At 46.6% G+C, this 60,948-nt stretch overlaps 2 protein-coding genes across 13 annotated transcripts in view; both read right to left on the reverse strand.

Annotated features, from left to right (window-relative positions):
* Positions 1-5,488, reverse strand: part of LOC129037329 (fatty-acid amide hydrolase 1) — a 19,550-nt gene extending 14,062 nt beyond the window's left edge. For all 5 annotated transcript variants that reach the window (XM_054489353.2, XM_054489345.2, XM_054489327.2 and 2 more), the window contains exon 1: positions 5,216-5,488. In XM_054489353.2, the coding sequence (XP_054345328.1) occupies positions 5,216-5,410 (195 nt within the window). In that variant the 5' untranslated portion in view covers positions 5,411-5,488. The remainder of the gene's footprint in view (positions 1-5,215) is intronic.
* Positions 5,489-14,521: 9,033 nt separating this feature from the next.
* Positions 14,522-59,850, reverse strand: NSUN4 (NOP2/Sun RNA methyltransferase 4). Of its 8 annotated transcripts, none has more exons than XM_054489423.1 (7): positions 58,859-59,850; positions 54,603-54,946; positions 52,681-52,835; positions 50,652-50,812; positions 43,170-43,294; positions 42,307-42,433; positions 34,816-35,262 (listed from the first exon to the last, which is right to left on the reverse strand). In XM_054489423.1, the coding sequence occupies exons 1-7, from the start codon at positions 58,949-58,951 to the stop codon at positions 35,236-35,238; spliced, it is 1,032 nt and encodes a 343-aa protein (XP_054345398.1). In that variant the 5' UTR covers positions 58,952-59,850; the 3' UTR covers positions 34,816-35,235. The 8 variants fall into 8 exon arrangements, with proteins under 8 accessions (XP_054345388.1, XP_054345398.1, XP_054345378.1 ...); XM_054489403.1 differs by lacking the exon at positions 34,816-35,262 and adding an exon at positions 35,327-36,242; XM_054489458.2 differs by lacking the exon at positions 34,816-35,262 and adding an exon at positions 58,236-58,410 and having other exon boundaries at positions 39,977-42,433; positions 58,854-58,940.
* Positions 59,851-60,948: the final 1,098 nt, after the last annotated feature.

Genomic DNA, 60,948 nt, shown 5'->3' on the forward strand with positions numbered 1-60,948 from the left:
TGTCTATATATATTCTTTTTTGCACAAAGGAATCATACTATACACACAGTACTGCATCTTGCCTTTCCCATTTCACAATGAAAATTAAATTTTGCTTTATTTTTGTTCTCATTATATAAATACAGGTTCATTGTATTTTTAAAAATGCCTAAGAGTATGGAGAAGGACATCGAAATCAGCAGAGCGTTCACCACCCTGGAATAACTGCCACCCGACAGCCCAGTCACCATCTCCCCCGACCTCGCTACAAGGCGCCCACAGAGTTCCTGTGCACGGCAGCTAGCAGCTATCAACATGCTCCCCTCCATGTTCTGCACACATTTTCATTCTTTCCTATGTTCTTCCCTGTTGACAGATAATGACACAGCTGCTAACAGCTATTTTTAAATCTTCAGCTAGTGTCAGGCAGCTGAGACATTTTCTCCTAGACACCAAAGTAAGTCTGCACCTCCAGGAGCCCAATCAGTGAACAGGCGGAAACCTGATTTTGCGGAGAATGCAGGAAGTATAGTATACAGGTAACATCTAAACCTGTGGCCACCTGCATGCACAATTTTTCAAGAGACGGATACTCCACCAATCACTTAGGGGGCATTGACCCTCCTCCATCTGTTTTGTTTTCTCCTTCTGCACCACAATGACAGTGGGATTGATAAGCGGGTTGTAAGAGATGTGGGAAAAACCATTCAGGGTAAAACCAAATTGCATGTACAAAGGCATAAGGGCATAAATAGGTGTTCTGTGATGTCTCTCCCAGCTATACTATTCTATTGATGGTGGTCCTTCTCTTCAGTCTAGAAAAGGTATCAAAACTTATTCAGGGGGCAGGGTGGGAAAAAAAATGGGTGAAGCATCAATAGAGTTCCCAGAAACACACTTTTCTCTAGATTTGCTCAAGAGTTTAGAGAGAGGTGAACTATTCTGTGAAAATTCAGAAGGTGTTTAAGTACCCCCTCATCCAGCTGTGTCCTCCTTAGACACAGCTAAGAATCCAGGAGTGGTGGCTCACACCTATAATTCCACCACTTTGGGAGGCCAAGGCAGGTGGATCACCTGAGGTCAGGAGTTCGAGACCAGCCTGGCCAACATGGTGAAACCCTGTCTCTACTAAAAATGCAAAAATTAGCTGGATGTGGTGGCAGGCGCCTGTAGTCCTAGCTACTCCAGGAGGCTGAGGCAGGAGAACCACCTGAACCCGGGCTGGGAGGTGGAGGTTGCAGTGAGCCAAGATTGAGCATTGAGCCACTACACTCCAGCCTGGGCAACAGAGCAAGACTCTGACTCAAAAAAAAAAAAAGAATCTTGGTTCCCAACTCGCTTTGTCCAGAATCTATCAGACAGGAGCTTTACTACAAATCGCTGTGTTCTCCCAGGGCCTGCTGGAGCCCTGCTTATCTCAGGTGCCCCCTTGCGATTCAGGGCTGGGCTAAGAGCCCCAGAAGAAAAGTTGCCCAGACAGTCACAGATCCTACCTGCCCATCATTCGAGGACTCCAGAGCCAAACAGAAGGGTGCCTTAGGAGTTGCAGGCAGAAGGGAGGGGAGGCGGGGGAAAGAGCTGTTCCCAAGCCTGGGCTGGGCTCAGCTAAAACTCCCACGTCCTGGCCGGGTGAGGTGGCTCACACCTGTTATCTCAACACTTTGGGAAGCCAAGGCAGGGGGATCACCTGAGGTCAGGAATTCAAGACCAGCCTGGCCAACATGGTGAAATCCCATCTCTACTAAAAAATACAAAAATTAGCCGAGCATGGTGGCAGGCGCCTGTAACCCCAGCTACTAGGGAGGCTGAGGCAGGAGAATTGCTTGAACCCGGGAGGTGGAGGTTGCAGTGAGCCGAGATTGCACCAGTGCACTCCAGCTGGGGCAACAAAGTGACACTCCATCTCAAAAAAGAAAAAAAAAAAAAAGAGTTCAAGACTAGCCTGGCCAACATGACAAAACCGTTTGTACTAAAACTACAGAAATTAGCCAGGCATTGGCCAGGCGCGGTGGCTCACGCCTGTAATCCCAGCCCTTTGGGAGGCCGAGGCGGGCGGATCACCTGAGGTCAGGAGGTCGAGACCAGCCATGGCCAGCATGGTGAAGCCCCATCTCTACTAAAAATGCAAAAATTAGCCGGGCATGGTGGCAGGCGCCTGTAATCCCAGCTACTGGGGAGGCTGAGGCAGGAGAATCGCTTGAACCTGGGAGGCAGAGGTTGCAGTAAGCTGAGATCACACCATTGCACTCCAGCCTGGGCGACAGAGCAAGACTCCGTCTCAAAAACAAAAAACAAAAAACAAACAAAAAAAAATCCTACTACTCCCCAAAGCCTACAAAGCTATTGTCAATCAGGATCCCGCCCCTTTGCTGATTACTCAAAACCACAATCACTGGAAACCTGAAAGGTAATTTCCCGCTTCTCCTCCTGAAAGAGCCAAGCTTTCAGAGCCAAAACTTCTGTCCTGGAATAATCTGTTCATAAAAATAATGAAGAGCAGTTGCTCCAGAGGAAAACCATACAGATGCTGCTGTTTGGAGCTGAAGTGCAGGAAGACCCATCCTGCTACCATCCCACACCCCTGCCAGCCAGGTTGGATTCCTTGCAACCAGGAGGGGAGTTCTGCAGGCAAGAACTGTGAGCAGATCCCTGCTAGTGCTGCCCACGCTGCTCTTGGAGCTGGCAGAACTCAGCTGGCTGCACAGAGCCAGGGATAAACAGGAGGATCTCTAAGGAGGACCTCCAGAGCCCAGCCAGGGAGGGCAACTAGACAGTGAAGAACCTGTGCTTGTGTAGGGGAGATGGCCAATTTGGGTTGACCACCAGGGCCCTCCCACTCTGGAAGGAAGAAACCCTAAAAATTGACTGATGGTGGACTTTTCAGCCAGCTTGGTGAGTGGAGGCTGGAACCAGATATATTTTTTATCTTACTAAATAAATATGAGATATCTTGTCCCCAGGGATGGTTTCGAGTAAATTCATACATTACAGCCAGCCAAAACCGCAACACACGTGTGGGGAAAAGAGAGATCAGACTGTTACTGTGTCTATGTAAAAAGAAGTAGACATAAGAAATTCCATTTTGTTCTGTACTAAGAGAAATTCTTCTGCCTTGAGATGCTGGTAATCTGTAACCCTAGCCCCAACCCTGTGCTTGCAGAAACATGTACTGTGTTGACTCAAGGTTTAATCAGGGCTGTGCAGGATGTGCTTTGTTAAAAATGTGTTTGCAGGCAGTATGCTTGGTAAAAAGTCATCGCCATTCTCCAATCTTGAGTACCCAGGGGCACAATGCACTGCGGAAGGCCGCAGGGACCTCTGCCCAAGAAAGCCTGGGTATTCTCCAAGGTTTCTTCCCACTGAGACAGCCTGACATAAGGCCTCGTGGGAAGGGAAAGACCTGACCGTCCCCCAGCCCAACACCCGTAAAGGGTCTGTGCTGAGGAGGATTAGTGAAAGAGGAAGGCCTCTTTGCAGTTGAGATAAGAGGACGGCATCTGTCTCCTGCTCATCCCTGGGAATGGAATATGTCGGTGTAAAACCCGATCGTACATTCTATTTACTGAGATAGGAGAAAACCACCTCATGGCTGGAGGTGAGACATGCTGGCAGCAATACTGCTCTTTACTGCGCTGAGATGCTTGTGTAAAGTCAAACATAAATCTGGCCTACGTACACATCAAGGCAGAGCACCTTTCCTTAAACTTATTTATGACACAGAGTCCTTTGCTCCCATGTTTTCCTGTTGACCCTCTCCCCACCATTACCCTGTAGCCCTGCCACATCCCCCTCACCGAGATGGTAGAGATAGTGACCAATAAATACTGACGGAACTCAGAGACCAGTGCTGGCGTGGGTCCTCCCTATACTGAGCGCCAGTCCCTTGGGCCCACTGTTCTTATTTCTTTTCTCAGTCTCTCGTCCCACCTGAGGAGAAATACGCACAGGTGCGGAGGGGCTGGCCCCCTTCAACATGCAAGGCTACACCCTGGGCTGGCATGCAAGGTGCCTTCCTCATATCTCTCTCCTGTTCCTCTCCATGAAAGTGTGGCTGAAGAGTACAGCGGGCACCTAGGTTCTAGTTCCAGCTCTGCCCCAACTCAAAAATCACTTGCGGAACATCTGCTGAACACAATTTTCTGTGACTCTTTCTGTCTCCCACCCAGGCACACCCTCCTGAATCCTGCGGTTCCCAACCTGGAAAGCCTTCCCACCTATCAGGTCCCACAGACACAGCAAGCCCTCCCTCTCTCAGCACATAAGAAGGCTTTAACTGGGGTCAGTGTTTCACACACCCAGAGGAAAAGCCCCTCTTCAAGCCAAGCCACGTCTTCCAAACCCTCAGCCAGGCCCTTCCACGCCTCCAAACCCACATACTGAGGTGATCCAAAGGCAGCGCAGGGAGAAGAAAAGCTTGTTGACAGACCACCCAGGGAGGGCTGGAACTAAACCTGCTCATGGAAAGGGCTTGCCAGGGGTTGGACACCACAGCAGGAGCCAGAGAGACTTCCCTTCTAGCCTGGCTTTGCCAAGATCTCCCTGTGCACTTGGCAGGTTTACTTTCTTGCTCCCTCTTAGGATCCAAATGCACAAATCAAGAAGCTTGAACTAGGCCAGGCGCGGTGGCTCACGCCCAGCACTTTGGGAGGCCGAGGCAGGTGTATCAACTGAGGTCAGGCATTCCAGATCAGCCTAGCCAACATGGTGAAACCCAGTCCCTATGAAAAATGCAAAAATTAGCAGGGCGTAGTGGCGGGCCCCTGTAATCCCAGCTACTGGGGGTGCTGAGGCACTCTTGCCTGGGAGTCGGAGCGAGACTCCGTCTCAAAAAAAAAAAAACAAAAAAAAAAAAACTCTAAGCTCTCCAGATTCCCTTGGCCATTACACTCTGCGATTCCAAAGTCCTCAAACCCTGGCATCTCACTGGTTGTCACGCTTGCGTTTTCACATTCCAATAGGCAGTAATCGTGAGATTCTTTGGTACAAAGCAAAACTCCTCTTTGACCCAGTGAGGGAAAGGCCTTCCACCACCTGCCTTGACACTATCCTTTCCTTTCCTGCCCCTTGTTCTACCTGGCTCAGAAAGTGCGGAATATCTTAGGGCGAGGACAGATTCTGGAGAGTTACACATCTGTTCTGCCCGCCCCATCCCCTGTCCCTCCGCGGGTCCGGCGGCTGAAAGTGCCGCTGCCAGTACCCTCAGGCCGCGCCCATCCCACCACGCTCAGGCAGTCACCTGGAGCCGGAAGCGCTGCGCCGCCCTGTCCATGTCCTCCAGGCCCGCTCGCTGCCTCTGTCGCGCCCGGACCACCGCGCCCCGCGCCGCCCCGCGCCCGGACCAGCGCAGGGCCACGGCCGCCGCCACGAAGCAGCAGGCCAGGGCGACCCCGGAGGCGCCAGGCAGCGCGGCCCACAGCTCATACTGCACCATGATCCCCTCAGCCTGCAGCTGCCAACGGCGACAGTTGAAGTCGCTGCATGCGCATCCCGCCCGCTCCGCCGCAAAACCCGGACTGGATCAGCCAGGATCCCACGCCCGCCTGCGCGGGAGGGGCGGGGAAGCGCGCCAGAGCCTAGCGGCTATCAGAGGCCGCCTGCCTGGCATCGCCCCCAGCGACATCCCGCTCCCCGCCAAGCCGAGCAGGCGGGTGGGGAAGGGCGACTGTTTCACGTGGGCGACCTCCCAAGCTTGAGTTTAGCCACTGTTGGGCACCACAGCCCCGGCTGGTCTCTGCCCCCTGCACCCCAGAGCCCCAAATGCTGAAGACTGCGCCCCAGCCAGAGCCCCATGCCAGACATGCAAGCTGTTAGATATGAGTTCTAAATTTATCTTGAATCAATATGTCAGTATGTTCAATTCTTTGCCTTCTACTTTTAAACTTAACTTCCTCATAAAGCAACGTTTTTCGATTACCTGCTCCTCCCTGACTCATTCACCGTGATTCATTCCAATTTCCTGCTCTGCCTAACCGTTTTTCCCGCCAAACCACTCACCACCACCCCCCGCCCCCACTCTCTTTAAATTAGCCAATCGGAAATAGTTTAGCCTATAGATCTAACCCTAGCCAACAGGGGAAGGACACAGCATCAGGAATCACGTGGGTCAGGCATAAGAACCACCTTCCCCTCCCTTGTCCAGGTGTGCGCTCACCATTGCTCCGTCTGTGAGGGCGCACCCTTCTATAGAAGTAAATTGCCTTGCTGAGAAGAAAAAAAAAAGAAAATTTTATATTCGAGTGCTATTTCTTTTGCGGCACTGAAACTTTATTTATAACAATGTGGGGGCTTGCCCGTGATTACATTCCCCTTCAGGGGCAGTCTCTGGTTCTCTCTCCGGAGGAGGTATGCCCCACCCTCTTGTGATGGCCTCAGGGGTGAGAAATCAGGACTCATCCAGTGCGACAAATAACCCGAGCTCTCAGCAACGCGAAAAGAAACCAGCAAGCAACCTAGGGTAAAGCATCCTCACACACTGCAGAGACAAATCTGTGCACAAAGGAAGGAGAAGCCGAGGGAGCCGGTAAAGTACTTCCTTGGTGGTCAAATTCTGGAGGGCTAAATGTGTGTGTGCGTGAATGATCACAAACAACCCTACTTGTGGTGGTGTTCATGTGGATGATGACAAGTCCTACTGCTGGACGGAGTGAGTGGGTCATCACCACGTTTCCGTAGCTACCTCATATTGCTTAGGGAGGATCCTGCCGTGGGATTTATACCGGAATGCCAATGCTAAGGGGGGCCTAATTCTCCCTTGGGGGAGCAGCCAGAAAGGACAACATGAGTGGGAAGTGTGCAAGGGACATTCAGAGGGGGAAAGGGAGGAAACAGGTCAACCTTCCAGGGCAGCAAGGCAAGACACCTCCTACTTTGAGGGGTTAAGCCTTCCAGGGCAGCAAGGCAAAACACCCCCTGGTTTGAGGGGTTGAGCCTTCCAGGTCAGGCAAGGCAAGACACCCCCTGGTTTGAGGTGTTGAGCCTTCCACAAATTTCAGGGAATCAAAAACCTCACACAAACCTCTGGTAGTAAGAAAAATATTCAGAACTCCCCTTTACTTTCTCCTCGGGGAAGAAAAAGTAGCTCCACTCCTGACGGTCCCTTCCCTAGGGGAAGGGGAAGGAGAGGGGAGAATAGCAGCATAAGCAGCTGGCAGAGGCAGGGAAAGACCAGCAGAAAGGAAAGAGAAACTGGGAGAGGAAGTTGGAGAGAAAGAGAGGCAGAGAGAGAAAGAGACAGAAAGACAGAAGCCAGGCGTGGTAGCTCACGCCTGTAATCCCAGCACTTTGGGAGGCCAAGGCGGGCGGATCACGAGGTCAGGAGATTGAGACCATCCTGGCTAACACCGTGAAACCCCATCTCTACTAAAAATACAAGAAAATTAGCCAGGCGTGGTGGCGGGCGCCTGTAGTCCCAGCTACTCAGGAGGCTGAGGCAGGAGAATGGCGTGAACCTGGGAGGCGGAGCTTGCAGTGAGCCGAGATCGCACCGCTGCACTCCAGCCTGGGCGATAGAGCTAGACTCCGTCTCAAAAAAAAAAAAGAGAGAGAGGGAGTCAGAGACAGAGAACGAGAGAGAGAGTCAGAGAGAAAGAGAGAGATAGAAGTAGTAAAGAGAAAACAGTGTACCCTATTCCTTTAAAAGCCAGGATAAAATTTAAAACCTATAATTGATCGTTGAAGGTCTTCTCCATGACCCTATAACACTCCAATACCACCTTGTTGTCAGTGTAAACAAGGGTGTAGCCCAAAAGCACTGAGGCCACTGACAACCCGTAACCTCCCTAATCAAAACTCCTTAACCCAGTAACCGGCAGATGGCCCAAATGCATTCAATCTGTAGCAGCAACAGCTTTGCTAACAGAAGAAAGTAGAAAAATAACTTTTAGGGGAAACCTCATTGTGAGCACACCTCATCAGGTCAGAACTATCCTAAGTCAAAAAAAAAAAAAAAGGTAGCTTACTGACTCAAGAACCTTAAAGTATGAGGCTATTCTGTTAGAAAAAAATGATTTAACATTAACCACTGAAAATTCCCTTAACCCAGCAGGTTTCCTAACAGGGGATCTAAATCTTAATTAATTACCATACAAAGGTCCGACCAGACCTAGGAGGAACTCCCTTCAGGACAGGACGATAGATGGTTCCTCCCGGGTAATTGAGGGAAAAAGACACAATGGGTATTCAGTAAGTGATAAGGAAACTCTTGTAGAAGCAGAGTTAGGAAAATTGCCTAATAATTGGCCTGCTCAAATGTGAGAGCTGTTTGCACTCAGTCAAGCCTTAAAGCACTTACGGAATCAGGAAGGACCCATCTATACCAATTCTAAGTTAATATGGACTGAATGAGGTCTTATTAATAGCAAAGAATAGTTGAAATCCCAAACTTAAAATGTTTTCAACAAAAGTTAAAAAAAAAGAAAGTGAAAAAAGGGCTACCCTCTTTGGGTCCCCTCCCTTTGTATGGGAGCTCTGTTTTCACTCTATTAAATCTTGCAGCTGCACTCTCTTCTGGTCCATGTTTGCTATGGCTGGAGCTGAGCTTTCGCTCAACGTCCACCACTGCTGTTTGCTGCCGTCGCAGACCTGCTGCTGACTTCCATCCCTCTGGATCCAGCAGGGTGTCCGCTGTGCTCCTGATCCAGCAAGGCGCCCATTGCTGCTCCCGATCAGGCTAAAGGTTTGCCATTGTTCCTGCATGGCTAAGTGCCCAGGTTCATCCTAATCAAGCTGAACACTAGTCACTGGGTTCCACAGTTCTCTTCCATGACCCACGGCTTCTAATAGAGCTATAACACTCACCGCATGGCCCAAGATTCCATTCCTTGGAATTCGTAAGGCCAAGAACCCCAGGTCAGAGAACACCAGGCTTGCCACCATCTTGGAAGTGGCCCGCCACCATCTTGGGAGCTCTGGGAGCAAGGACCCCCCCAGTAACATTTGGCGACCACAAAGGGACCTCCAAAGCGATGGGAAACATTCCCCACGAGGCAAAAACGCCCCTAAGATGTATTCTGGAGAATCAGGACCAATTTGACCCTCAGACGCTAAGAAAGAAATGACTTATATTCTTCTGCAGTACCACCTGGCCATGATATCCTCTTCAAGGGGGAGAAACCTGGCCTCCTGAGGGAAATATAAATTATAACACCATCTTACAGCGAGACCTCTTTTGTAGAAAAGAAGGCAAATGGAGTGAAGTGCCATATGTACAAACTTTCTTTTCATTAAGAGACAACTCGCAATTATGTAAAAAAGTGTCATTTATGCCCTACAGGAAGCCCTCTGAGTCTACCTCCCTACCCTGGTGTCCCCCTGACTCCTTCCCCAACTAATGAGGACCCCCCTTCAACCCAAACGTCCAAAAGGAGATAGACAAAGGGGTAAACAATGAACCAAAGAGTGCCAATATTCCCCAATTATGCCCCTCTCCAAGCAATGGGAGGAGGAGAATTCGGCCCAGCCAGAGTGCATGTACCTTTTTCTCTCAGACTTAAAGCAAATTAAAATAGACCTAGGTAAATTCTCAGATAACCCTGATGGCTATATTGATATTTTACAAGGGTTAGGACAATCCTTTGATCTGACATGGAGAGATATAATGTTATTGCTAAATCAGACACTAACCCCAAATGAGAGAAGTGCCACCATAACTGCCGCCCGAGAGTTTGGTGATCTCTGGTATCTCAGTCAGGTCAATGACAAGATGACAACAGAGGAAAGAACGATTCCCCACAGGCCAGCAGGCAGTTCCCAGTGTAGACCCTCATTGGGACACAGAATCAGAACATGGAGATTGGTGCCGCAAACATTTGCTAACTTGCATGCTAGAAGGACTAAGGAAAACTAGGAAGAAACCTATGAATTATTCAATGATGTCCACTATAACACAGGGAAAGGAAGAAAATCCTACTGCCTTTCTGGAGAGACTAAGGGAGGCATTGAGAAAGCATACCTCTCTGTCACCTGACTCTATTGAAGGCCAACTAACCTTGAAGAATAAGTTTATCACTCAGTCAGCTGCAGACATTAGAAAAAAAACTTCAAAAGTCCGCCTTAGGCCTGGAGCAAAACTTAGAAAACCTATTGAACTTGGAAACCTTGGTTTTTTATGATAGAGATCAGGAGGAGCAGGCGGAATGGGACAAACGGGATAAAAAAGAGGCCACCACTTTAGTCATGGCCCTCAGGCAAGCAGACTTTGGAGTCTCTGGAAAAGAGAAAAGCTGGGCAAATCAAATGCCTAATAGGGCTTGCTTCCAGTGCAGTCTACAAGGACACTTTTAAAAAGATTGTCCAAGTAGGCCAGGTGAGGTGGTTCACACCTGTAATCCCAGCACTTTGGGAGGCCAAGGCAGGTGGATCACAAGGTCAGGAGATTGAGACCATCCTGGCTAACACAGTGAAACCCCGTCTCTACTAAAAATACAAAAATTAGCCAGGCATGGTGGCAGGCGCCTGTAGTCCCAGCTACTCGGGAGGCTGAGGCAGGAGAATGGCGTGAACCTGGGAGGCGGGGCTTGCAGTGAGCCGAGATCGTGCCACTGCACTCCATCCAGCCTGGGCGACAGAGCAAGACCCCATCTCAAAAAAAATAAAAAAATAAATTGTCCAAGTAGAAATAAGCCACCTCCTCGTCCATGCCCCTTATGTCAAGGGAATCACTGGAAGGCCCACTGCCCCAGGGGACGAAGGCCCTATGAGTCTGAAGCCACTAACCAGATGATCCAGCAGCAGGACTGAGGGTGCCCGGGGCAAGTGCCAACCCATGCCATCACCCTCACAGAGCCCCAGGTATGCCTGACCATTGAGGGCCAGGAGGTTAACTGTCTCCTGGACACTGGCGTGGCCTTCTCAGTCTTACTCTCCTGTCCCGGACAACTGTCCTCCAGATCTGTCACTATCCAAAGGGTCCTAGGACAGCCAGTCACTAGATACTTCTCCCAGCCACTAAGTTGTGACTGGGGAACTTTACTCTTTTCACATGCTTTTCTAATTATGCCTGAAAGCCCCACTCCCTTGTTAGGGAGAGATATTCTAGCAAAAGCAGGGGCCATTATACACCTGAACATAGGAAAAGGAACACCCGTTTGTTGTCCCCTGCTTAAGGAAGAAATTAATCCTGAAGTCTGGGCAACAAAGGACAATATGGATGAGCGAAGAATGCCCGTCCTGTTCAAGTTAAACTAAAGGATTCCGCCTCCTTTCCCTACCAAAGGCAGTATCCCCTTAGACCTGAGGCCCGACAAGGACTCCAAAAGATTAAGGACCTAAAAGCCCAAGGCCTAGTAAAACCATGCAGTAGCCCCTGTAGTACTCCAATTTTAGGAGTACAGAAACCCAATGGGCAGTGGAGGCTAGCGCAAGATCTCAGGATTATCAATGAGGTGTTGTCCCTCTATACCCAGCTGTACCTAACCCTTATACTCTGCTTTCCCAAATAGCAGAGGAAGCAGAGTGGTTTACAGTCCTGGACCTTAAGGTTGCCTTTTTCTGCATCTCTGTACAACCTAACTCTCAATTCTTGTTGCCTTTGAAGATCCTTCGAACCCAACATCTCAACTCACCTGGACTGTTTTACCCTAAGGGTTCAGGGATAGCCCCCATCTATTTGGCCAGGCATTAACCCAAGACTTGAGCCAGTTCTCATACCTTGACACTCTTGTCCTTCAGTATGTGGATGATTTACTTTTAGCCACCCGTTCAGAAACCTTGTGCCATCAAGCCACCCAAGCGCTCTTAAATTTCCTCGCCACCTGTGGCTACAAGTTTTCCAAACCAAAGGCTCAGCTCTGCTCACAACAGGTTAAATGCTTAGGGCTAAAATTATCCAAAGGCATCAGGGCCCTCAATGAGGAATGTATCCAGCCCATACTGGCTTATCCTCATCCCAAAACCCTAAAGCAACTAAGAGCGTTCCTTGGCATAACAGGCTTCTGCCGAATATGGATTCCCAGGTATGGCGAAATAGCCAGGCCATTATATACACTAATTAAGGAAACTCAGAAAGCCAATACCCATTTAGTAAGACGGACACCTAAAGCAGAAGTGACTTTCCAGACCCTAAAGAAGGCCCTAACCCAAGCCCCAGTGTTAAGCTTGCCAACGGGGCAAGACTTTTCTTTATATGTCACAGAAAAAAACAGGAATAACTCTAGGAGTCATTACAAAGGTCCAAGGAATGAGCTTGCAACCCGTGGCAAACCTGAGTAAGGAAACTGATGTAGTGGCAAAGGGTTGGCCTCATTTTTTATGGGTAATGGTGGCAGTAGCAATCTTAGTAACTGAAGCAGTTAAAATAATACAGGAAAGAGATCTTACTGTGTGGACATCTTATGATGTGAACAGCATACTCACTGCTAAAGGAGACTTGTGGCTGTCAGACAGCCATTTACTTAAATATCAGGGTCTATTACTTGAAAGGCCAGTGCTGCAATTGCACACTTGTGCAACTCTTAACCCAGCCACATTTCTTCCAGACATTGAAAAAAAGGTAGAACATAACTGTCAACAGGTGATTGCTCAAACCTATGCCACTCGAGGAGACCTTCTAGAGGTTCCCTTGACTGATCCTGACCTCAACTTGTATATTGAGGGAAGTTCCTTTGTAGAAAAAGGACTTCAAAAAGTGGGGTATACAGTGGTCAGTAATAATAAAATACTTGAAAATAATCCCCTCACTCCAGAAACTAGCACTCAGCTGGTAAAACTAATAGCCCTCACTCAGGCACTAAAATTAGAAAAAGAAAAAAGGACAAACACATATACAGACTCTAAGTATGCTTACCTAGTCCTCCATGCCCATGCAGCAATATGGAGAGAAAGGGAATACCTAACTTCCGAGGGAGCATCTATCAAACATCAGGAAGCCATTAGGAGATTATTATTGGCTGTACAGAAACCTAAAGAGGTGGCAGTCTTACACTGCTGGTGTCATCAGAAAGGAAAGGAAAGGGAAATAGAAGGGAACTGCCAAGCGAATATTGAAGCCAAAGGAGCCACAAGGAAGGACCCTCCATTAAAAATACTTATAGAAGGACCCCTAGTATGCGGTAATCCCCTCTGGGAAACCAAGCCCCAGTACTCAACAGGAGAAATAGAATAGGGAACCTCACAAGGACATAGTTTCCCCCCCTCAGGATAGCTAGCCAACAAAGGAAAAATACTTTTGCTTGCAGCTAACCAATGAAAACTACTTAAAACCCTTTGCCAAACCTTTCACTTAGGCATTGATAGCACCCATCAGATGGCCAAATTATTATTTACTGGACCAGACCTTTTTAAAACTATCAAGCAGATAGTCAGGGCCTGTAAAGTGTGCCAAAGAAATAATCCCCTATACTACAGGCCATACATTTCAATCCCTGTATCTTTAACCTCCTTGTAAGTTTGTCTCTTCCAGAATCGAAGCTGTAAGACTAAAAATCAGTCTTCAAATGGAGCCCCGGATGCAGTCCATGACTAAGATCTACTGTGGACCTCTGGACCAGCCTGCTAGCCCATGCTCCAATGTTGATGACATCAAAGGCACCCCTCCCAAGGAAATCTCATCTGCACGACCCCTACTCACCCCAATTCAGCAGGAAGCAGTTAGAACAGTCGTTGGCCAACCTCCCCAACAGCACTTGGGTTTTCCTGTTGAGGGGGGGACTGAGAGACAGAACTAGCTGGATTTCCTAGGCCAAGAACCCTAGGCCTAGCTGGGAAGGTGATCACATCCACCTTTAAACACGGGGTTTGCAACTTAGCTCACACCCGACCAATCAGGTAGTAAAGAGAGCTCACTAAAATGCTAATTAGGCAAAAACAGGAGGTAAAGAAATAGCAAATCATCTATCACCTGAGAGCACAGCAGGAGGGACAATGATTGGGATATAAACCCAGGCATTCGAGCCAGCAATGTCTACCCTCTTTGGGTCCCCTCCCTTTGTATGGGAGCTCTGTTTTCACTCTATTAAATCTTGCAACTGAAAAAAAAAAAATGCGGGGGGGTAGAATTTATGTAAAAAGAATGTTATATGGTAAATTCATGTCCTAAAATAAATTAACTGGCTGTTTAAATAAAGGGATGTTTGCAACAAGTCAGAAAGTTGAGGCATGTCGAAGAATTGTCTGTGAAAGTCATGGAAAAAAGTTATAAAAGGGAATTTATGCAAGAAATCTTGTATAATTTAAAAGTAATTAGGCCTCCTGAATGTAAAACTATTGAAGAAACAGTTTATGTGCAAGGTGTGTAAGGAAAGTAAATTATACCTTGGTAAAAGGTTATAAGGAGGCATAAGAATGTGGATTTTTATCTACATTAAAAGGTTAAAAATTTGTTTTAAAGGTTTAAGCAAGTTTTGAAAACAATTATAAAGGAAATTCTGTGTGTAAACATTGGCTAAAGTTAAAGGGGTATCATCCAGTTTTTCTGTGAGCTTGACATTGAAATAAAACACAACAGGTTTTTCTTAAAGCACTAACCTGCTCTTTAACAATAATTATAAAAGGTTAAAAACAATCTATAAAAATCTTACCTGATGGTCAGACATTAAAATTGGATAAATATGTCTACAAGATTTTATTAAAATTCAATTTAACATTAATAACACACTAATATAAAGGTGAAATTTAGTTTATCTGGTATAAAAATGATACAGGAAGCATTGTTAAATATAAAATGGTATTTGGCTTTCTTTGGTCTAAAAACTTATAAAAATAGGTGCTAAAGAAAATTTCTCAGCAAGAAGGCACCAAGGACTATGAAGTCCACAGCTGATGTCCCCACATTTTAACCAAAAGATCAGTTTCTTAGAAATTATATATTTGGTTTATCCTCCACCTTCTCTTCCCTTAAAACAAGAGGTCTTTTAGCACAGGGGCCACCTTTGGAGTTGCCAGTACATCAGCATCGGCCTGGGGATCATGTTCTCATCAAAGGGTGGAAAGAAGGAAAACTCAAGCCAGCCTGGGAAGGACTCTACTTTGTGCAGCTAACCACCAAGACTGCTTTTGATACAGCGGAAAGGGATGGACACATCACACCTGAGTCAAGCAAGTGCCATTATCATCAGAATCATGGGCCATTGTTCCTGGATCAAGCCCTACCAAATTAAAGCTAAGAAAAGTTTAGTCTGTCTATAACAAAGACATTGCAAGTTCTGACTGCTCTGTCCAATAGTTAGCCAACAACTCAGAGGTAAATGATCCCTTTACAGCATGGCTAGAAAAGTGGTTCAGTAAATGGAAAGGAATAATAGCCTCAATTCTTACTTCCCTCACAGCCTTAATGGGTGTTCTTATTCTTATCGGGTGCTGTGTCATACCATCCATCCGTGGGTTGGTGCAGAGGCTCATAAAAACAGCACTTACTAAAACCTCCCTTAACTATCCTCCACCTTATCCAGAGAAGCTGCTGCTTTTGGAAAATCAAGCAGAACAACTAAGCCAAGACATGTTAAAGAAGTTTGAAGAGAAAGAGCTGTAAGGAAATTCAAGAGGAGGGATTACTAGATATGAGTTCTAAATTTCTCTTCAAAGAATCACTATGTCAGTATGTTCAATTCTTTGCCTTCTACTTTTAAACTTAACTTCCTTGTAAAGCAACTTTTTTGATTACCTACTCCACCCTGACTCATTCCAATTACCTGCTCTGCCCTGACTCATTCTCCACCCTGACCCATTCCAATCTCCTGCTCTGCCATAACCATTTTTCCCACCAAACCACTCACCCCATCACTCTCTTTAAATTAGCCAATCAGAATTAGTTTAGCCTATAGGTCTAACCCTAGCCAATAGGGGAACGACACAGCAGCAGAGGCCACATGCATCAGGAATAAGAACCCCTTCCCCTCCTTGTCCAGCCGTGCACTCATCATTGCTCCATCTGTGAGGGCGCACCCTTCTATAGAGGTAAATTGCCTTGCTGAGAAGAAAAAAAAAGAAAATTTTATATTTGAGTGCTATTTCTTTTGTGGCACCAAAACTTTATTTATAACACCAGCCAACAAGATCAGGAGCAGTGACAGATTGGGTTCACAGACCTCTTTAACCTCCATAAACCCTGTAGCAGTATCTTTCCTGGAGAACCAGGAGGCTGGTCATCCACCACAGGGCACCCGCCTCTCCCCAGCATGGGGCTTCTGGTGCACCAGCCCAGGACAAACACTGGAAGAGTCTCTGGGGCATCCACCCCCTGCCCCTCCTCTTTCCCAAACCCAGGACACCGGGTCTCTCACCCTGGGCTGTTCTTCATGGCCCAATCTGCCCATTATTTGTCCTTTGGCTCAGCCACTTCCTGCAGACTGGCCTCCATAGGGTCACCCTGTCCCAGTCCTGGGCACTTCTGGATTTTACATCCAAGAAGCAGAAGGAATGCCAGACCAGGGGGAGTCTGGGGACCTGGCCCGCTTCAGAGGGGGATGAATTACATGGACACAGACATACACACACAGGCTCCCTACTGCTGTCCTGGCCTCTCTCACAGAACTTTACGTTCTTTATCTCAGTTGTTCTCCCAACAACTTTATGAGAAAAGCATTTTTGGCCCTGTGAGGTGGCTCACACCTGTAATTCCATTACTTTTGGAGGCCGAGGCGGGCGGATCACCTGAGGTCAGGAGTTCAAGACCAGCCTGACCAACATGGTGAAACCCCGTCTCTACAAAAAATGCAAAAATTAGCTGGGCGTTTTGGCTTGTGCCTGTAATCCCAGCTACTTGAGAGGCTAAGGCAGGAGAATCACTTAAACCTGGGAGGTGGAGGTTGCAGTGAGCCGAGATCATGCCACTGCACTCCAGCCTGGGCAACAGAGTGAGACTGTCTCAAAAAAGAAAAAAAAGCATTTTTATGCTCATATTACTGATGAAGTAACTGAAGACAAATGGCATTAAATAACTTGTGTCCCATAGAACTGATGTTTATAAATTATTTAAAAAATAAAAGTAACTTTTGTGGGTCACACAGGTGGCTGAGTGAATGGGGATTCCACTGGGAAGCCGGAAGCCAGAGCTCTTCCCCATCCGTCAGCACCACCATTACTGCCCCTGGGAATGGGTCGTAAAAGTTTAGAATATGTGTATCTTTGGGATGACGTGTAGCTTTTTTTATTGCATAGTGGCCCTATTTGTCCCGACTTTTTTACTTAAAGTATGATGGGACACAGGTAAGTGCTTTGTGCCAGGAAACACTGTCTCCGGAGACATGGGGAGGGGCTCCCGGGTGGGGGTGCAGTCCTGGATCCTGGTTGTTTTTACCTCTCTGAATCTGTGCCTTTACTTGTCTAAGGGGGCTGCTTATGATGCCTACCTTGCAAGATTATTAGCAACACTGCCTGGCACTTAGTAGGCCCTCCATAAATGATTATGAATGGAGTGAAAGGCCCACCTATGGAAAGACTTGGTTGGTACTGGAAGAATCCCAGCCTGAGGGCCTTGAGTCAGGCTCTTGAGTATGTTAAGCAAGGTCCCAAATCCTCACATCTCTGTCTTCAGTGAGGATTGAGTGCCTCTGTTCCTACTCAGCACTGATAACCCTTTACAAGTTTCAAGTCCTAGACCTCAGTTTCCCTAGAAAAAGGGAGCTGACGGTGCTGATGATAGAAACAGCAATCTGAATTGGTTCTTATGAGGTCACCTCACCCCATTTCCTGAGTAAAAGAATGGGATTCTAGCCCTCAACTCACCCTTCATTTGTTGGATGACCTTGGGTAACTCAATTCTTCTTTTTGCAAAGCAAGAAGCATTTTTCCAGACTCTCTCTCCTTCTCAAAGGGAAAATAATATATAGTCCTAGGGAAACACTGGCCATTCCTGAGGCTTAATCACCAGGTTTGTAACCTGTTGTGAGTAGGGCCAAGATTTGCTACTTTAGGGACTCCAGTTGCAAAGCATTCACTTGTGTTTGCTGAAATGATGGCTTCTCTAAGCAGAAAGCTCCCTGGGCACATATTAAATATAATTTAATTTACAAAAAGGGTCTAGGGGTTAGGAGTGGGTTTGGAGGCCAGTGCAGCAAGTCCTGGACTGACTCTAATGTTCAAGTCACAGTGAGTGGCCACTTTGTTCCTGTGAGAGAGGATCCAGAAACCCTTCTGACATCCAGTGATCCAATTCAACAGACATCCACTGACACCTGCTACTATATGCTGTGCTCTAGGGAAACTTAAACGAATAGTAGACTGAAAATCTGGCCTGAATGGGAAGAAAAAAGATGTGCATAGACCAAGGCAGGCTTTGGTGGAAATGCAGAGATCGTGCTGCATAACCCAGAGGGCCTTGGATTCTGGGCCCTTGGACTGTGTTGGGGACAGTCTTTGGGGGAAGCAAGATGGCACATGATTCAGAGCAAGTGTTTTAGAGCTTAGCTTTAGAGTAGGACTAGCTAGTAACCCATCCTTGTCGTGTGACTCTGTGTCCTCATTTCCTTACCTGTCAAATAATGGTAATAATAGTACCCCCCCCACAGCAAATACTCTAGTACTATTATATGAATCAAATGAGTTAATGCATGTAACACAACCAGAACAGGGCCTAGCATATGTATAGTAAAAAATCCATGCATGTTAATCATTATTATTATTGCTGTTGTTATTACTTATTATTAGAAAAATAGAGGCCTACAGAGAGGGGTTTTATGGGCTGAGACTCCCAAGCTCAGGAACCAGACTGCCTGAGTTCAAATCCTAACTTGCCACTTACTGTGTAACCTGGAGTAAGCCTCTTTAACCTCTTGTGCCTCAGTTTCCTTATCTGTAAAATGGAGATAACACTGGTGACTATCTCACAGAATTGATGTGAACATTAAGCAAGTTAATCCAAGCAAAGAGCTTGGAACAGCACCTCATCCACTGTAAGTTTTCAATAAATATTAGCTCACTTTATTTTAAGCAGAGATGTATGCAGTCCAACCAGTATTTTGGGAAGGCAGTATGGAGGAGGGTAGGGAGAGGCAAGCTGGAAGCTGAGGTCATGGACTAGAAGAGCAGGTGGATGCAAAGATCCAATACGGGTGGGTTTCCAGGGCTCCACCTGTGTTATCCAGAAGGTAACACCACACCATTCTGTGAGCCATAACCTGCTGTCAGGTCATTCATGGAAGAGTTACTCCTGCCCACAGCCCCTCTAGAATGCCCTGGTAAGTTTCCCTGCCAGCATCCGCAGTCAGCTGGTGACGGTAAGTTATTCTTATGTGTCTTCAGCTGTTGAGTGGGAAGACAGGTAATACCTTCCCTGGCACCCTCTGAGGTGGGGGCAGGGCTGTCCAAGGGAGAGAAGGGAAGGGAGTTTCTCAGATTCCAGAGGGTGTGAAGTCTGTCTGTTCCAGGGATGGGAGCAGTAAATGCTCTGCTTCTTCATTTCCTTTCTCTTCTGTGAGCCTTTCCCAGGGGCCTACTAAAGGGGAGGATGCAGTCCTGCTCTAAGGAACTGCTATGATTTGAGTGTATGTGTCCCTCAAAATTCACGCTGAAACCTGATCACCAAGGTAATGGTATTAAAAGGTGGAACTTTTGGGGGAGGTGATTAGGTCAAAAGGGCCCTGGCCTCACGAATAGGATTAAAGACCTTATAAAAGAGGTATGGGGTAGCTGTTCACCGCCACTTTTCCCTTCTGTTCTTCTGCTATGGGAGGATTCAGCTGTAAGACACCATCTGTAAAGCAATGAGCAAGGCTTCCCCAGACACCAAATCTGCCAGTGCCTTGACCTTAGACCTCCCAGCCTCTAGAACTGTAAGAAATAAATGTTCTACTCTTTATAAATTACCCATTCTCAAGTTGTTTTTGTTTGTTTTTTGTTTTTTGTTTTTTGTTTTTTGAGACAGAGTCTCACTTGGTTGCCCAGGCTGGAGTGCAGTGGTGCGATCTCAGCTCACTGCAACTTCTGCCTCCCGAGTTCAAGCGATTCTCCTGCCTCAGCCACCTGAGTAGCTGGCACTATGGGCACGCACCGCCACGCCAGTTAATTTTCATATTTTTAGTAGAGACGGGTTTTCACCATGTTGGCCAGGATGGTCTAGATCTCTTGACCTTGTGATCTGCCCACCTCAGCCTCCAAAAGTGCTGGGATTACAGGTGTGAGCCGCCCCACCTGGCCCTTCTCAAGTATTTTGATATAACTGCACGACTGGACTAAGACAGGAACTCACAGCCCCACATAGGAGGGAGGATTCCACACTCAGAAGCACTGCCTAGGGTGCTGACAATTTACAAAGCACTGTCAAGACTTTGAATGCAGATATCTGGGCCCCCTACTAACCTCTACACCCTCCTCTGAGTTTGGGGAGAGTTTGTCTCCTCTGCTAAGTTGATTACATAAATGACCCCAATAATCCAGGACCCCTTGTATCTGTGCTCTCTGCAAAGTGATTTTGCAACTCCTCTCCCCAGTAGGAGAGTCTATTTCCCTACCTATGTAAATCTTTGTGACTTGCTTTAACTAATGGAAAGTAGTGGAAGGAATTTTGTGCTACTTCTTAGCCCAGGCTGTAAGAGAACTGTTTTGTCTCTCTCTCCTGGAACCCTGCCACTGCCATAAGAAAAAGCCCAAGCTAGCCTGCTAGAGGACTAGAAACCATGTGGAGAAAAGCCTGCTCAACCCATGTGCCCTTGGTCAGGCCCTTACACAGGCGAGACAGCCAAGATGAGCAGAGCCACCTGACTGCAGATACATGAGTGAGTCTTGCCAAGCCAACTTAGGTCAGCAGAATCACCTGCCAAACCATAGACTCAGAGAATAATAAATGGTTGTTTAAACCACCACTTTGAGGGTTGGTTCATTACAAAGCAATAGCTAACTGATAGATCTCCTGATCTTCATTGCCCAGATAAGTAACCGAGGCCTTACAGACAACCAGTCACTTGCTCAGTGCTACAGTCAGTGGAGGGCCCAACTGTGAATCAAACCTGGATCTTCAAGACTCAAAATCCCTTGGCCAGGAACAGTGGCTCATGCCTGTAATCCCAACATTTTGGGAGGCCAAGGCGGGAGGATCACTTGAGGTCTGGAGTTCAAGACCAGCCTGTTCAGCATGATGAAACCTCATCTCTACTAAAAATGCAAAAATTAGCTGGGTGTGGTGACACACACCTGTAGTCCCAGCTACTCAGGAGGCTGAGGCAGGAGGATCCCTTGAACCAGGGAGGCAGAGGTTGTGGTGAGCCAAGGTTGCACCACTGAACTCCAGCCTGAACAGAGAGAAACTCCATCTCAAAAAAAAAAAAAAAAAAAAAAAAAAAATCTCTGCTATGGCCAGGCATGGTGGCTCATGCCTGTAATCCTAGCACTTTGGGAGGCTGAGGCAGGAAGATCCACTGAGCCCAGGAATTCGAGACCAGCCTGGTCAACATAGGGAGACCCTGTCTCTATTTAAAAAAATAAAAATTTTTAAAAAGCCCTGCTGCTTCTGTAACATGGACACCTAAAACTAGACTGTAGAATCGTTATTAAAGGTTCCCAATCATTAACTTGGAAACCCATCAGCCATACCTCACCTTAAATCTGTTTTCCTCAACCAGTTTTCACCCATGCCTTCTTTGGATACACATGAAATACATGCTGTCTCCCTCCTATAATTTGTTTGAAACTGTGGGGTTAGTTTCTTTACCATTCGGTACCTGAATTTCCTCCTCTGTAAAATGGGGATGTTGTACTACCCCATTGGTTGCCGTGGGAATTAAATGACTTAATGTTAGGGAAGTGCTTAGAACAGTGCCTGACATATAGCAAGGACTATATCATTAAATAAAATAAAAGTGTGACTAAAACTGATCCACAGCAATGGCAATTTTATTAGGAAAACATTTTTATTTGGATCATGAGAGCTACATATTTTTCACTTTGATCTAGTGACATCAGTCTGAGTGTTGAGTCAGCTTGTCTGCCATAAGCTCTTCTGTCCAAGTTGGTGTGGGAGAAAACATCTCGTGGGTGGCAAACCAGTTTTTGAAAACCAGACGTGAAGAAAAGTACATCTCTCGTCTTGAGAAGCACTCTTGGGTCATTATCACGCATTTATGTCATATTTCATAGAGAAAATATTCTTGGTAGGTTGTAGGCAAATCAAATCCTAAGGTAAGTCTATTATTATTTAAAGAGCTCTGGTTGGGCGTGGTGGCTCACGCCTGTAATCTCAACAGTTTAGAAGGCCAAGGCGGGTGGATCACTTCAGGTCAGGAGTTTGAGACCAGCCTGGCCAACATGGTGAAAACCCATCTCTACTAAAAATACAAAAATTAGGCGGGCATGGTGTCACGTGCGTGTAATCCCAGCTACTCAGGAGGCTGAGGCACAAGAATCTCTTGAACCCGGGAAGCGGAGGTTGCAGTGAGCCAAGATTGCGCCACTGCACCCCAGTCTGGGCAACAAGAGTGAAACTCTGTCTCAAAAAAAAGAAGATTATAGTTGATTTTTTTCCTTTTTCATTTTTTGCCTTGCAGCTATTTCATCATTGTGTCTTGGTTTACTTGTCCTTCCTGTCTCAGCAGAAGTATGCTTTTCTCTGGGAAGACTTCCCAGAATTCCCTCATCTGGATCACGGCCACTTCTCTGTGCTCTCAAAGCTGCCTGTGTTCCCTGGTGCAAGGATTTATCACACAGTATTGAATCATCTGTTCCTGTGTCTGTCTGGACTCTCCTCGGAGCAAGCATTGGGTCCTACATCACCTTATTCCTTGCACCATGCCCATGCAGTGAACACTTGTTGTATGGATTGTATGAATGCATGCATGCAATTGTGTTGTGTTGTGTTCTGTTGCACTGATGACACCTCTGCTTACATCCCAGTGGCTAGTATATTAAATTGGGGCCAGGCACGGTGGCTAACACCTGTAATCCCAGCACTTTGGGAGGCCGAGGCGGGCAGATCACCTGAGGTCAGGAGTTTGAGACCAGTCTGGCCAAAATGGTGAAACCCTGCCTCTACTAAAAATACAAAAATTAGCTGGGCATGGTGGTGGGTGCCTTGTAATCCCAGCTACTTGGGAGGCTGAGGCAGGAGAATCGCTTGAACCCAGGAGGTGGAGGTTGCAGTGGGCTGAGATTGCACCCTGGGCGACAAGAGCGAGAGCAAGACTTCGTCTCAAAAAAAAAAATTAAAAAATTGAAAAAATTAATTGGTAGCCGCTGTTCTTCCTTAACACATCTAATGATAAACTACTAGCGCTCCCTGGTCAAACCCTAGGGTTGGTAAATTGCTAAAAACCCTTCTCCTGTGTGTTCAGATATGAGTTCTAAATTTCTCTTCAAAGAATCAGTATGTCAGTATGTTCAATTCTTTGACTTACACTTTAAACTTAACTTCCTCGTAAGCAACCTTTTTCTATTACCTGCTCCACCCTGACTCATTTGGATTACCTGCTCTGCCCTGACTCATTTCGATTACCTGCTCCACCCTGACTTATTTCGATTACCTGCTCCACCCTGACTTATTCTCCACTCTGACTCATTCCGATTACCTGCTCCACCCTGACTCATTCCGATTACTTGCTCCACCCTGACTGATTCTCCACCCTGACTCATTCCAATTACCTATTCCACCCTGACTCATTCTGATTACGTGCCCCGCCCTGACTCATTCTCCACCCTGACTCATTTTGATTACCTGCTCCACCCTGATTGATTCAGATTACCTGCTCTGCCCTGACTCATTCTAATTTCCTGCTCTGCCATAACCATTTTTCCTGCCAAACCACTCACCCCTTCACTCTCTTTAAGTTAGCCAATCAGAATTAGTTTAGCCTATAGGTCTAACCCTAGCCAATAGGGGAACGACACAGCAGCAGGGGCCACGTGGGTCAGGAATAAGAACCTCTTCACCTCCCTTGTCCAGCCAGGTGTGCACTCGCAATTGCTCCATCTGTTAGGGCGCACCCTTCTATAGAAGTAAATTCCCTTGCTGAGAAGAAAAAAAGAAAATTTTATATTGGGGTGCTATTTCTTTTGTGGCACCGAAACTTTATTTATAACATATGTTAAGTGCTGGCAGCCCATAGGCTGCTAGATCAGGAGCAGAGTGCCCCAAAATAAGCAGTTTTTCTTCCTCTAAGAAAGGACAGAATGGTCAAACTGAGCCTCCTCAGATTGCGTTCTTCTGGTTTTGTCATTGCAGAAAACGCTTAGGGGACTGGGTGCAGTGGCTCATGCCTGTAATCCCAGCACTTTGGGAGACCAAGGCAGGCTGATCACTTGAGGTTAGGAGTTTGAGACCAGCCTGGCCAACATGGTGAAAGCCCATCTCTCTAAAAAATACAAAAATTAGTTGGGCATGGTGGCGCACATCTGTAATCCCAGCTACTTGGGAGGCTGAGGCACAAGAATCGCTTGAACCCAAGAGGTGGAGGTTGCAGTGAGCCAAGATCGCACCACTGCACTCCAGCCTGGGTGACAGAGTGAGACTCTGTCTCAAAAAAAAAAAAAAAGAAAGAAAGAAAGAAAAGAAAACCCTTAGGGTCCTGGTCCTGATAAATTGCAGACATATCTGTTTGTGTACACTCAGACACACATGCTCTGTAGGGTTGTAGAGTGACTGAAGCCAGCTGAGGTTCACCTGAGAAACTTTCCTGGCTTAACTAGAGGAAGAGAAAGGAAGGGCAGATGCAGAAAGGTCCCAATGTGGGATCAAACATATGGCTCCAAAGTCCTGGGAGTGTGCATCTCTGGCTCCTCCCTGCTGCCCACCACTTGCAGCTTTGGACATCTGGCAGGCTTCTTGGCAACAGCTGGCACTTAAGACTCAGAATGAGGTGGTGGCCCCCAAGGTCCCTGACCCATCCTCATCACTGCAGGCAACCTATGTCCCTCCTCCCTGTCCTGTGAAGTCTCCAGGATCCCACAAAAGACCACAGTCCAGGCCACAGACAGTTATCTACTCTGATTATTACCCTCCCCCTTTCTTCAGGCAGCCCCCATATGCCCAGATCCATGCGTAGGATCTGGCAGCCAGTAATGCTCCTTCTGTGTCCCATCCTACATTTTGGGCATGGAGATAACTGCCATCCTTCATTGAGCACTTTTGTATGTTAAGAAGCATGTCACAGACATTTTCTTATTTCACCATATCAGTTCTATGAGCTAGGAACTGTGTTTATTTCCATTTTACAGATAAGGAAACAAGAGATGGAAACACCTAATTCACCATCTATTTTTATTAATACTTTATCTCTCTCTACAGGGTTCTGTAGTTTACACCGTACTTTAAGGAATGTTGTACTCTTTAATCTTCAGAATACTGTGGCTCAGAAAACGGAAGGGAACTGTCCCTGTGGTATCCAGCTGACAAGTGCCAGGTCAGAAAATAGAAGCCAGGTTGTGTGATACTTAAGCCAGGCTCCTTCTATCCTCCATAGCCACTTCTAGCTCTAGGGTCACGGTGAGGGGCATCCGCTTTACCTATGGCTCAGACAGGATGGTCACTTTGTGGTTCTGAATGCCAAAGGGCCATCTGAGCCCAAACTTTAGCAACCCTTGATGGCATGGCACAGATGCTTGGAAGAAATTAAACATAGTACCATGAGTAAGTGCTGCTGGAAGGGCAGCTTACAGAGTGCAGAGTGATTAGAAATGCTTTAAAAAGAAATAAGTTCCCACTAGAATGTGGGTAGGATAAGGGCTGGTTGAGAGGAGAGAGTGAATGGCAGCAAAGCCAATGACTTGGGCTTGTGTCAGCTCTCAAAGGAGACCTTGGAGGTCATTAGATCCAGTCTCCCAACAGTATGCAAATCCCATCAGTGATATCCTTGTCTGAGGACCATTTAGGTTGCAGATTCTCAGTTTTTAGTTTTTAGTGTACTTTTAAATCACCTGAAGAGCCTTTTTAAAATGCATATTTCTTTTTTTTTTCTTTTCCTTTTTTTTTTTTTTGAGACCGAGTTTCACTCCGTCACCCAGGCTGGAGTGCAATGGCACCATCTTGGCTCACTGCAACCTCTGCCTTCCAGGTTCAAGCAATTCTCCAATTCTCCTGCCCCAGCCTCCTGAGTAGCTGGGATTACAGGTGCCTGCCACCACACCTGGCTAATTTTTGTATTTTTGGTAGAGACAGGGTTTCACCATGTTGACCAGGCTGGTCTCAAACTCGTGACTTTAAGTGATCTACCCACCTTGGCCTCCCAAAGTGCTGGGATTACAGGCCTGAGCCATCATGTCTGGCCAAGACATAACTCTTAATATCTTACAGTTCCTGTGGGTTGGGAATCTGAGCATGGCTGAGCTGGGGGCTCTGCTTTAGGGTCTCTCACAAGGCTGCAATGGAGATGCCAACTAGGACTGCAGTCATCTCAAGACTTGACTGGGGAAAGATCTACTTCCATGTTGATATGACTGTTGGCAGGATTTTTAGTTCCTTGAGGGTTTTTTGACTGAGGCCTAAATTCCTTGATAAAAGCTGCCCATAGTTCAGGCCTAGGTGGCCCTCTCCATTAGGGCAAGCGCACGAGAGTCAGAAAGAGAATACCGGTAAGGTGGAAGTCATAGTCTTCTGCAACCTAATCATGGAAGTAACATCCTATCATTTTTGCTGTACTGCCTTCTGTCTGTAGAAGCAAGTCATCACCAGGTCCAGCCCACATTCAAGAGGAGGGGACTACATAAAAGGCAAAAATAGTCATAGGCAGGGATCCCTGGGACCCATGTCAGTTGCTGTCTGCCACATTTACTAAGCAGAACTCTCCATTGCTGGACCACCATCATTGTATACAGAGGCAGATTTTTCACTTTTTTGACCATGATTCACAGTAAAAATATTTTTAAAATTAAGAACTAGTAGGCGGGGCACAGTGACTCACGCCTGTAATCCCAGCACTTTGGGAGGCCGAGGTGGGTGGATCACTTAAAGTCAGGAGTTTGAGACCAGCCTGGCCAACATGGTGAAACCTCATCTCTACTAAAAATACAAAAATTAGTCGGATGTGGTGGCACACACCTGTAATCCCAGCTACTCTGGAGGCTGAGGCATGAGAATTGCTTGAACCTGGGAGTCAGAAGTTGCAGTGAGCTGAGATCACGCCACTACACTCTAGCCTGGGCAACAGAGCAAAACTTTGTCTTGAAAAAAAAAAAGGCCGGTGCAGTGGCTCACACCTGTAACCTGAACACTTTGGGAGGCTGAGGTGGGTGGATCACCTGAGGTCAGGAGTTCAAGATCAGCATAGCCAACACGGTGAAACCCCTTCTCTACTAAAAATTCAAAAATTAGCCAGGCATGGTGGTGCGCACCTGTAATCCCGGCTACTCGGGAGGCTGAGGCAGGAGAGTTGCTGGAATCTGTGAGGTGGAGGTTGCAGTGAGCCAAGATCGTGCCACTGCACTCCAGCCTGGGCGACAGAGTAAGACTCCATCTCAAAAAAAAAAAAAAACCTAGTAAGTGTGTTTCTATACACACACACACACACACACACACACACGCTCTCTAAAGCAAATGCTTCATAATATAATACTTACCTTTACTATGTGTGATGCACATGTTTTCTATTCTATCCTTTCATTTAAAGGGGGCCATCTAATTTATTAACTTGCTTGTTGTGGTTCCTTTAATTTTTTTTAGAGAGACAGACTAATCTATTATCTAAGGAGGTGCTATTAAATTTTCTCTTACATCTTGAGTCAGTGAAAATTTTCAAGTAATTTGTCCATTTCATCCAAATTATAAATTCACTGGCAAAAAGTTATTCATAATATGTCTTTACTACTATTCTATTTTTCTTTTTTTTTTTTTTTTTTTTGATGCAGGGTCCTTCTCTGTCACCCAGACTGGAGTGCAGTGGTGTGATCTTGACTTATGCAACCTCCAACTCCCAGGATCAAGCGATTCCCCTGCCTCAACCTCCCGAGTAGCTGGAATTACAGGTGCCCCACCACTACGCCCGTCTAATTTTTTGTATTTTTAGTAGAGACGGAGTTTCACCATGTTCACCAGGCTGATCTCAAACTCCTGACCTCAGGTGGTCCACCTGCCTTGGCCTCCCAAAGTGCTAGGATTATAGGCATGAGCCACCACACCCGGCCTCTTTTTTTTTTTTTTTTCACTTTCGCTCTTGTTGCCCAGGCTGGAGTGCAATGGCGCGATCTCGGCTCACTGCAACCTCCACCTCCTGGGTTCAAGCAATTCTCCTGCCTCAGCCTCCCAAGTAGCTGGGATTACAGGCATGCACCACCACCCCTGGCTAATTTTGTATTTTTAGTAGAGACAGGGTTTCTCCATGTTGGTTAGGTTGGTCTTGAACTCCCGACCTCAGGTGATCCACCTGCTTCAGCCTCTCAAAGTGCTGGGATTACAGGCGTGAGCCACTGCGCCCAGCCATGCACTGGCCTATTTACTACTATTCTTTTAATATAAATCAGACCTATTGTGAATATAATTCTTCCTTTTTTTTTTTTTTTTTGAGACAGTCTCGCTCTGTTGCCCAAGCTGGAGTGCAGTGGCATGATTTCAGCTCACTAGAACCTCTGCCTGCCGAGCTCAAGCCATCCTCCCACCTCAGCCTTCAGAGTAGCTGGGACTGTAGGTGCATACCATCACGCCTGGCTAATTTTGTTTTTATTTTTTGTAAATACAAGGACTCACTATGTTGCCCAGGCTGGTCTTGAACTCCTAGGCTCAAAAAAGACTCTCGCCTCCGCCTCCCAAAACGCTGGGATTACAGACGTGAGCCATTGCACTCAGACCTTTCTTTTTTTTTTTCTTTTTCTTTTCTTTTCTTTTTTTTTTTTTTTTTGAGAACGAGTTTTGCTCTTGTTGCCCAGGCTGGAGTGCAATGGCGTGATCTTGGTTCATCGCAACCTCCGCCTCCTGAGTTCAAGCAATTCTCCTGCCTCAGCTTCCCGAGTAGCTGGGATTACAGGCATGCGCCACCACGCCTGGCTAATTTTGTATTTTTAGTAGAGAAGGGGTTTCTCCATGTTGGTCAGGCTGTTCTCAAACTCCCAACCTCAGGTGATCCACACACCTCTGCTTCCCAGTGTTGGAATTACAGGCGTGAGCCACCACGCCTTGCCTCATTCTTGATATTGGTAGTTTGTGTTCTCTTTTCTTGATCAGTTTAGTCAGGGGTTTATCAATTATGTTGATTGTTCAAATAAACTATTATTACCCTTTTTAAAATTTTAATTTTTAACTGACAAAAATTGTATATCTTTATGGTGTGCAAATATTGTTTTGAAATATGAATAAATTGAGCTAATGACAAATGTATTATTCACATACTTTTTTGTGTGTATGGTGGGAACACTTCAAATCTATTCTTTTTTTTTTTCAGAGACGGGGTCTCATGCTGTTACCCAGGCTGGAGTATAGTGGCATGATCATGGCTCACTATAGCTTAGACCTCCTGGGTTCAAGCAATCCTCCCACCTCATCCTCCCAAGTAGCTGGGACTAAGTGTCCCAAGCCCACCGGCTCTTGACATCTATTCTGTTAGTAATTTTCAAGAATACAATATTGTTATTAACTAGTCACCATGTTATACAATAGATCCCCTTTTATTTTATTTTATTATTTTTAATTTTTTTTGAGATGGAGTCTCCCTCTGTTGCCCAGGCTGGAGTGCAGTGGTGCCATCTCAGCTCACTACAACCTCCGCCTCCTGGATTCAAGCAATTCTCCTGCCTCAGCCTCCCGCGTAGCTGGGATTACAGGAGCTCACCACCATGCTCAGCTAATTTTTTATATTTTTGGTAGAGATGGGGTTTCATCATGTTGGCCAGGCTGGTCTTGAACTCCTGACCTCATGACCTACCTGCCTCGGCCTCCCAAAGTGCTGGGATTACAGGCATGAGCTACCGTGCCTGGCCACAATAGATCTCTCTTTTTTTTTTTTTTTTTTTTTTTTGGTGAGACGGAGATTTACTCTTGTTGCCCAGGTTGGAGTGCAATGGCGCAATCTCAGCTCACCACATCCTCCGCCTCCCAGGTTCAAGTGATTCTCCTGCCTCAACCTCCCGAGTAGCTGGGATTACAGGCATGTGTCACCACGCCCGGCTATTTTTGTATTTTTAGTAGAGACGGGGTTTCACCATGTTGCCCAGGCTGATCTCGAACTCCTGACCTCAGGTAATCCGCCCACCTCGTCCTCCCAAAGTGCTGGGATTACAGGTGTGAGCCACTGCGCCCAGCTAGATCTCTTAAAATTATTTCTAACGGAAATTTTGTATCCTTTGACCAACATCTCCCCACCCCCATCCGTCCCCATCCCCCAGCGCCTTACCCCACACCTCTGATAACCACCATTCTATTCTCTACTTCCACTTCCACTTTTTCAGATTCCTGATTGCTGTGTCCTGAGTGTTTGTTCCCTCTGAAACTCATGTTGAAACTTTATCACCAGTGTAACAGTTGTATTAAGGGGTGGGGCCTTGAAGAGGAGATTAGGTCATAAGGAGTCTGCCCTCATGAGTGGATTAATTCATTCATGGATTAATTAGTTAATGGATTCATGGGTTATCATGGTAATGGATTATTGGTGAGGGCCTCCTGGGCCTGATCTGAGGGCAGCCTCCAGCTTTTATCAAGTTATCACAAGAGTGGGTCTGTTATAAAAGCCAGACTGGCTCATGCTCTAGCCCCCTTGCCATTTGATGTCCTGTACCACCTTGGGACTCTGCAGACAATCCCCACCAGCAAGAAGGCCCTCACTAGGTGGGACCCCTTAACCTTGGACTTCCCAGACACCAGAACTGAAAGAAATAAATTTCTTTTCCTTATAAATTATCCAGCTTCAGGTACTCACTCATAGCAACAGAAAACAGACTAAGACACAAGATTGGTGTTGAGGAGTGGGGTTGTTGCTAAAAATGAACACCTGAAAATGTGGAAGCAGCTTTGAAACTGGGTAATGGGCAGAGGCTGGAAGAATTTGGAGGAGCAGGTTGGCTAGGAGCATGGTCTGTATTGACATGACTGGAGCATTAAGGGCAGTCCTGGTGAAGGATCAGAAGACAAAAAAGAAGACTAGGGAAAGTCTGGAATTTCTCAGAGATTATTTAAGTGGTTGTGACCAGAATGCTGATAGAAATATGGACAGTAAAGGCCATTCTAATGAGGTCTCAGATGGACCTGAAGAACAAGTAACGGAAGCTAAAGGTCATCTTTGTTAGAAACGGGCAAAGAGGCTGAATGCAGTGGCTCACAGCTGTAATCCCAGCACTTTGGGAGGCCGAGGCAGGCGGATCACTTGAGGTCAGGAGTTCAAGACCAACCTGGCCAACATGGTGAAACCCTGTCTCTACTAAAAATACAAAAATTAACTGGGCGTGGTGGCGTGCGCCTGAAGTCCCAGCTACTTGGGAGGCTGAGGTGGGAGAATTGCTTGAACCTGGGAGGCAGAGGTTGCACTGAACTGAGATCACGCCATTGCACTCCAGCCTGGCAACAGATTGAGATTCTGTCTCAAACAACAACAACAAAACAAAAAACTGTCAAAGAACTTGATAGATTGTGTCCATGCCTCAGGGCTCTATGGAATGCAGAATTGAAGAGCAGTGAGTTAGGCTATCTGGTGGGAGAAATTAGGAATATCTAAGCAGCAAAGCATTCAGGTTGCTGCATGACTACTTTTAACTACCTATATTAAGCTGGGAGAAGGGGAAAATGACTTAAAGATGGAATTTATAATGAAAAGGGAAGTAAAGTGGAAAGATTTGGAAGACTCAGCCTGGCCATGTAAATAGTAAAAAGGCGGCCAGGTGCAGTGGCTCACGCCTGTAATCCCAGCATTTTGGGAGGCCGAGATGGGTGGATCACGAGGTCAGGAGATCGAGACCATCCTGGCTAACACAGTGAAACCCCGTCTCTACTAAAAATACAAAAGAAAACAAGCCGGGCATGGTGGTGGGCACCTGTAGTCCCAGCTACTTGGGAGGCTGAGGCAGGAGAATGGCGTGAACCCAGGAGGCAGAGCTTACAGTGAGCCGAGATCGCACCACTGCCCTCCAGCCTGGGTGACAGAGGGAGACTCCGTCTCAAAAAAAAAAAAAAAAAAACAGTAAAAAGGCATGTTTGGGAGAGGAAACCAAGGGTATGGCACAGCAACCAGTTTGCTAAAGAGATTAGCACAGAGAGAAGGGATTATCAAGACAAGGAAAGAAGGACTCTGATAGAGTTTGAATATTTGTCCCCACCCAAATCTCATGTCGAGATGTAAACCCCGCTACTGAAGGTGGGACCTGGTGGGAGGTGTTTGAATCATAGGGGCGGATCCCTCATGAATGGCTTGGGCCATCTCCTCAATGATAAGCATACCCTTGCTCTCTGAGTTCACATGAGATCTGGTCATTTCAAAGTGTGTGGCACCCCCCCACCTCCACCCCCGCTTGCTTGCTCCTGCTTTTGCCATGTGACAAGGCTGTTCCTCCTTCACCTTCATCATGATTGAAAGCTCCCTGGTCAGGCGTGGTGGCTCACACCTGTAATCCCAGAACGTTGGGAGGCCGAGGCAGGCGGATCACGAAGTCAGGAGTTTGAGACAAGCCTGACCAACATGGCGAAACCCCGTCTCTACTAAAAATACAAAAATTAGGCCGAGCACGGTGGCTCACGCCCGTAATCCCAGAACTTTGGGAGGCCGAGGTGGGCGGATCATGAGGTCAGGAGATCAAGACCATCCTGGCTAACATGGTGAAACCCGTCTCTACTAAAAATACAAAAAAATTAGCCGGGCATGGTGGCGGGCACCTGTAGTCCCAGCTACTCGGGAGGCTGAGGCAGGAGAATGGCGTGCACCCAGGAGGCGGAGCTTGCAGTGAGCCAAGATTGCACCACTGCACTCCAGCTTGGGCGACAGAGCGAGACTCCGTCTCAAAAAAAGAAAAATTAGCCAGGCATGGTGGCAGGCACCTGTAATCACAGCTACTGGAAAGGCTGAGGCAGGATAATTGCTTGAACCTGGAAGTGAGCCAAGATCAGACCACTGCACTCCAGCCTGGGCAACAAAGCAAGACTCTGTCTCAAAAAAAAAAAAAAGTTAAGGTGGCAATGTTATGCTGGTGGTTAAGGACAGAGCCTCTCCTACCACATTGCCACTGACTTGCTATGTGACCCTGGGCAAGTCACTTAACTCTAATATGCCTCAGTTTTCTTCTGTTAAAATGGGTATAATAATACTGAGCTACCTCAAAGGGCAGTTTTGAGGCATGACTAATGCTTTTTATAAAGCATTTTGGGATCCTTCAGCACAGGAATTCTCAAGACCTGAGTATTTTTTATAATAACAATGGCCACCATGAACTTGATCTGTCTGTGTGTCCCAGATGCTATCATTAGTCTATGTGGTTCTCCAAGAAACTGAATGAATCCATTGGAGAAGTGGTGGATAACTAGCCAGAGAAAATTTGAGAATGCTTAAACTCATTCCCAAGGAAATATACACAGGACACCTTTTCTTTGATTAGGTGGGATTTTTCCCTTTTTATGTGGCATACTAGTTATTTGTGACCTAAGAATAATTTTGGAATAATTTCTATTAATGTCAACTCTGAAGCTAGTTATACTGATCTGAGATTGTGTTTGTTCATAACAAAAGTGAAATGAATCTGAAAAAAAAAAAAAGGACACCACCTCTGTGCACATTTCATTGGCTAAAGCACGTCACATGACTATGCCTACCTGCAGAGGGAGTGGGGAAGGCAAGCCTACCACATGTCCAAGAGAAGGAGTAACTAAGTACTCCTTTGTAAGAAGTCCTAAGGCTTACCATACCCACAAATTGACTTCATGACCACTAATGATTCATGGTTGTGAGCGATAATTCAGAAAACACTCATTGAAAGGTTTTGTATGCTAACCTACGGTCTGGCTCACTACAACTTCCTTCTACTGGTCCCAGCTCTGCCCCTGGGGATACTCAAAACACATCTGCTTCCCCTGCCACAGAACAGTCCTAGTTGGAGACAGCATCTCTCTTCCCTAAGTCTGTCTTTCTCCTGGCGAAATACTCCCAATTCCCCCAGTTGTCCCCAGAATGAGACTTTCAGTTTCCTCTCCATCCTGGTCACCCTCTTCAGCCAGTACACCTCCTAAAGTGTCACCTCAAAATATGGTCTGAACAGCTTGGAGCTCAAGAGTTCCCATTTATTCAGAGAGATAAGGCTGAGTAAGCTTAAGGACAGGACTGACTTTCAGAAGCAATTTCTGTAGAGCCAGCTATTTAACTTCCTCATTCAGTAAATTCTCATAATCATATTCCCACTGTGGGGGCCCATGAAATCTGATCAGGTCGTTTTCCAGCTTAAAACCCCGACAATGGCTTCCAGTTACTCAGGATAGAATACCTATTCCTTCAAGTGGCCCAGAAGGCCCTGTTGTAGGTTGGCTTCTGCCTGCTTCTCCAGCCTTGTGTTTCACAACCATTCCTTTCTCCCTACACTGCAGGATACTGGACCTCTTTCAGAATCTAGAATATCCTCTTTCCTGACTTCACATTCACACGAACTGTTCCCTCTGCTAGAGCACTCCCAACATCCTCCTCTGCCTCACTAATTTAACTCCTCTTTATCTTCAGCTCTGTTTAAAGATCTCTTCCTCCAGGAGAGGTTAGGTCCCTCAGGTATATGCACTTTACATTTCTCTCAGTACTTGGCTCACTCATAATTTACTTATAACTAATTGTAATTGCTTGTAATTTATTTGTAATTACTTGTCTATCTTGCCCACTAAATTGTACATCCCATGAGAACAAGGACTTTTTTCTGCTCTGTTCACCACTCTAGTGTCTACAATTAAGCCTAGCACATAGGAGGTACTCAAATATATATTAACTACCAAATAGGTACTAAGTATGTTGGTACTTGCGGATTAGGGATGCAAAAATAAATATCAGCTTACTGTCCCTAACAATTCCTAGTTTGGGGATGGGTAAAGAAGAAAAAGTGGCCATGGAAAGTGCTATATGCATTGTATTATGGAGAGGGTTGGGGAGCACAGAAGAGGATCAACCCAGCTTTAGAAGGATTACAGAAAGCTTCCAGAGGGGTGGAAATTGGAGCTAGCAAGAAAGCACAAGGGAAAAGGCATTTAGACAGAGGAGACAATTTGTCCTGACACGGAAGCATTGGGGTATGCTATGCATGGATAGACAAAGAATTTGTGCAAAAGCGGAGCAGCAAGGCATGACAGACACAGATAAAACAGCATCAACAACCAGGGATCAGGGCAAGAGTCTGGACTTGATCCTGCTGGCAATGCAGAGAGAACAAAGGATCTTTCTGTAAAAATGGGTTCTCACTATGTTGCTCAGGCTGGTCTCAAACTTCTGGCCTCAAGCGACCCTCCTGCCTTGGCCTCCAAAAGTGCTGGGATTACAGGCATGAGCCACCATGCCCAGCCTAAAGAACAAAGAATTATAAGCAGATGAATGACACTCAGATTTGTGTTACTTACTAACACAAATGACATATGTTAAAATTTTATTTAAATTTACTTAACCATTTCCAAAACTTACTGGCTTAAAACAACCACTACTTTATTTGTTCACGATTCTGGGGGTCAGCGATTTAGGTTGGTCTTGGCTGGGGTTACTCATGCTGTTTGGGTCACCTAACTGTTTAACTGAGCTTGGGAGGTCTAAGACAGCTTCCAGCACATGTCTCCAGCAGGTTGGTCCAGGCTTCTTCACAGGGTAGCAGAAGAGCTCCAAAATGAGCGTGGAAGTTGCGAGGCTTCTTGAGGCCTAAACATGCAGAAGTTGCACAGCATCCACCTGACTTTATTGGTCAAAACAAATCATAAGATCAGCCCAGATTCAAGAGGTGGGGAAACAGACTCCATCTCTTAATGACAGAAGCAGCAAAGTCACATTGTACTGGGACAGGATGGGAGGATTTATTGTGATCGGCAATCACACAACAGATAAGGGGTGGCATGAGAGGACGGGGGAGAATGGAAGAATTTAGGGCTGATTAGAGTAATAGAAATGAGTTTTGAGGCCACTGCCTTTGATCAGTGAGAAATGATAAGGCCCTACCTAAGGTAGGAATGCTAGGAAGGAGAGAAATATAAGCGACATTTCAAGAAAGAAATTTCAGATTGAGGCTGGGCACAGTGGTTCATGCCTGTAATCCTAGCACTTTGGGAGGCCAAGGCAGGCTGATCACTTGAGCTCAAGAGTTCAAGACCAGCCTGGGCAACATGGCGAAACCCCATCTCTACTAAAAATACAGAAATTAGCCAGGTGCGGTGGCATGTGCCTGTAGTCCCAGCTACTCAGGAGGCTGAGGCAGGAGGATCACTTAAGCCTGGGAGGCGGAGGTTGCAGTGAGCCGAGATCACACCACGGCACTCCACCCTGGTGAGAGCCAGACCCTGTCTTAAAAAAAAAAAAAAAGAAATTTCAGATTGCAACTTTTTGAGTTACTTAAGCAATCTAAGCTTGTTTCCTTCTCTATAAAATGGGACTAAAAAGAGTATATCAGCTGACTCTGGATTTGCTGCCTATGAGTTACCCTTACTCTGCAAGGAGCAGTACTGTTCAATAAAAGATTGCTGTTTAACACCACCAGCTTGCCCTTGAATTCTTTCCTGGCTTTCTCCCAGGCTAAGCCCCAGTTTTGAGGCTTCTCTGCCCTGCAATAAAAACACACCATAAAAATAGTGCAAAGAAAAGCCACAAAATGGATGAAAATGTTCAAATTAACAAATAACTCTTTCGAAGTTTTATAATAAATAGGCAACAACAAAAAAGAGCATATCCCAGGGTTTCTGTGAAAGTAAGAAACAATGATGTAAGTAAAACAATGCTTTTTTCACATGGGCCTGGCTCAGGTACTTTCGATATACAGTAGTGATTACTGTCACTGCGTCAAGGATAGCTGCAGTTTCTGGCATGGGCAGCAGGGTAAAGGGTGGTTTTAAGTTTGGAGATGAAGAATGCAGATGGGAAGAAGGGCAGATTGGCAGGGGTGAGAGTGGTGATTTGAGTTGTTACTGGGATCTCTGCTTGACCCCCTTGCCTTCCACTAAAGACCCTCAAATCTGAGATCTTCTAATCCAAAGGTTCTTAACTTGGGGGAGATAGGTCTTAGGAAGTACCCAAGCCCCTGAAATTATATGTAAAATGCTATGGTGTTTTTTGTCTCTATTTTTCTGAGAACAGCCAAAGCTTTTACCAGTCTCTCAAACAGATTTGTGACTCCTAAAAGGTGAAAAACATAGATCAAAGCTATCAATCTATATTGACCCATAGCTGTCCCAATACCTGACCCTCTGCTATGGTTGAACTGTTGCAAGTCACAAGGAAAGAGGAGCTCATGAACAAGACTGAGGCAATACTGCTAAGCTTCCAGGTCTCTCAATATGATCCCTCCTACATTAAGCCATATTTTGCATTATTATTCTCTGTGGGCTTGGTTCTCTACCCGCTTCTCTTCTTTTTTTTTTTTTTTTTTTGTATTTTTAGTAGAGATGGGGTTTCGCCATGTTGGGCAGCCTGGTCTTGAACTCCCGACCTCAGGTGATCTACCTGCCTTGGCCTCCCAAAGTACTGGGATTACAGGCATGAGCCACCACGCCCAGCCAACCCCTTCTCTTTTTTTAGGGAGACCTCAGGTGTACAAAATTGAATTAATCATAATCTTTGTTTATAACATACTTTTATCACTTTTGTCATGAATAACAAATTTTTATGTATAACTTTTTATTAACTTAGCTGCTTTTAATAATGCAATAAGTACCAAACATAAAAGCTAGAGCCTTAACAATAATCTAACTTTATGTTCCCTCCAGCCCCATCCTATCCCCCTATCTGTAAGAAGCATTATACTGAGTCCCATAGTGAGAACCACTCTTTCCTTCTTACATGGTTTTACTGCATACATGTTCTTCTTACATGTTTTTAAATTCTTAGTTGTATTTAATTTTCTAGCATCACTACTCATGAGAGAAATGCAAATTAGGACCACAACGAGGTATCAAGACACATCCACTAGAATAAAGTTTTTATTTATTTATTATTTATTTTTGAGACAGTCTCCCTTTGTTGCCCAGGCTGGAGTACAGTGGTGCAATCCCAGCTCACTGCAACCTCTACCTCCTGGGTGCAAGCGATTCTCGTGCCTTAGTCTCCCAAGTAGCTAGAATCACAGGTATGCGCCACCACACCCGGCTAATTTTTGCATTTTTAGTACAGACGGGGTTTTCCCATGTTGGCCAGGCTGGTCTTGAACTCCTGACCTTAAGTGATCCGCCCGCCTCGGCCTCCCAAAGTACTGGGATTACAGACGTGAGCCACCCTGCCCGGCCCACTACAATAAAGTTTAAGGTTGATAATCCTAAGTGTTAGTAAAGATGTGGAGCAACTGGACCTCTCATACATTGCTGATGGCCATGCAAAATGGTAGATCCACTTTGGAAAACAGTATGGTGGTACCTTATAAAATTAAACATACATTTACCATATGACCTAGCAATTCTACCCCTAAGTATTTACTCAGAAGAAAACATGGGCTGGGCACAGTGCTTCACACCTGTAATCCTAGCACTTTGGGAGGCCGAGGTGGCTGGATCATCTGAAGTCAGGAGTTCGAGACCAGCCTGGCCAACATGGCGAAACCCCGTTTCTATTAAAAATACAAAAAAATTAGCCGGGCATGGTGGTGGGTGCCTGTAATCCCAGCTATTCAGGAAGCTGCGGAGGAAGAATCGCTTGAACCTGGGAGGCGGGGGTTGCAGTGAGCTGAGATTGCACCATTGCACTCCAGCCTGGGCAAAAGAGTGAGACTCAATCTCAAAAAATAAAAAAAGAAAAGAAAACACGTACTAACAAAATCATATGCCCAAAAGGTATTGGCAGCATTACTAATAATAGCCCCAAACTGGAAGCAACTCAAATGTCCATCAACTGGTGAACAGATAAACAACATGGTGGTATGTCTGCACCATGGAATACAATTCAGCAATAAAAAGGAACAAAACATTAATACTCACAACAAAGTGAATCTCAAAAACATACTAAGTCAAAGAAGTCAAACACCCAAGACTACATATTGTATGATTCCACGTATATATGCAAAAATTTTCCAAGACCAAATATTTGAAAGGATTATCCAGGCTTCACAGAGCATAATCACTTAAGATTTTTATTTAAAGGCAAAGGATACAGGGCAGCAAGAGAAAGACTGGGTAGGTAAACATCAGGAATCTCAGAATTCCCAAATACAAGCTTCCCATGGTCCTTATGCACATGTGGACTGCACTGCAAAGCACTTTTGGATTGAATCATCATGATCTATGTGAGGCATCCATCCTGGTTTTGGAAGAGCTCAAATCAGAAGTTCCCAGCAGGGCTTTTATGTTGCTCTGGCCATGTAATCAAGCCAGACATATGTAACTGGTTAGACCAGCTGCAAATAATCAATAAAAGGAGTGACTAGTGGAGCTTCAGACTTTATTTATTTATTTATTTATCGAAATGAAGTCTCTCTCTGTCGCCCAGGCTGGAGTGCAATGGCGCTATCTTGGCTCACTGAAACCTCCACCTCCCAGGTTCAAGTGATTCTCCCGCCCCAGCCTACTGAGTAGCTGAGATTACAGGCACCTGCCATCATGCCTTTTTGTATTTTTATAGAGATGGGGTTTCACCATGTTGGCCAGGCTGGTCTTGAACTCCTCCTGACCTCAGGTGATCCACCTGCTTCAGCCTTCCAAAGTGTTGGGATTACAGGCGTGAGCCACAACACCTGGCCAAGCTCCAGACTTTAAACAGCACATTATAAATCCCGATGCCTTTTTTTTTTTTTTTTTTTGAGACAGAGTCTCACTCTGTCACCCTGGTTGGAGTGCAGTGGCACAAGACGGAGCCTCACTCTCTTGCCCGTGCTCAAGTGATTCTCCTGTGCTCAAGTGATCCTCCTGCCTCAGCCTCCTGAGTGGCTGGGACCACAGGCACATGCCAGCACACCCAGCTAATTTTTTTTTTTTTTTTGGTAAAGACCAGGTCTCACTATATTGTCCAAGCTGATCTAGAATTCCTGGGATCAAGTGATCTTCCCACCTCAGCCTCCCAAAGTGTTGAGATTACAGGAGTGAGCCACTGTGCCTAGCCTATTTTCTATTTTCTACATCTTGATGGTGATGGTGACTATACTATTGTATACAATTATCAAAATTTATTAAACAATATATTTAAAATTTATGAACTATATTGTATGTAAAGAATAACTCCATAGAAAAGAAAAAACGTTTCATTCAGAAAGGGCATCATGCTACATTTACTCTTCTGGGATTAAACTTTTTTCACTTAATTATTTTATTGCTCAGATTCATCCATATGGTTAGGTATCATTATAGTTCATTTGACAATTGTATAATGTTCTATTACGTGAATATTCCAGTTTACTTGACCACTCTCTTGCTCATGGGCATCTGGGTTATTTCTAGGCTTTTGCTTTTGTGAATAGGGCTGCTATGAATATTCTTGTACATGTCTCCTGGTGTACATGTATGAGTTTCTCTAGGATTTATCCCCAGTATTGGATTAACTGGGTTATAGGGTAGCTGAATATTCAATTACAGCAGATAAACTGTTTTCCAAAGTAGTTCTCTGCTTTTCTTATCTAGGTCTGCCTGTCCTCAATTAGATGATGACTCTAGAGGCAGGGGACCCTCTCATTTTGAATTACCACTGCTTAGCATTCAATTAGCACCAGGCTGGATAACCAGGAGTCCAAGGACAGAAGCCCAGGCACCTGAGGCCTCTTAGCCTCAACAAATACTAAGTACTATACAGAGTGAACAGCATGCAGGGACCACATGCCACGCACGGAGACTGGTTAGGGTCCTACTCAGAGCACTAGCCATGCTCCTTGAAGCTCCATCTTCCTAGCTTCACCTGATTTTGAGTCTCAGAGATCTTCCAGGGCCCTCAATTACAATGCAAATCCCAAAAGAAGGCTTAACCTCAGCTAAAGTCCCTCCTCAACTAACACCTCTAATACCCAAATAAGGATGAGCAGGAAAGGCAGAAGGGACAAAAAGAGTGGCAGGAAGAGGAGGAATAAGGAAAGTGGAAGAGCCAAGAAGCCTTCAGGTATTCTAAAATTATATACCCTTTTCTGCACAGGACCAGTTTTCCAGGAAAAAAAAAAAAAAGTTTAAAAAGAAAATATCTGCAAGTGACCCTGAGCAATTTTTCATATCCCTGCCACTAAAGGTTACTTTCTTTTGGCTAAAGTTACAAAAACAACATATCGAGTATGCAGTCAGTAAATGATGAAATCTTGCCCTGAACACAGTGTGTGCAGTGAAGCCCTGTGATGCTGAGGGAAGAGTTAGGGATTAGGGGGTGGGCCAAAGAACAGGCACCAGAGCTCAGCTGCAGACTAGAAACAACAAAAAGTCTGGAATACAACAAAACAAAACATCAGGAGATTCCTAGGTGTTCAGAAAGCAAAAGGAGAGTTACCATTCTAAAGGATGAGGAAGCCCAGTAATCTCCCACAATCCCAACTGCTACATCTCCAAGAGCTCCCTAGCTACCTGTCATACATGAGGTCTGGGAATACTTGCTAGATGAATGAACAAAGAACAAGGCACGCACAAGAGTATGACGGTTTTGTGGCAGAAGCTGCCTCCTAAGCCACATTTGGGCAGCAGTATTGTTGACAGCAGGAATGGCCAGAATTATTCAGCTCAGAGGGCTTTTCCAATGTGAGTAGGTAAGCAGATTATTTTGCACTGGCTTAACATTTTCAGTTACTTGTTCCTTAAATTAGATCATAGGCCATATGGAAAAACCAAGTGGGCTTAATTGAGCCTGCTGGCTGCTCAAGACTGATCAGGTGGAACTCACTTCAAGGGTGACAGGGGCTCAGTAACTGGCTGGTACAAATGGAACTAATGGCATTTGCACTGACATGAAGTCCCCAACTGCAGCCCCAGGTCTACAGAGCTTCAACAACTTTATTGGCCAAATGCTTCTTCCTATGTTTACAACTTAGTGTGAGCCTGCTCACTGGCTTCTCCTTCTATGCCCGTAAGTGGGCAGCGAACTTTAGTACAGGCCTGGAGATGGGGTAGGGGGTAATGAGTGAGTTAGAAACCTGCTGATGCTCCACAATTGGACAGCAGGACAGAAAATCTTCTACTTATTGCCGAAAACTGCAGAAAGACACGAACAGGATGGAGACAGGACCCAGAGTGCATCTCTGCCACTGGTCCCAGTTTCCAGTTTCTGCTGCCTCCAACAGAGTATACCCTTTGTGTTTTGCTTCAGGGATTGGGTGATGCTATGTCAGCCTACGCATTTTGCAGAAGTACATAGGGCCAAAATTGGCCATGAGGTTTGGTATTACCAGCTCCCCAACCTGACAGGATGAGAAGAAACAAAATGTGTCCATGAAAAGCCTTCGGAAGTGAGTCAGATCTTCCACCTGCACCTGGATGCTGTATTGATTGGCCAGGAGCTCAATGGCACCTTGCACCACATACTCGTTCTGTAAGTGTGAGAGTGAGCAGGTGGAATAGACAACGTGGCCTCCTGGTTTGGTGGCAAGGAGTCCAGCCCTGAAACCAGAAAGAGACAGAAGCAGTGACTAGTGAGCTTCCCAGCAGTAGAAGAGCAACATAAGGAGCTGGAAACATGGATAAGGGAAGGCTACTATGGGATGGGTAGCCGGTTAGACTGCCTCTCAAGTCCCTTCCACAATGACACTGCCTGAAAAGTCATTCTCAAGGCAGATAGCAACCCAACCTTACTCCATGAGCTCTTCACTAGGAAGTCTCCTTACAATGACCCCCTGAGCTCTGTTTATGGACCAAATTGCTATGCTGGCTATAGAATGAGTCCTTACTCTAGTAGCTATTTTTCAAACATGTGCTACTCACTGGTACTGAGGATGAAATAGCATGAGTCAATCGTGCAGCCCACTCTAGTATATATGTCCTACTAGATAGGGTTGCTTTTTTGTTTTTGTTTTTGTTTTTTACAGAGTCTTGCTCCGTTACCCAGGCTGGAGTGCAGTGGCGTGATCTCAGCTCACTGCAGCCTCCACCTCCTAGGTTCAAGTGATTCTCCTCCCTCAGCCCCCTGAGTAGCTGGGACTACAGGTGTGCATCGCCATACCCAGCTAATTCAAATAGGGTTTTTATGTTCCAGAGATGATCCCATTTCTGTCTCCTCTAGGCAGATCTTCAGCCGTAAGATTCCTGTGTGGGTTATGGTCTTGGTAAGAGCTTCCAGTCCCCCAGTCTCCCAGAGCACTCTGGCACAAAGTCCTGAGTTTAAAAATCTGTCACTCACGCAAGAAGCTGCACTTGCAGCACAGGCAATATCTGTCGCTCCTTCTTCCTTGACCGCTTAAAGATGTTGTTCTCCTCCTCATGAAGGGAGTGGCGATCTGTGGTACAGGGCACATCCACCAGCACCTACCCAGAATGTTAAAGGGTAAAGTATTAAAGATCCTTATAGGCTTCTCTTCCTTAGGCCAGAGATGTTTTAGGCCCCTGGCCTAAGTTTGTGAAATATTCCCTCTGCCTATCCCTCCTTTGCAGAGTATCCGACAAAGTTCTTCATTTTAACTTGGTAGATAATTATGAAATAATGAGTGGGAAAACAATATATTTGGGAATGTTCATGGCTGGTCAAAAACCCAAAACTAACACACAAATAACTATAATTTTTTTTTTTTTTAATTTTTAGAGACAAATCTTGCTCTGTTGCCCAGACTGGAGTACAGTGACGTGATCATAGGTCACTGCAGCCTCAAACTCCCTGGGATCAAGCAGTCCTCCCACCTCAGCCTCCTGAGTAGCTGGGGCCATAGATGCAAACCACCACTCCAGACTAATTTTTATATATATATATATATATATATATATATATATATTTTTTTTTTTTTTTTTCCCCAGACGGAGTCTTGCTCTGCCGCCCAGGCTGGAGTGCAGTGGTGAAATCTCGGCTCACTGCAAGCTCCACCTCCCGGGTTTACACCATTCTCCTGCCTCAGCCTCCCGAGTAGCTGGGACTACAGGCGCCTGCCACCATGCCTGGCTAATTTTTTGTATTTTTAGTAGAGACGGGGTTTCACCGTGCTAGCCAGGATGGTCTCGATCTCCTGACCTCATGATCCACCCGCCCTGGCCTCCGGAAGTGCTGGGATTACAGGCATGAGCCACCGTGCCCGGCCTAATTTTTGTATTTTTGTAGGGACAGCATTTTGCTATGTTGCCCAGGCTAACTATAAGATAATTCTTTAAACAGTACACTTATGATTTGGTCACTTCTATATTATACTCCAATAGGAAAGTTATTACAGTCTGGACAACATAATGAGACCCCACCTGCACAAAAAAAAATTTTTAATTAGCCGGGCATGGTGGCATGCACCTGTAGTCCCAGCTACAAAAAATTTAAAAACTAGCCAGGCATGGTGGCACACACCTGTAATCCCAGCTACTCGGGAGGCTAAGGCAGGAGAATCGCTTGAACTTGGGAGGCAGAGGCTGCAGTGAGCCAAGATCGCGCCACTGTACTCCAGCCTGGGCGCCAGAGCAAGTCTCAAAAAAAAAAAAATTAGCCGAGCGTGGTGGCAGCGCTCTTGTAGTCCCAGCTACTACTCAGGAGGCTGAGGTGGGAGAATTGCTTGAACCTGGGAGGCGGAGGTTGCAGTAAGCCAAGATCGCGCCACTGCACTCCAGCCTTGGTGACAAAGCGAGACTTCGCTTCAAAAAAAAAAGCTTACTACAGGACACAAAAATAACCACAAAACTTAAAAGGAAACACGACTCCTTGAGCAAGTCAGCAGAAACAGCAACCAGTAAAACTAAATTCCCAGTTTATTTGTTTTTGGGATGGAGTCCCGCTCTGTCACCCAGGCTGGAGCGCAATGGCACGATCTCAGCTCACTGCAACCTCCACCTCCCGGGTTCAAGCGATTCTCCCACCTCAGCCTCCTAAGTAGCTGGGACTACAGGCGCACAATACCACACTCAGCTAATTTTTGTATTTTTTTAGTAGAGATGGGGTTTCACCATATTGGCCAGGTTGGTCTCGAAATCTTGACCTCAGGTGATTCACCCGCCTCAGCCTCCTAAAGTGCTGGGATTACAGGCATGAGCCATCATGCCTGGCCCGCCCCAATTTGTTTTTTCAATGAGACTAGTCAACTGCTGGAGTGAGAAAGGGAGAAAGAGCAGGAGTGAAAAGGGGAGAAAGAGTAGACGAAGTTCCATCTGTAACTGATTGTCAACAATAGTTTTGATATAGGAATTATCCAATGTAGAATTAAAATATTAATATAAACCTTCCTAAATAACAAAAGAAGTTAAAAGAAACAAAACAGCAAGGACAGAGATCCCACAGTGAAAGAAACATGGTAAATAAACACAGTAAAATAATTTGAAAGGGGTCAGGCGCAGTGGCTCATACCTGTAATTCCAGCACTTTGGGAGGCCGAGGCAGGCAGATCACAAGGTCAAGAGATCGAGACCATCCTGGCCAACATGGTGAAACCCCATCTCTACTAAAAAGACAAAAATTAGCTGGGCGTGTTGGCACACACCTGTAGTCCCAGCTACTCGGGAGGCTGAGGCAGGAGAATCGCTTAAATCCAGGAGGCAGAGGTTGCAGTGAGCCGAGATCGTACCACTGCACTCCAGCCTGGCAACAGAGTGAGACTCCATCTCAAAAAAAAAAAAAAAAAAAAAAAAAAAAAAAAAATTAGGCCAGGAGCAGTGGCTCACACCTATAATCCCAGCACTTTGGGAGGCCAAGGCGGGCAGATCACCTGAGGTCAGGAGTTCGAGACCAGCCTGGCCAACATGGCGAAACCCTGTCTCTACTAAAAACACAAAAATTAGTTTGGCACGGTGGCGGGCACCTGTAATCCCAGCTACTCAGGAGGCTGAGGCAGGAGAATCGCTTGAACCCAGGAGGTGGAGGTTGCAGTGAGCCAAGATTGCGCCACTGCACTCCAGCCTGGGTGACAGAGCGAGACTCCGTCTCAAAATAAATAAATAAATAAATAAATAAATAAATAAATAAATAAGCAAGCAAGCCAGGCATGGTAGCGGGCGCCTGTAATCCCAGCTATCTGGGAGGCTGAGGCATAAGAATTGCTTGAACCCGTAAGGTGGAGGTTGCAGTGAGCCAAGATGGCACCACTGTACTCCAACTTGGGCAACAGAGCGAGACTCTGTCTCAAAAAATAAATTTAAAAAATGATAATAACTTGACAGAGCTGAGACCAAAATCATCAATGGCATCAATTGCTTAAGTCAGCAATGAAAAGAATAAAATTTATAGATTGGCTCACAAAGCAAAACCTGTCTATGCAGCATATAAGAGATACACCTCAAAGGAAATGGCCTAAATATAAAGGGATGAGCAAAGGTATAACTGCAATGCTTTAAAAAAAAAAGCTGTAGGAGTTTCCCCAACCCAAAAAGGCAGAAATGTCTATAGACTCTTTCCTTACTCCTTCTCAGTGTCCTGAGTCATGGCCAGAACTCTTAGGAAGATGGCTGCAAGGTAAACTTAGGACCGCTGGACTCCTGAGCCCCTAATGCAGAGAAACAGCAGAGCTATGTAATTTCAAGGGGACTATAAATCGATGGCAATATATCTGAATATCTTGGTTCTAATATATTTCTAATATTGTTTCAGTAGTGTCAACTGTGGAAAATGTTCATGTTGAGAGGCCAAGGCGGGCAGATCGCTTTAGCCCAGGAGTTCGAGACCAGCCTGGGCAATATGACAAAACCCCGTCTCTACAAAAAATACCAAAAAAATTAGTTGGACATGCTGGCACGTGCCTGTAGTCCCAGCTACTTGGGAGGATGAGGCGGGAGAATTGCTTGAGCCCAGGAAGCATAGGTTGCAGTGAGCCAAGATTGTGCCATTGCACTCCAGCCTGGGCTATGGGAGTGAAACCCTATCTCAAAAATAAAAAAATATGTTGATCTCACTCAGTCACAGAAGAAAGAAAAGGAAGTTGTACTGTTGCACTACACTTAGGAAACATTTAGGGAGGGTAGTCAAATCATTCCACATCAGATATGGCACGTGCATCTTCACATCAGGCACTGGCATGGATGTCAGTCATAAATAACCAGTCGTGCCAGGATAGTGCTCCCACTGAATCTCAGCCCTGGGCAAGTGTCTAACAAATATTATTTGTATTAATATCAATTTGTATAATATTGTATTATAAGGGAAGATAGAAACATGTTCAAATAAACATTGTATTATTTGAAATAAACTTGAGCTCACAAAAAAAAGAAAGTTGTGACTTGGGGGGAAGGGTTAGTGTCTTCCATGAACAGGCAGAGCTCTGAGGTCCTGTCCCTTCTCCAGCTGATGGACAAGTGGAGCCGGGAGAAGGATGGAGTTACTAAGAGTATGTAGAGCCCTGAAGTAGTATTCTTCTTTGCATCTAAAGTGCTTAACACGGCTGGGCACGGTGGCTCACACCTGTAATCCTAATGCTTTGGGAGGCTGAGGCAGGAGGATCACTTGAGCTCAGGAATTCGAGACCAGCTTGGACAACATAGTGAGACCTCATCTCTACAAAAAGTTAAAAAATTAGCCAAGCATGGTGCACGTGCCTGTAGTCTCAACTACTTGGGAGGTTGAGGTAGCAGGATCACTTAAGCCCAGAAAGTCAAGACTGCAGTGAATCATGATTGCGCCACTGCATTCCAGCCTGGGCAAGAGAGCAAGACCTTGTCTCAAATAAATAAATAAAAGTGCTTAACACTTGCCTACCACAGAGTATATTGTACACAACTAGTTTTTTGGTTTTTTTTTGAGACGAAGTCTCACTCTTGTTCCCCAGGCTGGAATGCAATGGCGCGATCTCGGCTCACTGCAACATCTGCCTCCTGGGTTCAAGCAATTCTCCTGCCTCAGCCTCCCAAATAGTTGGGATTACAGGTGCCTGCCACCACACCCGGCTAATTTTGTATTTTTAGTAGAGATGGGGTTTTACCATGTTGGCCAGGCTGGTCTCAAACTCCTGACCTCAGGTGATCCACCCGCCTCGGCCTCCCAAAGTGCTGGGATTACAGTCGTTAGCTACCGTGCCCGGCCACAACTAGTTTTTCAACAAACAAATTAACAAAGACATCTTCAAACATTAAAGCTGTCAAGTGAAATAGCAGGTCACTCATTCTATATTGTTCTAAAATAAGTAGCTAGGATCAATGAATGGAAATAATAATAATAATAATGGTAAGGATTGTGATGATTATAATACTATTGAATGTTTTCTATATTCCAGACATTGTGCCAAATGCATTCTTATTTAATTTTCACCTACGGGATAGGCACTACACTATTATCCTCATTTTACAGATTAAAAAGCTGAAGCTTAACTGAAAGTTAACTAACTCACTGAAACTTCTCTGGCAGGTAAGTAATGGAACCAGGGCTAATCCAAGCAGTCTGACTCCAGAATCCTTGCCCTCACCCATATACCATGCAATCTACAGATTGCAGTAAGAGGCAGAACTTTCTTACATTATAAGTGTTCAACAACAGAATCTCAGTGTGTACCCATCAACGGATGTGTTTAAGCATAGGCTGAATAATGATAATGGCTCCTGCTTGCCTAATCTTCACTGCCAGGTACTATACTAAGTGCTTTCCCTGGATACTCTCACTGAATCCTCACAATAATCCTAAGTGGTAGGATTACCCTGTTTCACAAACGAAGAGGTTGAAGTTCAGCAAGATCAACAGTTTGCCAAGGTTCGTAAGTAGCACCCCTGTAATGTAGAAACTGGTTAGGCTGACAGGAGAGGTCATGCTCTCTCCATCATGTTCCACTGCTCTCATATCAAGAAAAATGAATAGGCCGGGCACAGTGGCTCACGCCTGTAATCCCAGCACTTTGGGAGGCTGAGGCGAGTGGATCACTTGAGGTCAGGTGTTCGAGACCAGTCTGACCAACATGGTGAAACCCCGTCTCTACTAAAAAAATACAAAATTAGCCAGGCGTGGTGGCACACACCTGTAATCCCAGCTGCCCGGGAGGCTGAGGCAGGAGAATCGAACTTTGAACCCAGGCTTGAATCCGGGAGGCGGAGGTTGCAGTGAGCCAAGATTGCACCACTGCACTCCAGCCTGGGCAACAAGAGCAAAACTGTCTCAAAAAAAAAAGAAAAAAATGAGTAGGGGATTCCTACACAGGCAGAAAGCAAGTCTCAAGCCTATCCAAGATTCCATATGCCTTGGTCTTTCTTTCAGTTTCTTAGAGTGGTTGAGGCAGAATGGTGAGAACTAGACAGATTAGGTAAATCAGGTGACAACACAGAGACAACAGCTATATATTTTATATATTTTTAGAAATATGTGTTCTAAACAAATATTTTTAGAGTATGCCATTTAAAATAAATAACTTAAAAACATGAAGAGACCGGCCCAGCACAGTGGCTCACACTTATAATCCCAGCACTTTGGGAGGCCAAGGTGGGAGGACTGCTCAAGCCCAGGAGTTCGAGGCCAGCCTGAGCAACATAGTGAGACTCCGTCTCTACAAAAAATCATTTGCTGGGCATGGTGGCACACTCCTCTAGTCCCAGCTATTCGGGAAACTGAGGCAGGAGGACCCCTTGAGCCCAGGAGGTTGAGGCTGCAGTGAGCTGTGTTCACACCACTGTACTCCAGCCTGGGTGACAAAGTGAAAACCTGCCACTCAAAAAAAAAATAAAAATAAATATGGAGATTTTCAACATGATTAATAAGAGATTATAAATTAGATACTATCCATTTGGCAAAAAAATTAAGTTTGATAGCACCAATGTTGGCAGCATGTGGGAAATCAGTACTCATTCATTACCAGTAGGAGTGAAACTGGTTTAATCTCCACAGAGAAATTTAGCAATTGCTATCAAAATCTTAAATGGATGTAAACTGTTATTCAACAACTATACTTCAATAATGTCAACAAAATTAAAAAGGATTTAACCCCAGGACACATTATTAAATGAAAAAAATACAAAGTTCAGAATAGTAAGTATAATATAATATACTATCGGCCGGGCACAGTGGCTCATGCCTGTAATCCCAGCACTTTGGGAGGCCGAGGCAGGTGGATCACGAGGTCAGGAGTTCAAGACCAGCCTGGCCAAGATGGTGAAGCCCCGTCTCTACTAAAAAAAATACAAAAATCAGCCGGGCGTGTGGTGGGCGCTTGTAATCCCAGCTACTCGGGAGGCTGAGGCAGAGAATTGCTTGAACCCGGGAGGCGGAGGTTGCAGTGAGCAGAGATCGTGCCATTGCACTCCAGCCTGGGCAACAAAAGCAAAACTCCGTCTCCAAAAAAAAAAAGAAACAATCGTTATCCATAGGGTGGGGAAATAGGGGGCTACAGGCCAGAAGAGAGAAACTCACTTTTCACTGGATACTCTTTTGTGCCTTCTGAATTTTGTACCATGTGCTGTACTAACATTCAAAAATAAATAAATGAGCTTATTCATACTCACCTTCATGAGGCTTTCTGAGCAACCAAGTGACTTGAGAAATAAAGTAAGCCTAGTAACTTTTTCCCCCACTCAAATAGGTTCAAATTCTTTTTTGCTGCCAACTATCTTTAATAGAGATAACAACCAGTCATCTAAGCTGATTTTTCTTTTGGTCAAATCACCGATGTAGAACTGGCCAGTCCAGAAACAGCTCTACATGCTCAAACATAGGGGCTGGATCCTAACTCCTCAGGCCCTGGAGCCAGGATGGGGAGGCCGCACTAAGCTGGATGCATGTCCTACATCAAGAATCACTCACCCGGTCATAGGTGTCCCCCTCCAGTTCTCCCCATTTCCTGCCATCCCATGAGGTAACTCGAACTTGATTTCCATCCCTGATCTCTTCAGGCACATAGCTGTGAAGGATCTTCTGTAGTCTGGCTATTCGAGAAGTGGAGAGATCATTGGCAGCAAGATTGCCTATGGAAATAAAGATACTTCAGAGGCCATGGCCCAGTGAAACATTCCACCAGCAATGGCACTGATGGAGTCAGACCAATTCTCAGGCAGTCCCAGCCAATGCAAACCCCAGCATCAGGAACGTTTATTATGTGCATGGCACAGCATCAGTCATTCTGGAGTAGGGTTACAATGGCAAACACCTAAATGGGCCAGAAAGTAAGAAAGTTATTTAAGTCAATGAATAAAGCAGACCAAGTAAGACTCCTTTCCTTTCTCCTTTCCTGTCCCCTCTCTCCTTTCTCCCCTCTTTCCCCTTTCTCCCCTCTTTCCCCTTTCTCCCCTCTTTCCCCTTTTCCTTTCCCCATTCCTTTCCCCTTTCTTCTCTCCTTTCCCCCTCCCCTTTCCTCTCTTTCCTTTCTTTCCTTTTCTTTCTCTTTCATTTTTTTTGAGACAGAGTCTCATTCTGTCGCCCAGGCTGGAGGTCAGTGGCACACTCTCGGCTCACTGCAACCTCCACCTCCTGGGTTCAAGTGATTATCGTGCTTCAGCCTCCTGAGTGGCTGGGACTATGGGTGTGCACCACTACACCCGGCTAATTTTTGCATTTTTAGTAGAGACAGGGTTTCACCATGTTGGCCAGGCTGGTCTTGAACTCCTGACCTCAGGTAATCCCGCCTGCCTTGGCCTCCCAAAGTGCTAGGATTACAGGTGTGAGCCATTGCACCTAGCCACATTTTTTTTTTTTTTTTTTTAAAGACAGGGTCTCTGAGTCTGGGCATAGTGGCTCATGCCTCTCATCCCAGCACTTTGGGAGGAGGCCAAGGTAGGTGGATTGCTTCAGCCCAGGAGTTTGAGACCAGCCTGGGCAACATAGCAATACCTCATTTCTACAAAAATAAAAATATATTTAAATAATTTTTTAAAAAGAGACTAGAAGGCCAGGCGCGGTGGCTCACGCCTGTAAATCCCAGCATTTTGGGAGGCCAAGGCAGGCGGATCACAAGGTCAGGAGATAAGACCATCCTGGCTAACATGGTGAAACCCCGTCTCTGCTAAAAATACAAAAAATTAGCCGGGCATGGTGGTAGGTGCCTGTAGTCCCAGCTACTCAGGAGGCTGAGGCAGGGGAAAGGCGTGAACCCAGGAGGCAGAGCTTGCAGTGAGCAGAGATGGCGCCACTGCATTCCAGCCTGGGCGACAGAGCAAGACTCCATCTCAAAAAAAAAAAAAGAGACTGGGTCTCACTATGTTGCCCAGGTAGGTCTTGAATTCCTGGCCTCAAGCAATTCTCCCACCTCAGCCTCCCAAAGTGCTGGGATGATGGGTGTGGGCCACCATGCCCAGCCAAGAATATTTATTTCTAAAAAAATATGCTCTCCTACTATTCTGGAAACCTATGGCTCTCTTCATCTTTGGTAGATACTACAGTTTATTTACCCAAAATTATTCTCCTCTTCCTCCTCATGAATAGAACCCCAATTTTTTAGAAGGGGAAAATTGCCCCAAAAGACTACATTTCTCAACCTTTCTTTAGTTTCGCTCTTGTTGCCCAGGCTAGAGTGCAATGGCGCGATCTCAGCTTACCATAACCTCCGCCTCCTGGGTTCAAGCGATTCTCCTGCCTCAGCCTCCCAAGTAGCTGGGATTACAGACATGCGCCACCACGCCAGCTAATTTTGTATTTTTAGTAGAGATGGGGTTTCACCATGTTGACCAGGCTGGTCTGGAACTCCTGACATCAGGTGATCCGCCTGCCTCGGCCTCCCAAAGTGCTGGGACTACAGGCGTGAGCCACTGCGCCCGGCTGAACCTACCACATTAAATGTACCTGGGACTAGGTGAGGTGGGGAGTTCTCTCTGCCCAACACACCACCACCCTGACTTACGGCAACAGCCAGTCTGAAGCAACGCTAGTGTCTTTCCCCCAGGAGCTGCACATAGGTCAAGCACGATGTCCCCAGGCTGCAGGCCAAGGGCCAGAACAGGCAGCAAGGAGGCAGCATCCATCAGGTAATAGTCCATGACACCCAGGCTGCCAGGTCTGGAAAAGAGGAGACCACTTATTGTTAAATTCCAGGTCAGGACACCCACTGGGAGTCAAGGCCACCAAGTCCATGCCCTCTGGGGCCTGAGCTCCAATCAGCAAAAACTCATTTTTCAGACCCACACTTACTTATTCACTTATTCACTCATCTATACGGGAGCCAGAATGATTATTTATTTACTGATTGATTGATTGACGGAGTTTCACTTTTGTTGCCCAGGCTGAAGCACAGTGGCACGATCTCAGCTCACTGCAACCTCCGCCTCCCAGGTTCAAGTGATTCTCCTGTCTCAGCCTCCTGAATAGCTGGGATTACAGGTGCCTGCCACCATGCCTGGCTAATTTTTTTTTTTTTTTTGAGATGCAGTCTCGCTCTGTTGCCCAGGCTGGAGTGCAGTGGCACAATCTTGGCTCACTGCAACCTCTGCCTCCCAGATTCAAGTGATTCTCCTGCCTCAGCCTCCCAAGTAGCTGGGATTACAGGCTTGTGCCACCATGCCCAGCTAATTTTTTGTATTTTTTAGTAGAGATGGGGTTTCGCCATTTTGGCTAGGCTGGTCTTGAACTCCTAACCTCAGATGATCTGCCCGCCTCGGCCTCCGAAAGTGCTGGGATTACAGGTGTCAGCCACTGTGCCTGGCCAATTATTGTTTTAAAATAGCTGTCTTCCTCACTAAACTGGAAGCTCTATGAGGGCTTGTTCACTGAGGCACTTAAATGCCTAGCATTCGGTAGACAAATTTTTTTTTTTTTTTTTTGAGACAGAGTCTCGCTCTGTCACCCAGGCTGGAGTACAGTGGCACGATCTCAGCTCACTGCAACCTCCGCCTCCTGGGTTCAAGCAATTCTCCTGCCTCAGCCTCCCAAGTAGCTGGGACTACAGGCGCACATCACCATACCCAGCTAATTTTTTTTGTATTTTAGTAGAGACAGGGTTTCATCGTGTTGCCCTGGCTGGTCTCAAACTCCTGAGCTCCGGCAGTCCGCCTGCCTTGGCCTCACAAAGTGCTAGGATTAGAGGCGTGAGCCACCACGCCCGGCCAATATTTTTTAATAAATAAATCAGTCTTTCAAAAATCAATTCCCATACCCTACAACTAACATTGAGCTCTCCTTAACTGTTACAGCATAATTCAGCATTTGATTCTGCAGTCTTTTCTCATTCAACTTCATATACATGAGGATTGAATCAAGAAACTGGAAGTTCTTTCTTTTTCCCAGTCTAATACCAAGTTTGTGCCCCTAGGCCAGCCCTATTTCCTAGGAAAGTCCCACTACCTCTTTGCTACCATGAAGTTACTTTTCCTATTCACTTTTATGGGTGGCTGTGAGGGCAAAATGAGAAGACTGCTGTGAATAACACACATTCCAACTTGAGAGGGCCCAGTGAGTGCTCACGTAAAAGGTGGCTGTTTTCTACCAGAGGCACAGAGCAGAGTGGGTTCAAAGTGCAGGTTCTGGGTCTAAATATGAGTCACACCACTTACCATCTGAGGGACCTAAAGCAAGTAAGAATCTTAACTTCTCTGTACCTCAGTTTCTCCAAATGTAAAAGAGCAATAATACTACCTACTTCATAAGGCTGTTGACCGAACAAAAAGAGATAACATATGTATAGCACCTCAAAAAATGCCTAGTCTGTATAAACATGCCATAAATATTAGCAATATTATGGTCCTTATTACAGAGGGTACAAGCTGGGTCTCATCATGTCTACTTCCAGCAGGCACTCAGGACCGCTCCAGTCATGGCTCCAGATCCTACCTGGCAGGAGGGAAGCGACTGATATCCCCTCTGTCAAAAGTGAAGCATCGAAGGTTCGGACTGCAGGCCCAGGAGGCAGGGGATGGGGCTGCAGATTGGCCACCCTCAGACTGCAGTTCCCAGTGGGAGATGGCTTCATTCACAAAGTCCTTGGCACTCAGCTGCTCCAGCTTAGCACTTACATGATCCCAGGCAGCAAAGTTATTGACCAGTGCACCATACTTCTGCTCTGAGAGGAGACTGACACGGATTGATGGCCAAAGATCTCCAAACTGCACACTGTAAGTCATGTCAAAATTCTGCAAAGCCAGTCGAACAGCAGGGAATTTGGGCTCTGTGGCAGCCTAAAAGAGAGAGGACAGGCTTATTGGTTTTCCCTGTCTTGCCTCTACCCCCTACTACCTGACCCCACCTCAGAGCCTAGGGGCAAACTTGGATCCAGCTAGTGCCCACTCCTGCTTTTGCATCCTGCCTGCCTGCCAGAGAAGTGTGAGAGGGAAAAGTAGTGGAGGGTGGGCCTTCCCATCCCAGGGTTGTCAGATAAAGATGTAACTCTCACGGTACTGTGCGGGGATCATCAAGAAGGGGGACCTTGGAGAAAGAGGAACTTAGGAGAATGGGAGCTCAGGAGAGGACTCTTGAGGAGAGCCTGCAGAAGATTAGGAGAAACTATGGAGGCTCTGGGAAGCTTTGAACTTAAAAGCAAAAGGCCCTTTTCTTCTGAACAGTCCTATTTTCAAAGCACTTTCATGTCTACTAGCTTATGTGAGCACTGCAACTGATAGCTCAGTAAGATACAAAAAAAAATTTAACATTTCAATTTGATGAAGAGATGTGGGTAACTTACCTAGCGTCATGCAGTGACTAGCACCACCATGCTTAGAATCAGAGGGTTAAGGGTCATGTTGGGAGAGTTCCCAGACCCCAGAAAGGCTGGATAAGGAGGGCCCACAGAATCTTGAGGTGTGAACCAAAACAGGGACTTGTAGGATGACTGCTACGGTGGTAGCAGGGGACAAGAGCGAGGAGGCAGAGTAAAAGAGAAATGAAGACTTCAGATGAGGAGTGCACAAGTCGGTCCTGGTTGCTGCAGCTGGGATGCTTGTTATAGCTGGCAATCTTGTTACTATCTATGCCTTGCTCTGGCCTAGATTTTTGGTCTGGTCAGAACTTTTGCTCTGGCCCTCATTTCTTGTTATGGTGAGGACTCTTGCTCTATGACTTTTGCCCTGCTGGGACTCTTGCTCTGGCTCCTGCTATGTTGGGGACTCTTGCTCTGGCCTTGACCTTTGCCAGGTTGGGGACTCTTGCTCCGGTTCTGACTTTTGCCATCATAGACTCTTGCTCTTGCCCTGACCTCTGCTAATTTGGGGACTCTCACCCTGGCGCTCATTTATGCTAAGCTGGGGACTCTCACTCTGGCCCTGACTTGTGTTTTGTTGAGGATTACTGCTCCGGCCCCAGCTTCTGCTAGGATAGGGACTCCTTTTCTGGCTTGGACTTCTGCTCAGATGATGGCTCTTGCTCCGGCTCTGACTTCTGCCATCATGGGGACTCTTGCTTTGGCTCCGGCTTTGGCTTTGGCGGGAACTCCTGCTCTCGCTGTCACTACTCTGGCATTCACTAATAATAGTGGAACTACAGCTGGGATTGGTGCTACAGCTGGAATCCTTGGATGAAGGCAAAGGGCAGCTGTAGGGGATCTGCAGAGGCTCTCTGCAAGGGCCTTGAGAGGCCACAGGGTAGATATGGAGGCCACAGGGGACAGTATCAGGGTAGGCCCGGACTCGGGGGACAATGGGTAAACTTTGAGGATCAAAGGGTGTTCTCAAAGGGATAAAAGAATAGATGTGGGTAGAACAACGAGGCATCACAGGCTGACAACAAGGTTGGGGTGGGCCCCTGGGAGTGCTATAGGTGTCACACACAGGCACAATGGGAGGGGGGCCTGTCGAATGATTGAGGGAGCCAGACAGTGGGCAGGGATGGGGGGTGGAGGGAACCACAGAGTATATATGGGTATTGCAGGGGGGCTCTATGGAGGGTCCATGGGGGCTGCTCTGAGCATAACTATTGGGCGAGACAGGATCACAAGGAAGGCAGAGGGGAAGAGAAGTGGCGATAACACTTTTGAGGGTTCTAGGGACCACAGTCGGTAAGGTAGTCCCTGGGGGAAGTTCTTTGGGGCTGGAATTTGAAGGAGTTGTGATGTATGGCTGCATACAAGAAGGACCAGAGAGGCAGGAGGGAGGTGGGGGACAGGTGTGGGCCTTAGCGGGCTTGGGCTGGCCAGAAGGGGTGTGCTGGGGAGTGTTGACTAGGGAGAGACATTTGTCAGGAGTACGTGACTGTCTTAAATCTGGGGACTTAGGGGACTTCGGTTGAGGGGAAACTGGAGTGGGAAGAGGGGGTTCATTATAGCTTCTGCGGGGAAGTGACTGGGGTGGAGATATAAACTGGTTGCCCAGGGGTGAAGGGAAGGAAAGGACAGAATGAGGACCATGGGGACGAGATGGTTCCTGGGAACAGGGGGGACCAGAAGTTGTGGTGCCCGGGGTTAGGATGAGGTAAGAGTTCCCAGTTGCCTCCCAGGAGAGAAGGGACTCACAGCAAGCCTTCCTGGGAGCCTGGGACTGGGGTGAGCAAGGAGAATCAGTACTCCCGGGGCACAGGCAGATGGCATAGCAAGGACTCCCAGGGCTAGGCATGTAGGCCTCTGAGGAAAGATGGGAGTAATGATAAGAACCTTCCTGAGGTGAGCTGGGAGAGCCAGGAATGCCTGCCTGAGAAGAGAGTGGGGAGCCACAACAATTTTTCTCAAGGGGCAGGTCAAGCTGTGGTTTGGGTTCACAAGAGTCTAGAGGCTTAAGGCTGCCACGGTAAAAGCTGCCAGTAGGTGGGGAAGATGCTGGGGAGAGAAGGGGGTCATTATTACTTCTCCCTGAGCACCAGTGAGAGGGCAGAGAGATCAGCCCAGTTTCCAAAACTCTGTGAGAAAGGGTTGGGGAGGCCATAGGACTAGTTTCCACCGGCCGGCGAGCAAGAGGAGGTGAAAACGTGAGGCAAGTTCCCGGGGTGCTATGTGTAGGAGGAGGCGAAATCATGGGTCCAGTTTCCAAGGGTACATGAGTGAACTGAGGGGAGGTCACTGGGCTCGTTCCCGGGGACTGATGAGCAAGGGGAAAGGAGGTTGTCGGGCTGGTTCCAAAAGCTGAAGGGCATCCGCTAGAGTAACAGAGATTAGTGTGCTGGTCAAAGTACGTGCTTCGAAGACAGGGACGCCGCATTCTCGAGGGACTCATCCAGCTGCAATAAGGGGTCCGCTGACAGAGAGGGGGTGACCCCGGAATGCTGAACTGCTCAAAATAAGGGCTGGAGAGTGGGGAACCCGAGTGGCAGGGCTCGCGGTAGTAGGTCCTTTCCAGGAGTGGGGAAGAGGACTCAAAAGAACATCTCCCTGAGTGCGAGGAAGGTTGTGGGGGTGGAAGAGATGGTGGAGGTGGCGAGGGAATCGGCTGGGGTGGGCAGGGGGGCGTGCCGGTCATAGAAGAAATTCCAGGGCTTCCAGTGAGGCAAGAAAAAGGGTCTCTGGAGAAGCAGGGAGAGTCCAGAGGATGAGAGGATTCGTTGCACCTTTTGCCAGGGTTTGGGCCGGCAGTATGGACAGGGTGGTCGCTGTAACCTTTCCCGGTCGCCAGAGGCAGCTCGAGGTTGAGGAAGGGGCTGAATCCTTTCCTGCAAGGCGGCGGAGACCCAGGAGTGCAGGCAAGGTCGCTATGGTATTTTCCGAGGGATGAGGGCGACCAGGCTGGAAAATCAATGAGGAAAGGAGGAGAAGTCATGTGGGGGAAGAATGGGCAAGGGAAAGGGGGAGGGGAGGGAGGGAAGTAAAAGGGGGAGTGGGGGACAGAAAGGTAGGTGGACACAGCTGGGGAACAAGAGACGGTAACATCACTAAAAAGAATGAAGGCGAAGGTGATGACGCAACTTAGAGGGGCGGAGTCAGGCGACTACAGACGCAACTTAGAGGGGCGGAGTCAGGCGACTGCAGACGTAACAAGTGGAAGAGACTAACGCTCGGGACGTAAAGAGTGCGGACAGAGGCGGTGACGGAAAAGACCAGAGAGGGAGGTGCCTAGGGACGCTCCGTGGAGTGCTTGGGAAAGACGCTAGGCGTTCTAGAGGGCCGGGAAACGGAAAGACTGGAGAAGTTTCCACCCTCACTGTTCCCTCCTGCGCCCCAAGCCGGACCTTACCCATTTCTTCTTATATCGATGTCTCCGCGGGACCGTCGCGAAGTTCACACGCTTTAGCAGCTCCCGGACACCCCTCAGTGTCAGCGCAGCCATGTCGGCGTGCGCCACTGGGTAATTCCGACCGGAACCGCGACGGGAGACTCGCGTGTTCCGGGGAGGTGGTAAGCGCCACCCAGCGGGACACGAGCGAAAAAAGGGGAAGGAAATACATCCGACGCTCTCCCAGGACTCCGCGCGCCTCTACAGACTCCGCCCAGCCAGGGGTCCCCTGAAGGCTGCTGGAAAAAGAGCAACCTGGCACCCGGAATAATGACTCTGCCTGGATGCTTAGAGCAGTGCGAGGGACTCCAAAGAAGCCCCTAGCCCACTTGGGGAATCAGGGAGGATTAGGAGCTGGTGGTTGAGTACCGAAAGAGTTAGCTAGGCGAAAAGGGGCGGGAAGGGCCTCCTAGGCCGAAATTGCATGGAGGAAGATCCTTAGGTAGAGGAAAATTAGACCAGACTTGTAGGCAGAAGCAGATTTGCAGTGAAACGAATGAAGCTTAAGTTTCAGGACCTGGCCGGGCGTGGTGGCTCACGCCTGTAATCCCAGCACTTTGGGAGGCCGAGGCGAGCAGATCACGAAGTCAGGAGATCGAGACCCTCCTGGCTAACACGGTGAAACCCCGTCTCTACCAAAAATACAAAAAATTAAGCCGGGCGAGGTTGCTGGCGCCTGCAGTCCCAGCTACTCGGGAAGCTGAGGGAGGAGAATGGCGTGAACCCGGGAGGCGGAGCTTGCAGTGAGCCGAGATCGCGCCACTGCACTCCAGTCTGGGCGACAAAGCGAGACTCCGTCTCAAAAAAAAAAAAAAAGGAGGCGTGGATAACCCACCCCTTGTTTAGCGTACCATCAAGAAATAACCATAAAAATGGGCAACCAGCAGCCCTTGGGGCTGCTCTATCTATGGAATATCCATTCTTTTGTTCTTGTACTTTAATAAACTTGCGGTCACTGCATTGCGGACTCTCCCTGAATTCTTTCTTGTGCGAGATCCATGAACCTCCCTTGGGGTCCGGATCGGGACCCCTTTCTGGTAACAACGCCTGTAATCCAGCCAATCTCCCTGCCTTTTGATCTCCCTGCCTCACTGCTACCCACCCTGATAATTGGCTGTTGAATGATCATTTAAAAACAGTTTCTGATCATGTCCCTCCTCTCCACTGGATCCCTACTGGTGATGTCAAATGTTGTTGGGCCTAACGCTTCCACAATTTGAGAAGACATAGTTAAGAAAAATAATACAAAACTTGGCCGGGCGCGGTGGCTCACGCTGCCCCCAGCCGAAGGCTTTTTCTTATTTGGCATTTGAATGTGGAATTTTGGAATTTTCTTATTGGCAACAAATACTGTCAGTTATTTTCCTTGAAGTGACAGGCTCACTTTGTTCGTTTTTCAAGAAAAAGGCTGGCCGGCACTGTGGCTCATGCCTGTAATCCTAGCACTTGGGAGGCCGAGGTGGGTGGATCACCTGAGGTCGGGAGTTGGAGACCAGCCAGGCCAACGTGGTGAGACCCAGTCTCTACTAAAAATACAAAAATTAGTTGGGCGTGGTGGCTCATGCCCGTAATCCCAGCTACTTGGGAGGCTGAGGCAGGAGAATAACTTGAACCCAGGAGGCAGAGGTTGCAGTGAGCTGAGATCATGCAACTGCACTCCAGGCTGGGCAACAGAGTGAGACTCTGTCTCAAAAGAAAAATTCTAGTATATTAAAATATAATTGATTTTTTCGTTGACCTTGTATCCTGAGACCTTCCTAAACTCAATTATTACTTTTGGTAACTTTTTGGAAATCTATTCAGGTTTTCTATGCATATGGTCATGTCTTTTGTAAATAAAGACACTTTAACTTCTTTTCTATCTATCCCTTTTTTTTTTCTTTGCTTTATTCCACTGGCTAGGACTTCCAGTACACAGTTGAATGTAAGTGGTGATGGTAGACATCCTTGCCTTGTTCCCATTCTTAAGAAGAAAGCATTCAGTACTTTACTGTTATATATGATGTTAGCTGTAGTTTTGTGTGTGCATGCACCTGCATGTGTATAGATGT

Source organism: Pongo pygmaeus, chromosome 1 (assembly GCF_028885625.2).
Source record: "Pongo pygmaeus isolate AG05252 chromosome 1, NHGRI_mPonPyg2-v2.0_pri, whole genome shotgun sequence".
Taxonomy (NCBI): domain Eukaryota; kingdom Metazoa; phylum Chordata; class Mammalia; order Primates; family Hominidae; genus Pongo; species Pongo pygmaeus.

Coding starts and splice junctions, on each gene's coding strand:
- NSUN4 (XM_063665069.1), bottom strand. CDS start 58,951: ATGGCTGCGCTGACACTGAGGGGTGTCCGGGAGCTGCTAAAGCGTGTG. Junction 58,411..58,858: donor ATCGATATAAGAAGAAATGG/GTAAGGTCCGGC, acceptor TTGATTTTCCAG/CCTGGTCGCCCTCATCCCTC. Junction 57,319..58,235: donor GGCCCAAACCCTGGCAAAAG/GTGCAACGAATC, acceptor ATCTTTCCTCAG/AGGCCTACATGCCTAGCCCT.